This window comes from Pelecanus crispus, chromosome 9, assembly GCF_030463565.1.
Source record: "Pelecanus crispus isolate bPelCri1 chromosome 9, bPelCri1.pri, whole genome shotgun sequence".
Lineage (NCBI taxonomy): Eukaryota > Metazoa > Chordata > Aves > Pelecaniformes > Pelecanidae > Pelecanus > Pelecanus crispus.
Window position 1 is genome coordinate 2,429,022 of NC_134651.1, and position 71,590 is coordinate 2,500,611.

Here is a 71,590-nt window from a genome sequence, read left to right on the forward strand (position 1 = left end):
TGCCCAGCAGTCCCTTCAGGAAGCAGCAGTTTACCCTTCATCTCCAGTTTCTGCCTCACGTGCTGACGGGTACACGCCATTTCACCCCTTCCCGCATCCCGGGGGCTCGGCCAGCGGCACTGTGCCGCAGGGGGACAGTCCCACTGCGCCGGGGTTAACGCAGCGCAGCCGGAGCGAGCTGCCTGCTCAGGTACGAGCATCCTCTTCCAGACAGCCCATCATCCGCTAATGGGACTTAAAACAGTTGCTGCCTCATCGGCAGGAGCGTAATGATCGCTGGGCAGCGGAGAGACCCATTATCCATCATCCATACTTCTCTTCTGTCTGATGATAATGATTTCTTAGTTCAACAGTAGTGCAGAGGGACCTCGCTGCTTTGTGCACGATTGTAGTTTAATATCCTGATCAAGACAAATACAGATTGCATACAGGCTGCGGGGCCGCGTACCCGCCGCTGCGGCAGGACGAAGCCGTGGAGGGTTTCCCTCGAAAAATCAGGCTACGCAAGAACTTAAGAAAACCTGAGAAGTGCCAGTGTTCCGTGCAGCAGGGGACAACACGTGCCCCCTCCCTCCCCAGTACGTAACTCTATTGAGATGCGGATTTGCTCTGTAAAGAATGAAGTCAACAGGGAAAGAAAAGAAATAAAAGCTCCTGAAAATGTATCTGTGCTTCCTATTTCATTTTTCTCCAACTATCATTCTCCAACCCAAACTACTCTATGACTCTATGATTATTGATTGAATATCACCATTTCAATAGGTATATAAGTAATCTGATGTAGTTTAAAACACTTAAGGGTTTGTTTCAACGAGTTAATTGAGGAGATGCAGAGCACCGCACTAGGCAAGCTTTGCTTTCTACTAAAATAATTGAGAATATTGGGGAAAAATGGGTTCCGCTTCAACTTGAACTGAAGTTGAGCCCTCGGCTGGGGCTGCTGGGAACGGCACAAGCGTGAGCTTCCCTTCCACGGGTGTTTGTGTGACAAAGCTGCTTCCCAGGTGGGCGACGCGGCCACCGTGCTGGTGACAGGTCTGACTGGGAGGGGATGCTTGCCTGTCCCAGTACCTGCACCCCTCCCCAGCCACAGGAGCCGCCCTCTCTGCCCGCGGGGAGGGGACGAAGGCACCTTGCCGCACCCTCAGTGACACCACCAGGAACTTCAAATCCAATCAATGACGCTCAAAAGAAATACAATAGTGAGAGCAGAGCCGCCGCTGAAAATGAAACCCCAAAGACAAGTATTTATTCTTCTCGGACCTCCTCGAGGAAAACAGGCACACTGGCAGCATGCTAAAGAGAGCGGAGGTTCGGGGAGACAAATGTCCAGGCAGCTTTTCTGTAATATCCATTTGAAAGAAGCTTAGTGCCACGAGGCTTTCATCTCAATATTCCTGAGGCCGGATTTGAAAGTGCTTAAGGTTAAATATTACTCACTCTTGGAAAGAACATCTCCATCTGTCTCATAAAAAAAGCTTTCAGTCTTGGAGGTACTCAGGGAAACTTACCCATAAACACGGTCATCAGAGACTTCAGAGGAAAAAAATCCTGTACGTTCTGCCTGAGAAGTAATTAGCCTTTCAAATTCAGCAATGTTTAATCCCACAAAGCCTTATATACAAAATATAATCCGTTTTGTCTGTGGAGCTGAGATGGCGAGTGAGCGCGACCCTGCCTGACCAGACGCTGCACAGCTGGGTCCCGCTTGCTCACATCTGGGCATCCCGAAGTGCGGGGCAAGGAGGAAAGTTGCAGCAAACCCATCTCACCCCGAAGGACCCCAGAAGGATGCTCCCGACGTGGTCCACGGCCTCGGGACAAAGCCTCTGGGTGCTCCTGGCTGGCTGGAGAGCTGCTGCAGCGCATCTCAGAGACACCGAAAGACTCTCGGGCTACTAAATGCCCAATTCACTTTTGAAAACTGGATTTAAGCAGCTGGTTTTGAACATTTGCAGTAAAAGAGAGACCCGAAATAGCATTGTGTGATTTGGGGTGAAGTGCCCCGAGGCCTGGTGATAATAATTGTAGCACTCTTTAAAAAGAAAAATGACATTTTTTTCAAGGCGGTGAAAGCAGCTGACAACATCCCCGGGGACCTCCCGAAGCTTTCGAGAGGAGAAATTACATCTTTTCAGAGGTTGAAAAATGACAGTGCTCGGCAGCCTGCAACGTGTCTCATGGAGTCCCGGATCAAAGGCAGCGTGACGGTGCTGATGCCATGGTCTCATGACCACCATGTGGTGTCACCAACCAGAGGGACCAGCAAGTGATGAGAAACCCATCCGTCAGCTAGAAACACCATCATTTGTGTGTAATGGTGCAATGGTCCGGAGGAAGCTGGCGGGAAGCTCTGCTTTAGAAAGCGCTCCTGGTTCATCCTCATGGAAAGAAATGCGGTGGGTCCTGCTAACTGGGTGAGAAACATGGCTTGCTTCTCCTCTCAGGTGGAAGAGCTGTGATGTCTAAACCGTCCCAAGGCCAGGAGATGAGGTCCAAAGTATCCCAGTCCTACTGCTGACTGGTCTGTTAGAATAAAACTAATCTCAAGACTAAGACACATTTAAATGGCTCCCCATTCTGTGTCCTCGAGTGGACTGTGAAAAACACATTATTCTGCAGGATCTCCTCCAGTTTGTGACCTCCTTCCACACTGCCATCCTCACTCCCCGCTGGCCTTCCCTGCTGTGCTCGGCTCTGACATGACATGGGGTGTCTTCTTTAAACCCTCCAAAACTCCAGTTTTATGATCTTGCATCAGAAGAGGATGCTGCACCGATCACTATGCGTTGACCGCTGATGGTTGCGCGGAGAAGCTAATAAGAAAACCTGGCTTTTAATGTATTGATTGTAGCTATTTGATTACACTAGGAAAAAAGGTCGGACAGAAAATGCCAATAACGGTGCAAAACTTGAAAGCAAATTAATGCTTTTCCATCACCACGGTTCCGCGTGGAAGAGCAATGGGAAACAGAGCATCACTCAGAGAAGATGTTGCCGCAACGTCTTCTCCTTCCTACTGTTTTTTCCTACTACATGTGAAGTAGGAAAAAGCATGTTATTGCTACTGCTGTGGTCTTGTCTTGTTTAAATACTTGCAATCGGTGCTCTGGTCTGATGTGCTCAGAGGTCAGACCACTGAAATGTGGGTGCTAGGACAGTCGATGGGGCTCCTCAATTGCATGTACATGGGAAAAATGATGCTAGGGACCCAAAACTGGGACTCATTTTCAAAACGCTAAGAATAGGTCTGAAATAAAGGCTATGCTATTCTGGTTTTAAGCGAATCAGGAAGTTCAGAAACTAAAAATACCATAAAAGTCAGAGACACACACACTAAGGCTATCCTTTGACAGGAGGATTATTACTGAGATCTGGATGTTCATCTGGACCTGGCTGTGAACCAATGCTCACCTGTACGGGCTTTGTAGCTTGGGTGAAAAATAAATGCAGTGAGGAAGACCAATAAGAGCTCTCATAGAAACATACAAAAGGGAGCAAATCAATACCAATAAACTGCTTCAGATGGTGATTAATTAATAGCAATTAATTTTGAAAAGAAGAGGATATTGACTTAAATTGACAGAGGGGCTAACCTTTGAGCAACTGAGAGAAAATGTCTTTAAAACAGAGTGATTAAGTTGTAGAAAGTAATAAAAAGGCTACACTGCCTCCAGGATGAGCTGAACCCGGCTTGGGAATGATGTCAGGAGAGCCTCTAATTAGACGTTGGAGCTTGATAAGGTAAATTGATTAGCTTGCCTCTGCCAGATGGGAGTTAAACAGTCATCTTACTTCTAAATGTGTCCTCGCTATAGGGATAGCCAAATTCCTGAAGGTCTTTTAAAAAAACGCTAAAAGCTTTGCAATCCTGAGATGCTACAGCGAGGAAGGCTCCGTATCTCACCTCTCCTGAGGTCACGGGCATTCCAAAACTTCCTTATTCATCAGAAAGCGAGTATCCAAATTTTACCATCTCATCTGGGCCCTGCTGTCAGCATACGGATTTACACTTTACTGAAAGCCGTTCCTGCAGGTTCCCTTAGTAGGAGGAACCTCAGGACATTTTGGCAAGCCTTTCCTTCTGGCCCAGGCGCATGGGTTGTCTTCTTCAAGAGAGAAATGCTCCAGATCCAGCCTACACCAGAGTTGAATCTGGCTTAAGTTGGGAGTGAATTAAATGAGTTGTGAACTGGTATTACAGACATAAAGACTAAACTCCTCCACTCGCTGATAATTAATTATGATTAGCCGGTCATTGTAGGGCTGAGCGTGGCAATGGGTCTTGGCAAGCTGGCAAGGCCCATGGCCGCAGCAGACATGAGTCAACCTCAGTCTTTTGACTTCTCATTTTCATGAGAATGTGAATTAATGAAACACTCTGAAAATGAAAGAGCGGCATCTGGTAGCCCTTTGTGGCAGGGGCAGGGAGACACAACAGCACAGCAGGCCAAAATTATATTTTGAAGATCTTAATTTCTTATCCCCTTTCTTCCTCGGCATTTTGAAGTCCTGGCAGATCATTTGAAGAAAGTCATAACCATAATCAAACAAAACTAATTTCCTAATCACATCTCACATAATGACCCTCCGTCACAACAGGATGCTCGGAAATTCCTGAAATCTCCTCCTGCTGAGACCTCCTCCCAGGCAGGAGAGCCCAGCTGCTGATTTTCCAAGGAAGAGGCTATTTCTTTTTTCAATAGCTTTGCTCTACCTTTATTCTAGAGTGAAAAAACGATTCCGAAGTTGGAGGAAATGGTTAATCACAGACATATTGTCTGAGATGCAGCATGCGGGCTTGAATGTTATCTGATCGCTCCGTGGTTTTGGAAAAATAATATTGTTTCCCAAAATGTGCGACGTGCAGAGTAGTTTATAGCCGGTTTTCGCAGGTCCGGCGAGTGCACAGCCTCCGGAGCAAGCAGAGGCGTTGTGCAAATCTCTGAAAATGGAGCTGTTTACTAACAATATTTCCTAACAGACAATTAAAAGCTGATTTATATAAAACTTTAAAAATAAAGGAATTCTAGAAACGTTCTCGGCTCGTTTTGAAATAGTTCGGTTAAATGTCAGCAGATGAAAATATCATCCAGCAACAGGGAGCTGAGCCCTGTTTTGAAAAACAAATAGCGGTGATTGGATTCAGCTGTGCAACAATGGGAACTCTGGAAAAGCCCGGCCAGGGCTTCACCCCAAAGGAAGAGCACACTCCTTCCTGCCGGCTCCTGGGCTGCAACCCCGCATTGAGCAGGACGCGGCGCCCAAGAGGTGCCAGGGCTTTGCGGAGCCGTCCCAGCCCGCCAGCATCCTTATTCCAGGCAAAATAAAGACATTTTGGTTCACGGAGATTTAGGAAGGATCCTACGGCGCGATCGGATTTCTCCCTCTGAGCTGAGAGGCTGAAGACAGCTCTGTCTACAATGGCTTGCAGAGCAAATTATTATTGAGACTGAAGACCTAAAATGACCTTGTAGAAAGAAAAAATTGTTATGGGAAGGGAGAAATAACCCACCCCAAATGGGTCTATTGTTAATAGCTGGCACCATTATAAAGTTTGCAATTGGTAACTTATTTAAAGATTATTTTTCTTCAAATTTTTTTCCTTTGTGCGAATCTAACTTGAAAGGAATGCCATTCTTTCAGACCTCTATCAACATTTACGTTTGCAGTCATGAACAGCCCCTAAACTTTTATTTGAGCAATAAAGACAATTGCAGAAAGCAGTTCCAAATTCTGATAGGACTTTTCAAAAAACAAATAAACATCCCCCAGCGGGATTTGCAGCCCACGCTGCAGGACCGCGCTGATGAGCAAGAGCTGGAAAAGCGCATTTCTCCAGGCACACCAAGGCGCAGAAGTGAACCAAACCAGTTCTTGGCTGTTCAAGCAGAGAATGAGAAAAGCAAACAAAGTGCAAGGCTCTGAAAATTAGATGAGGTTTTTAAATTTCTCTTGGTATTATTAATCTACAATGCTGCCTTTTAGCACCATAAACCAACATTGTGGGGTTTTTAAATAGAATTTAACCTGGCACTGCTCCTGACGGCTCGGGAACATTGACTTTTCCCCTGACTCCTATCGCAAGCTGGTTTGCCGTTATTATTAACGGGTGAGGACGTAGCGCATCTCACTGGAACCAGCAAGGAGGCTGCTTCTCCTTGCCTGCAAGCGCTGGCAAAGTAACAGCGAGCCCTCAGCCACAGGGTCCCCGCAGGTCATGATCCAGCATCAGACCCCCCGCAAGGAACTTCCAACGTGGTGGAGCCTCAGTCTGTGAAAAATGAAAAAAAAAAAACCCAAACCAAAAAACAAACAAGCAAAACAATAAAAAAGAATAAAAATAAAACAACAGAGCATGGGGCAATTTTAAATGTCAGTTTATCCTGGTTTTAAATATCAGTCTAATTCAGTTTTAAATGTCAAGGCCTGATTCTCCTCCAATTCACATCAAAATGGTGTCAGAGGCGGCGCAGCCCTCCCTCCCGCCAAGGTCCCTGCCCGGCCGCAGAGCCCCGGGACGTTCAGCCGTGCCCTGCGTGGGGGCCGAGGGGTTCGCCAGCCTCTGGCCAGCCCCGGCTCGCAAAGGCAGCCAGCACCAGCCTGGCTCCCCCAGATCAGGAAGGTGTGCGGGTGCCTGGTGCAAACCGATGGAGCCCGTTGATGGGAGACCCCTGTTGACACCAGCTGAAGACGCAACCATGCAAGGACAAGGTTGCAGGTTGGTGCATTGCTCCTGCACACCCTGACTGCCGTGGCCCTTCATACCATGTGAACTCTGTTGACTCTCATGAACTCCCAGGAACATATGTTCGATAGCAATTCTCTATTTTTTTGCTCAAGATTTGCAGCAAAGGGAGTTTTATAATAATATTTTACTAGCTGTAGCACGCATGTTATTATACGGTTAAGAACGAGATAGGAAACATATGCGTAGATGTTATTTGCTGCAGAAGTTAAATTCCATCAATGACCACAGAAATATTTAGGTTTATAGTTTGTAATGAGAAACTGAATTATAATTATGGATTTGTGGAAGTGCGAGTACAATATCATCACAGCATTTGAAAAAAAAATGGTAATTCCCAATACTAAAGCCCCCAGTCAATGTGCATCTTGACAATACAGGAACACGTCACTTCATAAAGCTTATACAACATGTCCAGAATCCTTCTTTTTATGATCTAACTCATGCAAAAAATTTAATAAAATTGTATTTACTTTTCCAAAGGCATGTGAGCGCACACATGTGAAAGGATATATAGAGAATGTCTCAGAAAGGGGTAAAGATGTTAGACTTCGTCACAGAGAGGAGTGAGATGGGATCACGTCTACCAAGCAAAGACCACAACATTAAGTCCTTGGACCAGAGACATCAACAGAGATCAACGCGCTCCTTTGACTTCTTAAAAGATTACGTCTTCTCCTGCTGAGGAATCGGTGAAAGGGCCTGTTGGGAAATGTGGTGGCAGAGGACGCAGCAGATAGCTCTGCAGCGGCTGGTTGTTCAGGAGGCCGAGGCAGGGGCAAGGCATTTCTGAGGGACGTGTCCCACCACAGTGACCGTGCTCACCCCGTGGCCGATGTCCTGTTCCCTCACTGGGGACATTGGCAGGGGACACCCGTGCTGCCAGGCCACCAAAACCCTTCACAGAGCTCATCACACCCGCACCAGAGTTTCTCCAGAGAGCAATGTGGTGGTGTTTTATCCAGATTCACCTCATTTTTAATCTATTACCGAATGAGCAAATATGATCCTGGTTTGACATCTTGTCAATTACATCCACTCAGAATTGGGTGTAGGGCCAGGAATTTTTCACATTTTGTCTCCAAAAGTTCCTACAGATCCAAATTTTCCTTCTGCAAAGGCCTCTCCAAAGCCCTCAAAGTAAAGAGTTCAGAAAGTGGCTCCTGTGACTCCGGCTGCCACGCAAGAAGCTAATGTTTTACAGGATAACATTCATCCTTCAAAAGAACATTTTAAATACACTTATGGATAGAGATATTTAGTGTTAGGCTAGCAGGTGGTTTGATGACCGGGAGAGTTAATGAGCTCTGGTTCTCCATGGCTTTGGTCACGTTGGTTCTTTCTCTAGTGCTGGGAAGGTGCAAAACCCCTCTGGGATTATCCATGGGGTCGAGGTGTTCGCAATGCCTCTCCCATCACCCAGCAGATGACTCCAAAGCCATTTCAGAAAAATCCAGGTGCCCAGCATGGATTCTTCTCAGAGGACCTGGGATGCCTTGCACCAGCAGACCGCGGTGCTACCTGCACTTCCACAGCACTGCTGACCAAGTGATGATGCCTAAACCTTATGTTTGACGGCCCAGAAGCTATGAGAAAGTTTTTCAAAAACAGTGTTTTAATAAAGAGATCTTATTTTTCAGTGCTTGGTCTAAGGGTATGGCAGCAAAACTAAGAATAACTGAAGTAAACTAACACCTGAGCTCTACTAATGAGCAAAAAAATACTTCGGTGGGTGACGACTTTTTATTGATCAGGTTGAACGGGATCGCTCTCTAATTATGTGAGCCACTGATGCTATAAAAATGTTAGAGAAAAGTTGTGATTGGAGCTACATGGGAGGTTATTATATAAGCTTTTTAGCACTGGAGGCCAGGATTTCCCTTTTAATCAATCATAATAATTTGGTTTAAAGGACTAATTGAGCACACTTCATTTTGCACACCATTTTGCTGTAGTTGGGTAGCAGAGGAGCCTGGTGCAGAGCGACAGAGCTCCACAGACCACCATGGCTGCTCTGTGAATTATTAGGGGCTAAATTTCTAATGGCCCGGCCACCTTCGTGAGTGGTGTTATCCTACACGCATTAGGGAAGAGCATTTTAATAATGAGACCCTTAAAAATTATATATATGTGTAGGTAGAATAACCCATCACACCTTCAATGAAGATAACAGATTTGTACATGTAACTAAAATATTCATGCAGACTTTGGAATTTAAGCTTATGGCATAATAGCATTTGCACAATAATTCAATCTAATTGTGTAGGCAAGCTGTAAAACTGCTATATCTCTGATGGTTTACTGTGCGGAAAAAAAAAAAGGATGCTGTTAAACCTTCTTCGCTGACATCTAATGTTTCAGGTTTTTAAAAATATTGTATAAAGACTGAGATTTATTTCCTAAGATGTTTCATTAATGGTTGTGGCAGGCAGCTGGCCTGAGGTTTGACACACAATAAAATCCATGTCAAGAATATTAAAGATAGTGCAAAAGATAACTATGAATTTACATTCAAACAGGCTTTTGACAAAGCCATTGCAACAGGCTCCTAATCAGGTCTTGAGACCTAGCCTGCCCTCTCTTTAAACCCGTGATCTTGAAAAGGAGCTTTAAATTGGAAATTATTACACATTAAAACCTCAACATGGGCCAGATCGAAGCGGATCGATATCTTGCCGAGCACAATAAATCAGCCTGCTGCTCTGCGGTTACTGTTTGCTGAACATATTTAAATTTTCTTGTAACAAATTAATTCCAACATTTTCTCTTGATTGAATTAGGGCAAGTGTTGGAGCTGTCACAAGTATTTCACTGCTTCAGGGAGACAAATTGCTCGTCTGGACATGGGTAACAAGCCAAAGTGTTGAGTCCCTGATAATCTTTCCACTAATTCTCCATTACAGCAAAATGAAGCCATAAATCACCGTGACAGCTGATCGATGCAAACATTGTTTCCGCCATGATTGCCAGCGCTCCCCGCGGACTCACTGTCCGCTTACAATTCGCCGAAATTACTCCCCGGGCAGCCTCCCCGGGAGCTCGGCGAGCCTCGCACCAAAAGCGCTCCTGTCGCAAAAGTAACCATCTCATTTCGGGTCTCAGCCCGCTCGCCAAATAGCAAATATTAATCAAAATGCCCTATTTAGCTACCAGCCAGGTAATCTTTTAAAGCTAAGAAGCGTTCCTGCAGTAATCATTCTTTCGGCAAAAAAAATGAAATTTTAAAACTCCTGTTTTATAAAATATATCTGCGGGAATGTAACGACGTCAGGCTCCAGCCCTGTCGCTTTCTCTTAACTAACTGGTGGCAACTTGGATGAAATTACTTGACCCTTTATCGAGTTCTGCTAATGTCTTCTAAAAAAGAAATTAAACCACCCCGCGGCTTGCCCTATGGCAGCTCTCCGTGCACATTTAATTCCAGGAAAGATGTATTAAGTAGTTCTGCGCAGAACTAATTCACACGCCGAGCCGGCTGCGCCCGCCATCCACCTGCATAACGCCACGGCGTTCCCGGCTCCAACGGGCACCCAGCCGGCCGAGAAAACGCCGGATGAACGGCAAAACCTGGAAAACTGTCTGCGCAGGTTAGCAGCCCCGATCCAGGCGGGGAAATCCTAATTGAGACGGGAGCTGGTGCTGTGCTGCAAGGGAGGGAGGGCTGTTGGGGTGTCGCTTCATCGCCGAACGGGGATGCGGCGAGGAGGAAAGATGGAGTGAGAGCTCATAGGAAACGCCTGATTCCCATGCAACAAGCTGTTTGCATAGCTGAGAGAATAATAAAAAGGAGAAAAATAACGTAGAAGCGGTTGTAGGAAAGCTGTAGATTTACTGCACTGAATGCTTTCCCCACACGCGTGAGGCGTCGCTCGGCGCGCCGGGAAAGGCGAAGCGTGGCAGAGCGCAGCGCGGGGACCCCCGACCCGGGGCCGCTGGAGGTGGGGTGATGCCGCGTGCCCCCCCAGCACGGCTGAGCGTGGGCATGCCTCTGCACCACGCGGGCGTGGATGTCACAACCTGATTCCAACAAAGTACCGCAAGTGTGTCTCAGATGTCACTAACGAGATGTTCCCGTACCCGCCGCTGCCTGCCGAGAGGGCTGACAACAAGTGTGCTGCAGCGCAAATGCGTCCAGCAAGATCCCTGCCAGGGAATAACAAGATAATTCAAAATATTGAGGCTCCGGAGCTGGATTATTTTCCATACGCGGTCATGCTGCGTTATCAGCTCTAAAACTCCATTGGCACAAGCAGAGAAGGCATAGCTTTCCACTTGCAAACTACGGGTTTGTTCATCCATAAGTAAAAAATGAAAAACCAGAAAGCGGGTAACAAACTCTATTTCCTCATACAAGACATAATGTGCTTCATAATGTCACAGTTGCAGTCTCTCCGTTCCACATCAGCACACACACACAAAAAGCATCTGTTGTAAGAAATTACGTGGAGGTGGGTTGCAATCACCTGCGTGCAAAAAGAGCCTCTTCCAAGGAGCACACGCTCACCCGGAGCCGAAATTCATCCCCCAGACGCCTACGATCGCCACAGCCCCCCGTTCTGCCCCCACGCAACCGTGCCACGGATCTGGGGAGTTCATCGCAGTATTGGATGCGAAGGGTAAAATGGTTAAAATGCATCCATCAATGTCCCCCTCCAAGTAGTTCTCAACCGATCACAAGTTGAGATCAATGAGTGATCGTTAGGGAGGAGGGAGAGACGCTGGAGGTGACCAGAGAGAGATAAAAGAATAACAAACCCCTGTGCTGGCTTCGATATGATGGATCATATAATTTAAGGACAGCTTTTAAAAAAAAAAAAAAAAAAAAAGCCACTTCCACATCATTCCCTTCTTTGAGACTTCTATATGCTACGAGTTCCACTTTGGACACACGTATTATAACTGAAATACACTTAATTGAGATACACTTAATTGAGACTAATTGAAATACCACCCCCGTAGCAGTAAATTAAAAAGGAGGGAAAAAGATCAGAAAGGACGTTTTCTCGACACTGCTAAACTTCAGTTTGTTTTGCTGTTACAAACTGGAGCTCTGGTAATAAAAGGTCTTTTGCTTCTGCAATAATTATACATTTTCATATATTGTTTCTAAGAAAGAGAATCTATTATTTACAGAGAAGCAACCCTAAAAAAATGCCAGTCAAAGCCATTAAGATGTTTTCACCGATGCACCGCACGTAAATCTGATTTATGTTAGTTTAAAGAGTTAAGAAATCCCCGAAATAACTTCATTTACTATTTTATTGCCTGATTAATGGTTCAGAGTAACTGATTTGTAGCTGAAGTTTTACCGAATGCAGAATTAAAATAATAGCCTTTTGTAAAATTGTTCTGTATTTGTTCAATTATGTGTTTAAAACTGAAACAAATATAAAAACTTCAATAAATACATTTTCTTCCAAGAAATGGCATACTGTGGGGTTTCTGTTATTGTTGGGTTTGATGTTTTTGCCTCTAAGGAGGTCAGCAATATGGAAACATAAAGGCCAATTTAATTTGTGCATCTGTGGCTGCCAAGTATTTTAATTCCGACAGCTGTGACTGAAGAGTTAATATTTTACTTGTCAAAATCCAAAAGAAGGCCAGTGAATCACTCTAATTCTCATTAAGAGGCTTCCCCCCAGTAGCACCCTAATTCAAAATAATGAAAGTAGAGACTGAGTGCGATTCTAATACCAGTTGAGACCTATCTTTTAATATTTCTCTAGTGATGGATTAGGGATCGGGGAAATTCATCTCAGATCATAGAGCCTAATTTAATAAGGGATCATTCCAAGAGTATTGCATTTTATAATAATGTCATTTAATGTGTCGTCTTCCATTTTTACTGTCCCATATGTATGCTTACACGATGGTGCCATAGGGATAAACTTTTAAAGAACCAGTATCATTTTTTGTCCTAGGTTCTTCTTAACGAGGAAGTTTATCAATGATATGGTCTATTAGCGAGCTATTATAATTGCGGAGTAGTTAAAAGAAGCAGTGGAAGCCGAGAGAATGGTTACACAAATGACAGTTTCCAACCCTGGAGTGAAGGGAAAGGAAGAACATTTAAAAGTAGGTTAAAATCAGATTTTAGTGTCTAATACAATAGTGCCATAACATGAAAAATGCGGTAACCTCGTTGTTTAAAACACACGATAATAAAATAATTTCCCCCGTAACATCTACATACAACATTTTCCACTTGCTTGCTCGGTGTCTTCCTGCAATTATTTAGGTAGCTCTAATTGCTTGTTTGGGGTTTTTAATGACTATTTTCCAATGTTCTTTTCCCCCCAAAGTACAGTGATCTGCCGCTCTGCGAGGGCAGCGAATTATCCACAACCTATATAATGGATTGGAGTTTGTTATTGTGCATTAATATTTGGGCTGTATTTAATTAGTTATGCTATTTGCGCTTCTTGGCATTGCACTGAAGGTGAAATTCTTGGTGATTCCTACAACACCGCCTAAGCTACTCAAGGTCGAGGACCAACCGAACCACCTAAATGTCAATATCTTGTTATTGGCTCTAAGTTGTATAGCTGCAGCCGGAGCTTTGCTTAATGACACTTCTATCACACCAGGCCTTTAGGAAAAATGGTGTTGTAATGAGCATTTTTGGTCCAAATACATTCACGTGATTAAGTCTTTATTGTCAGGTAACAACTCAACGGCTTCACTGTAAGGCTTGACGGAATTAGATCAAATACAGACAGCCTAAATAGGAACCAGTTGAGTAATAACCTGCTGCAAACAATAATCTAATTACAGGAGTATTTCCAGCATTGAAACTGTCGTTTGAAGGGGAACACAATTAATACAAAATGAGATTTTCATATTTTCTCTTTCCTCCTGTGTATTTTCACGGTTTTCTTTAGAATACTGTAACTCATGGTATTCCTTGCACTTTTTCTCATGCAACTCAATTTATTATTCTTGTCTTGTCGAAAATACCCTTTCTTGTTATTTCTTTTGATTTTCCTCTTTTCGTCTTTGCATTTTAAGTTGCCATTTGTCTGCTGACTCTTTTTATTCTCTTCCATTTCCTCTTCCTTCCATTTTTATTGTCTTCTCCTCAAGTCAGTTATTTCATACTTTTTCAGGTTCAATTTCTGAGTCTTACCGTTGGTTAGTTTGCAAAACCCTCTTTACACATTGGAAAAGTTTCATCTAGATTTTATAGCCTAGATTTCTTTTTCCCACCATGTTATCTTTTCATGTGTTAGTGTATTGTTTGTTAAATTTGTTTCTTTTGATTAAGTATCAAGAGCTATTCCTCCAGTAGGAATGTTACTTATGTACACGTCTGGCATCTGGAACCGCTTTAGGGACTCATTCAGTTTGCAAAGAGAAAATTAAATTTAGAACTGGTTTAAATCAGAAAAAAAAAAAAGTGTCTGGTTGTATCTAAAGTAATTAGAAATGACTAGTTTATATTAAAGAATTAGAAACAAAAAAAGAAGCATAAATAAACAGGTTTTGAGGACTATTTTTTAACGCATGTTGCCTGTGTGAGTCACCTTTTTCAATCTCCACCGCTTGTTTTTCCCATATCACCTTCATTACAAATAAGGTAAAGAAAAAAAAGGGGGTGACAAATGTTGGCAGTTAATACAGGCCGTGGCCAGGGTCATGCGTGCTTTTAATTTTTTCCTCATTTTAATGTAGAATTGATCACTGTTCCTTTCCTTACTCGTATGATTCTTTGCCTAAGTAGCTAACACAAGCGTACTGGTTCGGTGCAGCGATTATTGGGTGCAGGTACCAACCCCGTACGAACCTGCAGCCCTGCACCAGCACCCCGAAACGGCTCCCACGCCTGAAATCGCTCCCAGAGCGCGGGTGAGGGCAGAGCGGGTATTACAAGCCCAAGGAAAACAAGGCGCGTGTGCGGTTAGTGGACGAGGAGACTGGATGTCACAATTCCTGGGCGCTTTTTGGAGCTCATCCCCGGACATGAGCCGGCCAAGGCGGGAGGCTCCTCCTCGGGCAGTACTTAGATGCTTTTATGTTAGGTTATTCACTGCTAGGAACGTTAAACTACTATCAACGGAGTTGCATCTATAACTGGTTGACTTGGTCTGGGTCCAGCCTGCTAAGCTACCCATTACAGACCCAACCAAAATGTGGTATAAATAGCACTATCTCAGTGGGAAAAATTGGCAATAGTTAGAAAATGGGTCCCAGGCAGACAGATATAAGGAGAAAGTATCATCAGAAAGTTAACTGTCTGCCAAAGAATATAAATAAAGGAATGTTTCCAAACTTAGTCATTTCTTGCTTTTCATTTGTTCCCTCATTTCCCCCTTGCCTCTGTCTTTTTCCCATCCACAAGTCCATCCATAAATGCCCGTCCCTCCCACCACCTTCTCCTCATGCTATTATATTTGGCATATCTGCTTCTCATCACCGAGCTTAGCGGCGGAGGCTAGCCGAACTCCTAATTACAGACTTGTAGGCCATCTCGTAGTAGAAATATCTTTGAGAAGACGATTTAGGCAGAAGCTTTCCATGATGTTATCACCGTAGGCTTTCCTCCTTGCCTTATCAGACGCTGACAGTACCTGCCAAGGAAGCCAGCTCGGCTCCACGCCGGGCCAGAGGAATTTCCACCCCATCTGTTTGTATGGGTTCAACCCCACACCCATGCCAGGCCGTTCCCGTCCAGTTTGTCACGTAGTAGCACAGCTCATGGTTTTCCTTTTGTTTCTTTGTTACTTTAAATTAACGAGAATTCAGTTTTAATCTAGACATTCACAGTCAGTTCACTATAAGAATCTGATACTCAATACTTAGGATAATATAATTGTGCATTTAAGTCTTAAGGCATTTTTCCTGAGCTGTCTGGACAGGTATAAATCAGTCTCAAAAAAAAAAACCCAGGCTGCCATAGCAAATACTCTTTATTACAATACAAAACTGATTTTCAACAAATAAAATATGCTGTTGTGGTCAGTATTCCCACAGATATCTGTGTCTGCTAAAGCATTCGCAGACAGCAGACACAGGAAAAGACAAACATGCGATGAAGTACATGTTTTAAAGATCAACCCAGTATCACAAAAAAACTGTCAATAATTTGCTCTATTTTCACTGGAGTGTAAAAACAACATCAGCTAAAATCTACCATGTGACAGCCCTCCTGAAGAAGGTAGGGGCTGGGGTTTTTTCTGGCACCCCATTTTTTTTGAGTCCAAATAATAAATCCTATAAAAAATGTTGATAAAAGTGATCATAGAAATGTAACCAGATTAGTCATCCTTTTCTCTCTGATATCGAACTAATATTTTTCACTCTAAAGATACTTTATTAAATACCATTAACTTTACATCAACTATGCCAAGTATCTAACCAGTGGGGAGTGTCTTAAGAACACGAGATCCTTTTGATTCGGTTTAGAAACGCCGCCTGCTCCCGCAGTCTTTGTACACGCTAAATTCCAGCGCTGCCAGGATTTACATGCACTTACCAGCGTTAATTTTTATTTACCCTTATGAACCTCATGGCTCGCTCCCAAGTGACGGGTCGGGAAAAATGCTGTGGAAGGTCAGTGGGTGTAGGTGGAGATCTCTTTGGACACGTGGAAGCTCTCTGCTCTCTTCCGTAAGGAGAAGAGGAGCTGGAGCGAGGCGGGCTGGGATGCGAGCGCACGCCGGGACGTGTGCGCGCAGCCAGCTGCTCCGCACGCCCTCTCCTCGCCCGCCAGCAAGAAGCCGCTCCAGCGCTAGGCTTGAGATCACAACACATCATCTCAGTTGGAAACCCTCTTTAAATCAGCTTTAACAGGATCTGTTTCGTTGCCCTACGCTTTGAGTATAAAATAAAGACATTGAAAAATGACTAATTCAAGAATGTTCTCCCCTCTGAAAACCCAATTTCAGCCTACAAAGGCAGCGCGGGCTGCGAGGCCCCGGGAGCCAAGGGCACTCTGTGATTATTCGGCTGCGGAGCTGCATGCAAACACACGCTATTTAAATACCTAGGGAGGCAGTTTTCACAGCTCTCTGCTTATGGCCAGATTGAATTTCGTATGTAAACTGGAATTCAACCTCTTTCTATACAAAGAAACGTATATGGTTTTGCATACAAAGAAATTTCAAAATAACAGTTTATTTTAGGTACTGAATTACTTTTCTGAGGACCTAGAAATAAGCTGCTGCTGTTTAGATTTAAATTTTCTTTAAAATGGATCTCAAAAAAAAAAAAAGTTATACTTTGAGAAATTACATTTATGCCAATGGATCTTAGCTGCGGAGGGTACTGGCTCATGAGAGTTTCCATTTAGTCACAACCCGTGGAAGCGCTATCCATGTGTGGCAAATTAAGGAAGACAGTTATAATTAAATGATATTTTGCATTAACTGTATTTAAAGGATAGCAGTTGATGGCCAGGATGAGACTGGCTATTCACACGCCTATTTGTACGAAATCTGGCGGAGGGAAAAAATATTAGGTAAAGCTTAATAGTCTTCTGTCCTCCTTCTCATCACGGCACATCCCTTTCCAGCAAGGTAACCCATCACCCTCACGCCAAGAATTACCTCGTGCGCAGCAGGTACAAGGCCAGAGGGATATTTCGTGAGGAGGGGGACAATCTCCGTTGCCTTCGCCCGGCGGTGCTCCCTTCTGCCTCCTGACCGCACAGGGAGCCTCCAGCTCCCCCAAAAGCCTTTTGGTTTCCCTGCCACTGGGAATTATGGAGACAGTGGCCATTCATGGATGATGGATTAACGGGTATCAGAAAATTTAATTTCCTGGTTATACTCTATGATTCTGGTCTTTCTGTAGGGACATAAATGTGCATGAGATAATGCTATTTCAAGGGCCAAACTGTGGATATTCCCTTCCACTCTCTTCCTTCTGAATTCACGCAGTCGTCAGAGCAGATCCGGCCAGAGGGAGAGCAGTGTTAGCCCATGTGTCTTAAACTCACTCTCCGGCCTCTTTCAGGTTGGTTAATTTAGGAAAATAAATTGATGAGTGGGTAAAGTATTCCACGACTACATCAGTGTTTATTTACAACAAATGCACCAAGGCCAGTTTCCCTGCACAGGCAGCCAACTGAGCAGGAGACGCTCCTCTTTTTGCCCACGGTTCCCACCCTCCCTCGGCAGTCCCAACAAACCAACCGCGCTTCTCCCTGGCGTCATGTTCTGCCCTGGGTGCTTCGCCTCCTCTCCCTTGCTCCTCTCTGCTTCTCTCCTGTCTTCCCTGCAACGCTGTCGCACACGCAGAGACAGAGCGCAGCGTCCAGATCTCTCCTCTGTGCCTGTCGTCGCGCCACGAGGACGCTCTCCACCCACACGCTCCTAATCTGTGACTCATCTCGGTTTCTGCCTACATTTAGGGAATGGCTTCTACTGTTTTGGCCATCTCGCTACATAAGGAAGCTCAACTGTTCCCTACGCTCATCTGCAGCGAAGCTTGGTTATTGCATCCACCGCCTTCGGTATCGCTGGACTTGATGCTGTTGCTGCACAAAGAACACGTAGGTTCCTAGGTATGAGATCGTTTTATAGAATTAACTAATTTTGCTGTTGCCTGGAAGTTGCAAGCCAGGGGTCAATGGCAGTTTGCTTCAAAGAGGTGTTTTCAGTTTATTTATTTGTCTGAGCTAGTCTAGTTTTACGGAGATCCAATACTTTCCACATTGGTACTTGTGACCACTTGAAAGTAAGCAGTATTACAAGCTTGTTGCTTCTCTGCAGGGGCTGTAGCTGTATTTAATAATTTTATACATTTTTCATGTGAGTCTGCTCAAAAGCCTGTCCACATTTGATGCCTTCCTTGGTGTCCCACGGCAAACTGTTGGTAGGGTTGAGGATGAGAGTTGCAATGGACGTTTGGTCTGAAATTGTTCAACAACAAGAGCAACACTCAGACACTAGCCGAGAGCCTTAGGCTATAATTTTCTCAGATCTTTTAAGCTAAACAAGGTTGTGCCTACTCAATAGCTGTATAGAAGAAATCAAGGAAAAATGCAATTTGTGGACAATGCATTTCTTCTGTGTGCAAACCTGATCTTTTTTCATTTACGTGTTGCAGCAACTTTTCCGCAAAGCCTGGCTTGTGGCCTTCCTTCCAGCACCCTCCAGGAGACAGGGCTGTCTGCTCCTCTCCAGCAGGCAAAACAGCAAAGCCCTGCTTCAGAGGGCTGCGTTTGCACCAAAGGTCTACCACAACTCCCCTTGCAAAGAGCAAGACCAGAAGTACGTGAGCTTGGGTCCCTTCCCGCCCTGCTCTGACCTTACAGAGAGATGTCCTGGGACCACTATATTCTGTCTGGACAAATTAAATTAACAAACATACCGCCTTGCTGTATTTTCCCAGTGTTATGCCTGTCCCGGGATGCTCATCAATGCACAGGATTTTGCCTCCTAAGTACACACAGGGAATAGGTATTTTTTCCCAGGTCTCTGACTGTCCCCAGGGAGCTCTTGCATCTTCCCAGGAAAATGATGCTGCGAGCAGCAACCCCAGCAGTGGAGAAAAGCAGGAAAAGCACTGGCTGATGCAGACAGCAGCTAAGATCTGAGACAGAAGAGTGCTCACCACGGCACTCACCCTCTGTAAAGACATGGGTTAGCTGGAAAACGTACTCAGATTCCCAGTGCATCTTACCGCCTGTTCTAGCAAGGAAGAGAATGAGATCTGTAAGGGAGGGGACGATATTTGGGGAGCAGTAATGCTCATATGCCTCGGGGAGGGGTGGGTGGAGAGGGGGCCCCCCCTTGACCTCCCCAGCAGCCGCTGCTGGTCTCCCGCACCGGGCTGGGTCCCCCTCCTGCCTCCTCCATCAGCCCGTGCCGAGGTGAAGCCGCTGACACTGCCGTCCCTCCCGCGTGTGGGTCCTCAAGGCGCCTGCTCCTGCTTGAAGCGAGAGCCTGTCTCCTTCCATCAGCAGCGAGGCCGCCGTCTGCTGTCTCCTGCCGCTTGCCGGGCAGCTGCGAGCAGGAGCAAGGCTCTCAGTAGAAGAGGAGAAAGAGAAAGGACACCCACGTGTCCCGGCCCTTGGGTTTTCAAGAGAAGACCTGACGCAGCATGCAGCCCTCCCTTGCAAGCCCTGCTGCAGGGCCCTGTACCTCCCCATCGAGCAGTGCTCTCCGTGAGCCGCCAAAGGATGACAGCGTGCGTAGAAGGGAACGTTTCCCCTTGCAGGGTCCGACGGGAGCGCAACCCTGGGGCGACCGTGCAACTGTCGGGCACCCAAACTGTGCCGCTGGCCAGCGCAAAAGTCCTTCACATCACCCCGGCAGAGGCAGCTGAGACAGTCCCGGGGATCCGGAGTGTTTTCTATGTAGTTGATGTGATGTCAGAGGAGCTCAGACCTTTTCGTGTGGTTTTATTTTGCCTTACTAAACCCAGCTGGTGCCTCTTGCCGCTCTCCAGCCAGCCGCAGACCAGCTCACTTGTTTCCCTACGGCATTTTAATCGGGCTCCAGGCTGTGTCTGGGAGACAGGACTGCCAGCGGAGAGGAAGGAGGGCAAGGAAAAGCATCTTTGGAGGGCTGGGGTGAGAAGCACAGAGAAGGGCTGTCGGGAAGAGGCAAACGATGCCACAGGAACACATCTGCAGACTGGTGGGCAAGAGGAAATGCGGCGCAAGGGACCGATGGTATTTCAGAAGGAGACTGGGATAACATGAGAGACAGTGGCAAAGAGGAGACACAGAAGTCAGCATGGAGATGGGAAAATCACATGCAGAACCAGGCAAGAAATTGGGAATGGTTACGTGAGGTACTAGATGGAGGTGCTTCATCTGTGTTGCAATTCCTCTCAAGACACCCAGAGACACGGGGTGGGGAGCATGACAGAATCACAGTATTACACAATTTAGGTTGGAAAAGACCTTTAAGATCATCCAGTCCAACCACTAACCCAACACTACCAAGTCCACCACTAAACCAACTGAGGGTAGAGCAAGGGTTCTCCCATAAGGCTATGTTAAGCCCATCTGCTGTTATTCATATGAGCTGGGGGATTTAAAAACTGATCTCATTACTTCCAAACTCACCAAAAGTTACCATAAAGTTCCTGGCCACCTGCCCGGGCACAGTGATGGCCAAGGAACTTGGAGGATGGTAAACATGGCTATAGACTTTTGTGTGGATTTTCTTTTTTGCTGTTCCTTAGCTTTATTAAGAACTTTGAGGGAATAAGCAATGTGTGGAGAAGAGAATTAGGACTTTTAAAATAAAAGGCTCTTTCCCAAGTGCCAGGTACGCACCGCTGAAGGCAGCAGAAGTAGAGGGCATATCCAGCACCCAGGCTCCAGGCCTGCGCGCGAGAGGAGGGCTGCGACACAGAAACGCGAGCGCAGGCATAGCGGTGGTACTGCCCGCAGAGACACCCACAGCAAGAAACAGCCAGCGCGGATTTGAGGACAACTTTCAGAATGTCTTTTAAGTTTTCTTTAAGTTTTTGCAAATTCAATTTCCTATTTTAAAATACAAAAGGACGAGCATTTTTAAACATAAGTGGCTTTTTTGATTACCAATGGCAGAACTAAAATTCTTCTTTCTGCCTCAGTTATTATCCTGGCATGCCCGAGCCCCTAACATTAATCTATGTATCTGCAAGCTATTGCTTCAAATTTTCTGAAATGAGACAAGGCCAAATTTATCGTTTCCTTATTGACAACACTCTGAGTACCCCGAACCGCCACGTTTCCCTGTGGTAATGAACGACGAGTGTATGAGCACACAGGAAATAGTTAAAAACAAATGCAGTTCCTGGCTAACGTTAATTTTTATTTTTCCGAAAACTAAGTGGGACACTTAGAAAACTCATACAAAAGCTTGAAAAAATTTGAAATGTATCCACACTTTAAAAAGCCATAAAGATAGATTACTCCTAGGAATACATCATATATAACTTAGCCTGACCTTGGACATATCTTGGCTAATAACAATTGTTTTGAAGTATATATATACATCCAGCTATAACAGAAGGCTTAATTCATCTTTCTCCAGGAACAGAACAGCGAGCCGACACTCTGTAAATCCTGCCTTTCCATTGTTTAACTGAGAAGTCTCGGTGCAGATGTTATGAAAGAAAGCTCGGAGAGAAAATTCACAGGCATTTCCCCGGCCCACGAAAATAAGTTCTTGATTACAAGCATGACGAGTCCATTAGAAATTAATCTAAACTAATTACATTGGAACATAAAATAATTTATGAATTGCAAATGTTTACCTTTCCTTTAGAAATATTACTATGGTTACGTTACTTTAGAAATTCATACTAAATCCTTTACCTAGGTAGGAAAATATTGTAAACTATTTATGTAATTAAACTGATTACATACGTAAAAATTTTCATCTGCTTCATATTATAAAGCTGTTTGTCAGCTGCATGGAACAAGGGCAAAAACCGCCAAGGGTCACATCTTTCCCTGACGCAATGGGTGTAAGACAGAGCTACCGCTGTTTACACCGGGAAGAATCTGGTCTTTAAGGCCAAGAGATCCTATCGGAGAATCCTCTCCGGCAGCCTTGCAGTTGCAGCAGTGTAAGAATAACCAAAAACCCACCTGCGGGCGCTGGACAAGGAGAAAAATCGTCTAAAAAATCACCAGAAACCGTATGGATTAGTTGGCATCCCTTTCCACAGTAAGGACGAACGTTGTAGTAATGGTATTTCTTTAAATTAATGGCTGTCCAAGTAATTACGATAATCTAAACCAGATATTTAAAATGGATCAAACCCAGTTAATTCATTAGCCTGTTCTTTCCTTTTTCTTATAGGTTCTGTACTGTGGTCTTCACCCAAAGAGCATTTCTGCTGCAGTCAACAGAGTCAGTGGAAATACGTGTGAGTGTTCTGCACAGGGACAGCGGGGGCATTTACATGTGGTTTCCATTGTCCCGCATTTAACCTCCCAAAGATATTTTGGGGGAATACTTTATTTACATTTTCTTCAAAAAAGAATAAGTTTGCCTTCTTCCTAAAGATTACCACATGTCAAAACACTTCCAAACCTAAATATTTCATAAAAGAGAATCTGCATAATAAATAATGTATACACATTAAGTAAAGGAATGGCGAAAAAGCTCTTCTGAGTATTCACAGCTATTTTGTAACAGGCTACAGGCAGCATCTTGATTTTCAGCAGATTACCAATCCCGGTAAGTGCTAGCCAAGTTTCCGCTGCTTAAATATTTACTCAAAGGACAACTAAGAGATTTGTAAGCGTGGTGTTGTTAATACAACAGTTTGCACGCTGCCGTCTTTGCCACGGTATGATGCCCGGTCTGAGGGTTAAAGCACCCTCTGCGATCCTCCGGCACGCTGAGAAGGGCGATCACTTGGTGCCAGCTCTCACCAGAAAATCTATTTTAGTCGCTACACTAAAATGCCCTCCAAGAAAAGTTGTTGTGTCTCTTTCTGGCTGCACCCGAAATTCAGATGCTTTCTAATAACACGGCCAATTCTTATTTTTCAAACACTCTTCCTAGCGCGAGCTGTTCAAATATGGGTTAACTCCACCATCTTGCATAAGCTGCATCTGGTGTTCTCATCATCGGCAACTGGCTGGACATGTTCTCCTCCTGTAAGCAAAAAAAAATAGTAGGTCTAATTTGTTCTTAGGGAAATAGGAAGGCGGCAGCGGCCACCTACCATCGGAGTGACAAAATGCTTCCCCTGTTACAGAGCGTGCGGAGCATGTTAACATCTTGCTGGAGCATGTGAGCACAGCGGTGAAGGTGCTAGTCAAAGGCAGATGACTGGAGAATTTAAATCGTTGGGTTTCGCAGAGTGCAGGAACTGTGAAGTTAACATCCTGCGGCCATTGAGTCCTGAGCAAAATTGCCAGCGTTTACCATTTCACGGTGGTACGAGATCACTTTATGCAAACCCAAGGAGCCAGAACGCTTGAGTGACAATATAGGTGCAGGGGATGCTGTTGAAGCGTGCATTCAAAACTCTGAAGGTCGGATGGAAACAACTGCTAACCGGTGACTGCTGACTAGCTTCTATCTGCTCACTGTCTTTCCCAGAAGGTGCAGAATCAAGGGTGACATTTCCAAAGAGCACAACACCGGGGCACCAGCGCCGGCAGAGAGAGGAGGAAGCGCAGGCACCTGCTGATGGAGCCTACGGCCACCCGGCTGCACAAACTGTTCAGGACCTGGAGATGCACTTCCAGGATCAGGGTGGGAATCCCGAGCGAGGAGCACCGATGCAGATCCTCGTCTGTAACACACGGAATGTCAGCCTGAGCGGTGATGTAGCTGTGTTTTCTTAATGCCTTGCTAAAACTGTTCTCTTTCTTCTCTGAATTGACTTGAGGAAGATGTTCATAAAACATTACACCAACCCCGGGTTTATATCCTCGGTGGTTTCAGGATGGTGATAAGGTCAAACTGCTCCTTGTTCAGAGCACTGGCCGATGAGGAGTGCGTTTTGTAGCTCCCCGTTTCAGGATTCTCTCTCAGAATGTTTCCCTGGGTGACTTTTACCTGTGTAAAAGAGGACTCCTGATATCGTATCGGTATTTAATGAACAGCCTGTCCGATGTGCACAGGCCGTAAAACCGTTGTTATGAAGGAAAACATTCTCAAACGTCTTTCACAGCTGCAGTATTAAAAAGTTTAATGAGAGAAAAGGAGGGGTAACTTGCAAAACATGATGCAAACCTCCTTTGCATACGCATTTTTTTCCATTCTCTTACAGAAAGAGCTAGCAACTTGGGGGCAGGGTGACAGAAAAAGGGACACCAGTGTCCAAATTACCCACTTTCTGAGCCCACAGAAGTAGGCCAGTTGCGCAGCATTAGCCCGTGGAGCAAAGCAGCAGTTTTCCCTTTTTTATGCTTTCAGCTCACTGAGGAAAAGTCAAGGCTCTCGTCCGAGCGCAACACACCATCGCTGAAGAAGAGGCTGCACAAAACAAGAGCCGCACGTCGGCGCAGCGTCGGTGTGCGCAAAGCACGGCGGACGTTACACACGGACGACCCGGCGGATCCCCACGCAGGCGGCAGGCAGGAGCGCCCGGCACTCGCAGCCGCGGCCTCGGAGCAGGCAGCTGCCTGCAGCGGGGTGCAACTGCGCACGGGAGCCCTCGGCAGGCACCCGCTGCCTGAAAACAACGCCCGGCCTCGAAGCAGGGAGGGCTCGGGTTGGCGTCGCTTGTTACTTTTGTCAAAAGAAGGCACGCTGTTACCACGCCGCCAAGAAAGGTGATGGGTATGGAGGGCTCTGCTGGTTTTCCCATTAGAAGTTTAGCTTTTGCCCGGTCAGTAAAATGGGTAATGACTGGCAAAACGCTATAAATGCATCCTAAAAGCCAAAACCCTAAATACTCTGCAAGCAGACTAGCAAGATTCCTGGTGCAGAAAATTCTCCAAATTTCTTCTTTCACCCTAACTTAATTGCCTAAAGAACATCTGGAGAGAAGACTGGCCGCTGATGCAAAGCGTGAGTAGCGACAACTCACACTGCTGAGAACGCTTATTAGATCCTCCATCAAAACCAGGAGCAGCTGCAGCTTAAAGACAGGAAAGGTTCAAAATGAGCACAATCTTTTTCCAGTTCTTTTTAGAACTTTGTCGCCCATCTCAAAAATGCAAGAGTGATGCAGATCCGCCGCTTTTATTTTTTAAATACAGGTAGTAGACAACTTTTAAGGTTCACTTTCACCTGCCAGTACTTCATAGTAAGGAGAAACAGGCTCAGAAATTGTGAGAAACTGCAAATTCCAGGGGACCGCCACGGAATTGGACAAGTATCAATATTTACTGGGCGGGAGTTGGTACAGTGTGTACTGTTACACAAAACATTATTTATTCCTTGAGTATTCAGCCGCAGCTCACTCCTAGGACGGCTGCACTCGTAAGGGCGCGCTGCGGCTGCGCAGAACCGCCGGCTGGATACCACAGAGGCTCGAGGGCTCTTCTGACGCGGCTTTGCTGAAAGGCGAGTTTAAGTGCGGCGGTTAAAAGCTTTGCCTGGAATAAAGCTGGGCTGCTCATGAAGAATATGAGATGTATCAATTTTAGACACAGTGTTTAGCACACTTCCATGCAGCGGACAAAGCCAGCGGTTTCTTTCTTTCTCCTTTTAAGTGTTCTTGTATGGAGAACTGAAATCTCTGGTAGGAGCTAGCGTGGTGGTGGTGGTGGCTGGAGTTTTCTGTAAGACATCTGGTTGCCATCGCGCTTCGCTGCTCACCTAACATCGCGCTGCTGCAGAGAGCGAACAAAATGTGGAAACTGCTACTTCACCGAGTAAGAATCCGCCTAAGTTCCTGCTGTGAACATGCGATCGGCTCTGCGAGGACAGAAACAGGTGCTTACTCCTTCCTACATGATTTATTTGATCCCTTCTCTAAATCCCCGTCTCAGGCCGGTACACCCCCATGTAAATCCCACGCTACAATTTTATCTACGGAAAGCATATACGGTACGTGCACTGGCTGGCTCGTGAAATGCCCGTAATTAAATTTCATGAAACCTATGGGTTTTTATATAGGTTCAGACACTCTAAGAAATAAAATAGAAACAGAAGAGTTCTGGCCAACTTCTGTCGGCCTATAGACTTGTTAGGTATTCCCGTCCAAGGAAACCAGGAATGTAAGTACGCCTGTCCAAAAATATCCCGTTAAGACTATTTTATTTTAATGGTGGCTGTGCTAAAAAATACACAGTTCTCTCACACCCCCCAATCGTCCTCCTGTTACGATGAAAGAACACGTTTCACGCGTTTTATTACGATCATCTTGAAGACAGGCACGCCGATATCTGAGCATATTGTGAAAGATTCGAAATTCAGCTTGTACGTCTCCAGTTGACGTTACGTACATCAATAACCCGCGCAAGACTGTTAGGCAACTGTATTTAAACTAGTTGTATTTTAAAACAGAGCCGGTAAGGTGTGACCGGTTTATTTTGGAGTAGGCCTCGAATATTCGAGGCAGCGCTTGGGGGGTGAGCTGCGGGGCCACAGGGACCGGGCTGCGGTATTAGCTGCTGGTGCACATATTAATTAACTTCTTTATTCGGGGGTCAATCGACACCAGCGTTAGTTTTATTGACTTTATAATTAGCGGTATCTTACTTTTGCTCAAATAAAGCCGTTTCGCCTAACACAAAATCTATCATTTCCCGCCCATTATTAGCATATGCACCGCCGAGGCGATCTGGCTGCCGCTCCTTGCCCCGGGGGCTCCGCTCCCGGGAGGGCCGGGGGACGCTGCCCCTGCCCTGCCCGCCCCGCCGGGACAGCTGGGCCCGGCTCCCGCCGCCCGACAGCCCCCGGGGAGCGCCCACCGGCGCCGCCGGTTCTCCCCGCTGCGCAGCCTGCCGGCGGCCGGGCCCCCGGCACCCTTCCCGGCGGAGAGCGGGCACGGCTGCCCGGAGGCCGCCGCTTCCCCGGCCAGGGGCCCGGCGGGGGTGAGGGGGCGCCGGGGGCTGCGCTTCACCCGCCGCCTCGGCTCCGCGCCCCGCCGGCCCCCGGCCAGCGCCCGGCTTCTGCCCCCGCTGCGCCGAGGCGGGCCCCTTCCCGCAGGCGCTGCCCGGCCTCCGGGGCTGGGCGCGGGGGGCAGCGCGGCGGGCGCCTTCCCCTCGCAGGCACCTCCACGGCGGGCGCGTCCCCTCACGGGGACCCCCATGGCGGGCGCCTTCCCCTCACGGGGACCCCCATGGCGGGCGCCTTCCCCTCACGGGGACCGTTGTGGCGGGCGCTCTCCTCTCGCAAGAATCACCACGGCGGGCGCCTTCCCCTCACAAGAACCCCCATGGCGGGCGCCGTCCCCTCACAGGGACCCAAACAGCGGGCGCCGTCCCCTCACAGGGACCCCAGTGGTGGGCGCCTTCCCCTTGCAGGGACCCCCGTGGCGGGCGCTTTTCTCTCGCAAGAATCACTATGGCGGGCGCCTTCCCCTCACAAGAACCCCCATGGCGGGCGCCTTCCCCTCACAGAGACCCCAGTGGCGGGCGCCTTCCCTTCAGAACCCCCATGGCGGGCGGCTTCTCAGACCACCATGGCGGGCGCCGTCCCCTCACAGGGACCCCCGTGGCGGGCGCCGTCCCCTCACAGGGACCCCCGTGGCGGGCGCCGTCCCCTCACAGGGACGCCAATGGCGGACGCGTCCCCTCACAGGCACCCCCGTGGCGGGCGCTTCCCCTCACAGGCACCGCCATGGCGGGCGCGTCCCCTCACAGGCACCCCCGTGGCGGGCGCGTCCCCTCACAGGCACCGCCATGGCGGGCGCGTCCCCTCACAGGGACCCCCGTGGCGGGCGCGTCCCCTCACAACGGCCGCCCTCTCCTCACGGAGCCCCGGGCAGCACCGAGGCGGCCGGCAGCAGCGGGAACCGGGCGCGGCGGCCATGGCGGGCAGGGCCGGGGCCGGCGGCTGCTGCCGGCGGGGAGCGGGGCGGCCGGGCGGCGGAGGGCGAGGCGGGAGGCGCGGATTTTGCCCCCCCCGTCCCCCCCGGAAGATATGTGGAGCCATTACACTTTCCTCGATTTTATTACCTGAGGGAACTTGACAGAACTTGTAAAGACACAATTGCTATAGAACTTCCACCGGTCTATTTTCCGTCAAAAGAAAGCCAGATCAGAACGCCGCGGCAAGTTTTGCGAAGCCGAGAACTCAGGAAAACGGATACGAAGCGGTAACGAAAGATGCGCAGAGGCGAGCGGTGCTTCCTCGTCGTGCTGGGCGCTATCGGTTTGTCGCGATATCTACGGAGCAGAAAGAAACGTGCGAGCTCTACAGCAGGTGTAAGCACAGAAAAGAAAGAATATCACCCATGATTTCGTGTTAACAGTACCAGAGGTGACGGGAAACCGTCCACTGAAACGTTACCCTTTTCAGTCAATAGCTCGCAAAGTGTCTTAAATTCATTACTTGGCACTTATTGAAATTCGTGACGTCGAAAGTGGATTAAAAAAGGTGAAGCAAACCTGAGTGAAACAAAATATATTGTACGGACAACAAATGTAGTGAAATAACAGCTTTTTTTTTTTTCCTTCCTTTTTTTTTTTTGTTTTTTTTTTTTTTCCCCTTCCTCTTTTTTAAATAACTTAAAATACGCTAGAAAAAATATGGTCAATATAAATAATTTTGTTTTCATGGAGAACAAATAGATCCACAGCCCGTCCATACCGAAGTTCGCGTAGAAGAGCTTTCCCTCTGTCTTGGCCATGAGCGTGAGGGTCTGGTGGCAGACTGGGGCAAGAGGCACGGCGGCCAGGGACCCCAGCTTAAATAGCTATACGTCTTTCAAATAATAATAATAATTAAAAAAAAAAAATCACAAGGTTACGTGAATAGATACACCTTTATGAGATAAAATGTAAATGTTTTGACAGTCAACTATCAATTCACAAGTTATAGCCAAAATAAACTTTTGTTCGTGTGTATCAACATATTTTACATGTACCCAGTACCTCTCATCGGAATTTGCCGTTGTGTAAAGTGGCGCTTGGGAATTAAATACTCTTTTTTTTTTTTTTTAAATTCTTTTTCCTCTTCTTTTTGCCCTCAGGACAAGAGAGACCCCGCAACGGGAGGCACGCTCCGCTCTCCTGATGCTGTCCGCTCCCTTTTATTTCAGAGGTGGGCCCGCGAAGGGCCGGCAGAGACTGGGGAGTGGAAAAGGTAGTGCTCGATCTCCCTCTCTCTTTCTGCTTCCCTCCGAGATTAAAAGCGAAAGAACCCAGCCACGCTTGTTTGTTTTGGTTTGGGGTTGGTGGGTTTTTTGTTGGTTGGTTTTTGTTTTTTTCCTACTAAAGATGAGGGTGAAGTGCAAAGTGAATCAAAGGACTCCATCAATGAAATACAAATACATGCAACCCGGAATGCTGCTGGAGGAAGTATCCCGGACAGTTTCCCATTAGAAAGTCGCAGAGAAATCATTGTCTCTTTTCTTCCCTTTTCTTCCCACCCCCCTTCCCTTTTTTTTTTTCCCCCCCTTCGTCGTCGTCGTCTTTCTCTTTTCATTTTTTTTTTTTTTTTTTTTTGTCGCTATTCCAGACGTGGTTGTTAAACTCAAGTATCTGATGCATCGTGAAAGGAGGCCCGCCTCTCTTATCAAATTTCTTGTATTAAAGTGAACTTCGCAGAAAAAGGTCAGTTTCAAAACCTGTGAACTTCCCAGCTGCGCGTCTAGTTCCTCTAATTCTTTAAATAAGTATATATCTCCCGTCAGTCTCTCCTCTCCCTCGCCTTTTTTTTTTTTTTCCTTTTTCTTTCCCCCCCCCCCCCTTTTTTTTTTTTATTTAAAAAGAAACCAAAAAAAAAAAAAAAAAAAGCGAGGCGGTCACAGCCCCAGGGCAGCGGCGTGCTTCTTGGCCTTCAGGCGCAGGTCGGCGATGCTGGAATTCTTGCTGGTGGTCTTGGCGGCGGCGGCGGCGGCCACCACGGAGGCGGCGGAGGCGGACTCGGCCAGCGTGGCGAGCGGTAGCCCGAAGGGGGGAGCGGGGAACATCATGTAGGGCGCGTGGGCCAGGTGCGGGTGGAGGTGGTGGTGTGCGTGGGCCACGGCGCTGTCCAGCTGCAGCTGCGCCTGAACCTGCCGGCGAGAAGGGGCTCACGCGTGTGCCGCGGGGGCCGGCGCCTCCCGCTCCCAGCCCGCCGCCCACCCGCGGCCCGCCGCCCCACTTGCCTGCTGGAAGGGCATCCGCAGCGCGCCCACGTTCACGTACGGGGCCACCCGGCAGGCTTCGAACTGGCTGGCGGCTCCGATCAGCACCCCTGCGGGGAGGCAGGGCAGGCGGTCACGGGGGGACACCCCCCACCCCCCCCGCGGCGCTCCGCGCCCCCTCCCCGCTACCTTTGTGCAGTTGGTTTTCTTGCTTTCGGCATTTGGCTCTTCGGTTTTGGAACCAGACCTGCGGGGAGAGGTGAGGGGTGGGGGGGGTGGGGGTGGGATGGGGCGTGGGACACGGCTGCCACCGCCAAGCGCCGAAAAAAAAATGTAAAAATACAAATAAAACCCACCGAGAGTAATTAAAAAAAAAAAAACCGAACCAACCCACAAACCCCAAACAAACCAACCCAAACACAAACCCCGGCCGACAAAGCAACCCGGCTGCGGCTCCCTCCTCCCGGGCAGCCCCGCTCAGGAGCTCCGAAACGCAAAAGGCGGGGGGGGGGGGGGGGGGAAGAAAAAAAAAAAAAGAGTCAAAACAGGGAAAAAAAATATAAAATAAAAATTTTAAAAATCGACATTCGCAGAGTGCTCGCTCCAGAAAAATGACTTTCTGAGCCCCGGGTTCGCCTTTCCACATCAGTCCCGACAGAGCTAAATCGCCCCCCGATATGTGACAGTAACTGGCGACAACGGGCTGGGCGTTCGCCCCGCCGGGCCTGACTATTAGCCTCGCTAATGAAGAAATTAATTAGCTTTATCTCCAGGAAAAACTCAACACCGAAGAGTTTAACGACTCACTTCTCTTTTTCCCCCCACTTTTTTTTTTTTTTTTTGGGAGGGGGGTAATTACTGTCATAAAAGCTTCGCTACAAAGAAGTTTAGAATTTCTCTGTTCCGCTGTGCAGCGGCACAGAAGCGGAATAATTGTCTCATTCTCATGATAATCTAATTTGCTTCCACAGAAAAGGCTGCGCGTTAGACAGGAACACACTTTTAATATTGGAATTGTTGAAATAAATTCCCAGAATAAAGTTCTGCTCGCTTAGGGGAGAGAAGGGAGGGAGGGAAGGAGGGAGAGCGCGTCTTAAAACATTCCTGTTTAAAGACAGACCTCCGCACCGCGTCTCGGAAGCCACAGCCGCCAAGCGATCCTTTCCCCGCGGCCAAAAAAAATCCAAAAAATACTCTTTGCTGAGGTCTTACTTGAAGGGACAAATATAAACGTGAATTTCCCCCGCCCTGTCATTTACTTCGGCCAAAGCAAAATGTGCCCGGCAGCCGCGTTCGCCCTCAGCCTCCCGCCGAAACGCGCATTCCACGATTTACAAATTAGCGCAGATGCGAGGTAAAATATGATTGCGAAGCGTTTTCCGGAACGGTTTAAAGGGAAGGGGTTTAATCTATGTAAATCTCCCGAAGTTATTATGCACCCTGCCATTTGGCATAATGGGAGCGCGGATTATGCGCCGCCGCGGTCTTTGTCGAGCAAAGAGCCAGCAGAAGGAAGCACCTCCCTTTTTTCTTTAAAAAAAAACAAAAAAAACAAAAAAACATTTTTCATAGCCAAGTTGAAGCCCAGCAACTTGCTTTTTTTTTGGGGGGGGGGTTTATTAAGATTTGCTGGGCGTCCATAGCCGGGTGCCTGGACGGAAAGAAAAAACCGGGTGAGCGGGGGGGGGGGGGGCTAATGAAGGCTCTTATTTTTTGTGTGCGTGTCAGGCTGCCATGACAAAAGCTTATTATTATTATTATTAATTATTATTTCGGGGTTCTCCGTGCCCGCTCTGGGTCTGCCCTCGCCCAAGCACAAGCCCACCAGGGCTGCGCGGGGCTGGGTGCAGATGGTGGCCTGCGAGCACAAAGATTGAGGGCGAGTATCTGTTACAGCAAATACTTTAACAGCTGCAGATGTTCGGGGCCTAAAACTGCTCCATGTGTTCCAACAAATAATGACCGTCATTTTCTCTTCTTTTATTATTGGAAAGGAAATACACCGGAGCAGCTCCGTTTGTTCTCGTTTGAGGAGTTACCTCCCTCCCCAGCCGGGATAAAAACCCGCAGCCTTCCTCGCTCTTCACCTCGTCCCGACAAAAAGTCGCAGAAACCAGCGCAGGAACCGATTTTGAAAAAAACAAAACAAAACAAAAAAAAAGCCACCAACCCCCAAAAACCCAAACCAAACAACCTAAACCAAAAAACCCCACAAAACCCAAAACCAAAACAAAACCCTCAAAACACTTCGGGAGGGCAGCCCGAGGTTAAACGCGCAGGTTAAATCAAAGGAAGCTGGGGCTCCTCGGAACGGGAGAACGCTCAAAATAGCCTGGGTTTATTCCAGACTTTTGTATTTCCGACGCCCGAACAAAGCCGCCCTGTGCACTTCGCGCAGTTTTCGTGCCGCTTCCCTCAAGATTTAAGAACCACCACGAGAAACGGACTGTACATTTTTTTTTTTCCCTCCTTTTTTTTTTTTTTTTTTTTTTTTGGTGCGCTTAGCAGTTCCTAATTTAGTTTACGGTCACTACATCTATAAAGTTAATTGGTACGTCGGCCCGGGAAGCCCTGCCGGGAGCAGCCCGGAGAGGGACCGCAGCCCACGCCGCGCTGTAGCTCTTTGCCCAGGCAGGGACGAAGAAACGAACGCGGAGATGAAACAAAACGCGACGGAGCGAGGGGCAGGGGACTTGGGGGGAGTCCCAAACCGCAGGAGCACCCCCGGGGAGCCGATTTTTTTTTTTTTTTTTTTTTTTTTAACAGATTTGCTGGGTGCAATTGGGCGCGGGGGCGGGGGGTGGGGGGAGAGCCCCGCTCCTCTCCCCCCGGCCCCGGGCCGGCTGCTCCTGCGCTGGCCCCTGCCACCGTGCACCGTGCACCCACGCACCCACGCAGCCCCGGCCACGGCTCGGCTACCTGCACCCTGGCCTCGGACAGCCCCAGCCTCTGGCTCAGCTCCTCCCGCATGAAGGCGTCGGGGTAGTGGGTCTCGTCGAAAAGCCTTTCCAGCTCGTTCAGCTGCTCCAGGGTGAAATTCGTCCGGCTCCTCCTCTGCTTGATTTTCGTCTGCCCTTCGTCTTCCATCGCTTTCGCATCCTCCTTGCGCTCCTTCAGCTCTGGGGAGACTGGGCACGACACAGGCAGTCAGACAGGCGGGGACGGGGCGCCGCGGGGGGCTGCCCGGGCTCCCACGCCGCGGGGGGAGGCGGCGGAGCTCAGCCCGCAGCGCCCGGCAGCCGGGGGAAGCGGGCAGGAGCTCCCCGGGGAACCGGAGCCCTCCGGGGGAAGCGGGCAGGAGCTCCCCCGGGGAACCGGAGCCCCCCGGGGCTGGGGCAGGAGCTCCCCGGGGGAACCGGAGCCCCCCGGGGGAAGCGGGCAGGAGCTCCCCCGGGGGAACCGGAGACCCCGGGGCTGGGGCAGGAGCTCCCCCGGGGGAACCGGAGCCCCTCGGGGGAACCGGGCAGGAACCCCCCGAGGGAACCGGAGCCCCCCGGGGGCTGGGGCAGCCGGGCCTGCGCTCCCGGGCCGCGCTAGGCCCGCCTCGGCCCCGCTGCCTTCCCGGGCCCCGCCGCTCGGCTCCGGTAACCGGCTCCCGCAGCCCCGGCAGCCGCCCCGCAGGGTCCGCACCGAGCCCACGGCACCGGCCCACGGGAGATCGGCGGCCCCGCCGCCCGCCCCGGGGGGGAGCGCAGCAACAGGTCCCCGCCGCGCTCCGCCGGCCAGCGCGGCCCCTCCGCGCCCGCGGTCACCCGCGGATTTGGGGTTCGTTCTTTAATTTTCTGCCAGACACGCGCCCCAGGCCGGGCCGCGGCCGAGCGTGGGGGTGCGTGTTTATTGCGGGGGGGGGGGGGGGTGTCCCTGCGCGGCCCCCCGCGGAACCTGCGCGCCGCGGAGCTGCCCGCCCGGCTCGCCCCGCTCGTTCGCCCAAATTTGTTTCTTTTAGCCCGCGCCGGCGATGCTCGTCCGAACAAAAGGGCGGCAGCGAACCGCGGGTCCCCGCGCAAGAGCGACGGGGACGGGCCCCGCTCCGCCGGTGGGCGCGGAGACCCCGCTGGGGCAGCGCCTTCCCCCCGCTCCGCCGGCGGGCAGGGCGGCCATCGCCCCGGCGCGGCAAGCAGCGCGGGATAAAGCCCACGCTGCGCTCCTGCGGAACGGCGCGGAGCCCGGGGCCGAGCGGCGGCGGCGCGGCCCCACGCGAGTCCGCGCCGCGCAGCCCACGCTGCCCAGCCCCGCGGGAGAGCGAGCGGCCCCGCGGCCCCGGGCTTTCGTTGGCAGCGCGGCTGCCGGAGAGCAACGGAGGGTGTTTAGCAGCGAGTTGAAAGGCTGGTTTAAATATTTTAATATAAACTTCCAGGCTGGCCGCGTTATTTCCCCGGGACCGGGGAAAGGCGGAGAGCCGCCCACCCGCGCCCACCGCGGCCCCCGCCGAGCCCCTTCCACCCGCGGCCATCGCCCGCGCGTCCCGACCGGCCCCCCCCCGCCCCCCGCCGCGGCGGGGGTGGGGAAGGGGGGGAAGGGGGAGCCCCCGGTGCCGCCGTTACCGTCGCTGAGCTTGGGGGTGGCCGCCTCGGCCGCTCTCTCGGCGGCGTCGGGCTCCCGCGGCGGGGACCGCCCGCCGCCCACCCGCGCCGTGGGGCTGCCCGCCTCGTCGCGGCCCGGTTCCGCCGCGCTGCCGCCGCTCTCCCGCGGTGCGCCGCGCAGGGGCCCGCTCTCCAGCACCTCCCGGTAGGTGATGAGCTCCTTCTTCTCCTTGGCTTTAGGGTCAAAGGACTTGGAGACGAACGCCGTCAGCTCCTCCATGGCCGCGGCTCAGGGGCGCGCTGCCCCGGCTCCCCGGGCGGGCATCCACGGGGCGGGGGGGGGGCGGCGGCTGCCCGGGGCCGTGCCGAGCCGAGCCGAGCCGTGCCGCCCGACGTGCAGGGCTCTCGGGGTCTGATAGCGAGGCGGCGATTGAAGTGGCACTATTTATACTTTGCAAAGCCTGCCCCTTGTTCCCGGCGAATTACCTCCCCTCGGAGCGCCCGGCGCAGCCCTTCTCCGCGCAGCCCGGCCGCGCCGCCCGCCGCGGGGCTCTGCGGCCAGGGCACGGCCGAGCCCGCCCGCCCGCCGCGCGATGCGCCCTAATTAATTTAATTAAGCGCGGGCCCGTGCGCCGGGTCCCGGGCGAGCGCGGCGCGGGAGAGGGGCCGGAGCTGCGGGGGAGTGGCCACGGCGGGAGGCGGCGGCGGAGGGGGGGGGGGGGGGCGCAGGCTGCGCGCCCGCGCACCGCCCCGCGGGGGTCCCGGGGGGGCACGAGGGGGTGGGGGTGCGGGGGTGCCCGTGGCCGCCCCCCCCCCCGCCCCGCCCCGACCCCCGCGGGGCAGAGGAAAGGGGGCGATTGCCCCGCGGGGCACGGCCCGGGCCGCCGCAGCGTGCAGCGCCCGGGGGCCGTGGGGCCGTGGGATGGTGGAGTGCTGGGGCTGTGGGGCCGGGGGATGGTGGAGTGCTGGGGCCGTGGGGCCGTGGGATGGTGGAATGCTGGGGCCGTGGGGCCGTGGGGCCGTGGGATGGTGGAGTGCTGGGGCCGTGGGGCCGTGGGGCCGTGGGATGGTGGAATGCTGGGGCCGTGGGGCCGTGGGGCCGGGGGATGGTGGAGTGCTGGGGCCGTGGGGCTGTGGGGCCGTGGGATGGTGGAGTGCTGGGGCCGTGGGGCCGTGGGGCCGTGGGATGGTGGAGTGCTGGGGCCGTGGGGCTGTGGGGCCGTGGGATGGTGGAGTGCTGGGGTCGTGGGGCCGTGGGGCCGGGGGATGGTGGAGTGCTGGGGCCGTGGGGCCGTGGGATGGTGGAGTGCTGGGGTCGTGGGGCCGTGGGGCCGTGGGATGGTGGAGTGCTGGGGCCGTGGGGCCGTGGGGCCGTGGGATGGTGGAGTGCTGGGGCCGTGGGGCCGGGGGATGGTGGAGTGCTGGGGTCGTGGGGCTGGGGGATGGTGGAGTGCTGGGGCGTGGAGCCGTGGGGCCGTGGGGCCGTGGAGCAGTGGGATGGCGGAGTGCTGGGGTCGTGGGGCCGTGGGCCCGTGGAGCCGTGGGGCCGTGGGGCCGTGGAGCGGTGGGATGGTGGAGTGCTGGGGTCGTGGGGCCGTGGAACCGTGGGACCCTGGAGCGGTGGAGTCGTGGGGCCGTGGAGCGCTGGGACCGTGGGGCCATGGAGTCGTGGGACCGTGGGGCCGTGGAGTGCTGGGACCGTGGGACTATGAAGTCGTGGAATCGTGGGACCGTGGGGCCGTGGAGTGCTGGGACCGTGGGACTATGAAGTCGTGGGGCTGTGGAATCGTGGGACCGTGGGGCCGTGGAGCGCTGGGACCGTGGGACCGTGGAGCAGTGGGGCTGTGGGGCTGTGGAGCGCTGGGACCGTGGGACTATGAAGTCGTGGGGCCGTGGAATCGTGGGACCATGGGGCCGTGGAGCGCTGGGACCGTGGGACCGTGGAGCAGTGGGGCTGTGGGGCTGTGGAGCGCTGGGGCCTTGGAGTCGTGGGACTGTGAAACTGTGGAGCAGTGGGATCGTGGGATCGTGGAATGGTGGGACCGTGGGACTGTGGAGTCGTGGGGCCGTGGAATCGTGGGACCCTGGAGCTGTGGAGCGGTGGGACCGTGGGGTCGTGGGGCGCTGGGACCGTGGGACCTTGGAGTAGTGGGACCGTGGAGCTGTAGAATTGTGGGGCTGTGGAATCGTGGGATCGTGGAACTGTGGAGCGGTGGGACTGGAGCGCTGTGACTTTGGAGCGCTGGGGCCGTGGGGCCATGGGGCCGTGCAATCGTGGGGCCGTGGGGCTGTGGAGCAGTGGGGCCATGCAATCGTGGGGCCGTGGGGCCATGCAATTGTGGGGCTGTGGAGCAGTGGGGCCGTGCAATCGTGGGGCCGTGGGGCCGTGGGGCCATGCAATCGTGGGGCTGTGGAGCAGTGGGGCCGTGCAATCGTGGGGCTGTGGAGCAGTGGGGCCGTGCAATCGTGGGGCCGTGGGGCCGTGGGGCCGTGGGGCCATGCAATCGTTGGGCTGTGGAGCAGTGGGGCCGTGCAATCGTGGGGCTGTGGAGCAGTGGGGCCGTGCAATCGTGGGGCCGTGGGGCTGTGGAGCAGTGGGGCCGTGCAATCGTGGGGCTGTGGAGCAGTGGGGCCGTGCAATTGTGGGGCCGTGGGGCCGTGCAATCGTGGGGCCGTGGGGCGCGGGGACATCGGAGCGCCGGGATCGTGGGGCGCTGGGGCCGTGGGGCCGGGGAACGGGGCGAGCAGCGGGGAGCCGGAACAGTTCCTCCGTGGGCGCCCAAGCGCCCCAGGCATCTCCGGGCTGACGGGGAGCGCCAGCCCGGCCGGGTCGTTGCCGCCTTCGCGCCCGGCGGATCCGGCCTCGGGGGGGGGGGGGGCGCCGCTCCCCCCCTTTGCTGCTTGAACCCCACCAAAGGGGCTTCTGCTGACCGGCCTCGTCCCTTTCACACCTTTGCCAGAGCCCCAATAAATTATTCAGAGTTGTTTAACTCGTGCTTACGCATCGATTTCTCATCTGACCTTTGCAAAGATGACTTTCCATAAAAGAGCCTTTATTTACTCCAGCAGGTACGGCACGGAGGCTGGAATTAGCGGTTCTTTGCATCCAGCGACACACGCCCGCGTCGCGATAGGCGACGATTTACGGTTTCTTCGTTCCAGGAGCGGGTCGAGCCACGCGTGAACCGGTCGCGCTCGTCCCCGCTCCGCCCCCGGGTGGCATTTTTGGGGACCGGGGGTGGAGGGGGGGGCTCGGACAGCGGGGTCCCGTCGGGACCAGCCCGGCTGCGGGCGGGAAGGGGATGCTCAGCGCCTCTTCCACCCTCCCGTCCCGCTTATCCACACGCAACGCTTCGCAATTCCCGCCACGGGGAGCGCGTGCTCGGAAACTCGCGTTAAACTAACCAAATTCGGGAAAAAAAAGGGGAAAAAAAAATTAAGCCTAGGGATTAAATCGGTTCGTTGCCTTTCTCGCCCTTACCCGGCGGAGGGTGAGCTCGGCGCGGGACATGCCCCGCACCCCCCCCCCCCCCACGGCCGTGGAGCTCCCCTCCGCCGTGCCCACGCCGCGGGGGGAGCGCTGCCCCTTCGGCCTGTGGCCAGCGCCAGGAAACACCGACCGTCCCTCACGAATGGCTTCCAGCCGAAACGAGAAACCCCGCGCGCCGCTGTCCCCACGGAGCCCCTCACCCGTGGGGCAGGCGGGCGGCAGCGTGCCACGGGGGCACCGTGCCGCGGAGTCGCCGCCGCGGCCACCACGCCGCGCCCGCTGCGGCCAGCTCGCCGTGGGGCTGCTGCAGCCGCCCGTGGGCAGCGGGGACCCCGGCGTCCCCCGTCACGCGTGGCGCTTTGGGGGGGGGGGGGGGAAGCGCCCCGCCGGGGCGGTCAGAGCGGCGCATCGATGTCTCGGCGCTCGGCGGCGCTGCCTGGCCGGCGGGAGGCGCTCGGCGGTGGCTTGCTGCTGCCTGCCCGCCGCCCAGGAAGGCGCTGAGCTCAAACCCGGCAGCCGCGGCCCCGCCGCCGCCTTTGCTCCCGCGGCCCGGCCCGGCCCGGCCCGGCCGCTCCGCCGCCCAGGTAACGTGGTGGGGCCCGGCGGCCAGCCCACCCCCGGCAGGGACGAGGCAGGGCGCTGCGGGCCGCCGCTGCCGGGGCCGGGCGGGCTCTGCGGCCTGCTGCCGCTCCCCAGGGCCGCGGCGGCCCCCGGTTGCGGGCCGGGCCTGAGCGGTGTTGCCATGGCGACGCCGGCGGCCTGGCCGTGGCGGGGCCGCAGGACGGGCTCCGCGGCGGGCTGCGGGGCTGGGCCCGCCGGCTGCTGCGGCGGCTCCGGGCGTGGAAACGCTGCGGCTGGCTTCGGCTTGCCGGGCCTCCCGCCCTGGCCGCGGGGGTCCCGCCGGTGCCGGGCTCGGCTGCCCAGCGCTGCCCGGCGCTCCGGGGGGGCTGCGGGGAAGGCCGAGAGCGGCCGAGGGGCGCTCGGGGGGGGGGGCTGCGGTAACCCCGGTCATAAAGGTGTCCGTCTCTCTCAGGAGCAGCCCCTGGCTGTGTGTGCGGGCAGCGGAGCGCCCAGCCTCTTGCGCGGGGCAGAGCGGGAGCAGCGCGGGGAGAACGGCCTGGCCAAAAACCTCCGGGTGCCGCCGGGCAGGCGGCGGGGGAGCAGAGCAGAGCAGAGCCCGCCTGTTTCTCCTGGCTCTGGCCCGATTTTCTGGTGTAAAGAGGCACGGAGCACTAGGAACTGCTCTCTTTTTAGGACGAGAGGAAACGGCCTCAAGCTGCGCCAGGGGAGGTTTAGATTGGATATTAGGAGAAATTTCTTCATGGAAGGAGTGGTCAAGCACTGGAACAGGCTGCCCAGAGAGGTGGGGGAGTCCCCATCCCTGGAGGGGTTCAAAAAACGGACAGAGGTGGCACTTTGGGACATGGTTTAGTGGGCACGGGGGTGTTGGGTTGACGGTTGGACTGATGAGCTTAGAGGGCCTTCTCAACCTTAATGATTCCTGGTTTTACATTCATTAAAAACTAATCCAGCCACCCAGGCAGGAAACTTGAAATGAATGATTGCTCTCCCCTTAACTGGTTTAGTGGTGGACTTGGTGGTGGTGGGTTAATGGCTGGACGGGGTGATCTTAAAGGGCTTTTCCAGCCTGGACGATTCTGTGATTCTGTGATGTTTTCAAGCCTCTCTTGCCTCCTGCTGTCTACTAGCAGGGCCTGGCTGATGTGAGTAGGGAACAGGTAGTAACTGTAATGGATGTTACTGTCCCTGGCACCTGCCCTTGGAATCCACTTTATATTTTGATTCCTAGGATGATAAGAGGAAATTGTGTGTGTAGAATCTTGCTTTCCAGGCTCTTCTCTGTGAAAGTGTGGATAAAGAAGGTACGCAATTTGGTTTCTTGTGTATCTGATGTGCTGTTTCTAGCAGCAGTCATTTTGTGTTATTTTCATTTTGTATTTTAAATACTTTTTCAGATATGAATGAAACTTTTTTTGAGCAGATTATCTGTTCTAATGATCTGAGGCTAATTTTAGATATGTTATTATAAGTGGTTTAGCGTGACCCTATATGCCATGAGTGAGGAAGGTATTTAAAAGAAATTGATACTTGATTTAAAAGAAATACCAAAAGCTGCATCATAAAGTTCAGGTAGACTTAGTTGGTCTGTAAGCTTGTCCTGAAAGTTGGTTACTTGGAAGAAATGCTGATTAATTAATGCCCTTAGTGAACTTGCTTGGGTTGGTCTAAAATAGGAATGTTTGTAGTTCTTATTGCCTTCAAGTATGGAAAATGTAGTTATGTGGTAGAAGGCCAGTGTGTAGAATTAAGAATTTTTGAGCAAAAGATGGCTGGCGGAGGCTGGCTCTTTGTAGGCGAGCACCGTACTGGGGTTTGAGGCCTTGGTTCAATTCTCCGCTTTGCTGTTGGTGTTCTGGACAACTGTGGGCATGTGACCTCCCCTTGAGCCTCGTTTTTCCCACATTTAGCTTCAAAATCTAAAGATTTGAAGCTGAATTAAGGAGTACTGTTACTATAAATTGCTCATTCATGATTTTGAATTGAGACAAACTTTCTTCAAGTTCAAAATGAACGCTTTTGAAACGTGCTGTTGATGTAATTGTCAAAGAGGATATCCTTTAAGTAACCAGAAGACAGCGTTGTGGTATGCTCGGTGTCTGTGGATTCTTGTTCCTATGGGAGAGATTGTAAGAAAGTAACGGAATTCCTGTGATTCTTTGGTCTCTTGACTTTCTTCTGAGGCGACCAGTTATGGTAGCTGTTTTGGTAGATGCAATTCAGGTGTTTCTCCTGTAGTGATCTGGAAACTTGGCAAAGGGGAAGAGGTGCCACTGGATAAATATGTAAAATCAACAACAGTAATTGGGGTTGCTGCCCTAAGAACAGCCACCTTATTGTCTTTTCTAATCAAACCTCTTCCTCTACTGAGAGCAATTTTTCTGAGTTGTAGAGCAGGCCAAGTTTCCACATAACTGCAAGCTCGGTGGAGGTAGGTGCAAAGACAGTCTTTGACCTGTACACACACAGAAACTGAGAGGAACTTCTACCCTCTGCTTGTTTGTGGTTTCCCTTGCTTTGGGGAGCAGCATTGCTGTTAGTAACACTGTGACTCCTACCTATTAGCTAGTGAGCATGTTTGCTGCGGACTTGGAGTCTAAGTTTTGCTTCGGTTAACCTTGTTTCCTGGCTGAAGCTCAAGTAGCATCTCATCCTGACTCGTTGATTCTCTCCTGTAGATGGACTCGTGCAGTTCAGCAGGGAAGAAGGGGATGCTGAGATGGTTGCAGTCTGTTTTCCATTAATGCCAGCACAATGGGTTAGAATTTCTTAAAGGATCTTTCTTGTAGAGATGCTCCATAAACTGCGCAGGTGGTTAGTGATTGTTGCGAGGCAGTTATAATTAAAGTCTCTTAGTAACTAACAAACATAAGTCATTTGGATTTGATGCTGAGCAAATGCGGAGGTTATTTTGTCTTCATCACTTCCGGCTGATTATGGTACCTAAAGATTGTATTGTTTAATTGGCTGCTGTGCTCAAGGTGTAGTCTGCTGCAGTCATGTTCACTGCATAAGAGCCTCTGATTAAAACCAGCCAAATGATACTATTTTCTTACAATCTACAACAGTAAATACAATAGTAATTTGAAAGTCATGCTTGAAAACATGTATTGCGCACTTGAAATAATTCTAAAAATCTGTGAAACAAGATTGAACAAGGTCAGATCAATGAACGTATACTTCTTACATTTGAAAGTCTACCTTACTCTCTTTGAATAGGTTTTCTAGAGAAGTCTGACTGTTTCCTATGGCATCTCTGTTTTCTTTCCATTGTTATATGTGGGAGGGGAGGTTACTTAGCTGTTTGCAGGTGAGCTTGATAGCAGTGTTTATAACTTTTCCAAATGTAAATTGTAGGTCTGAGATTTTTGATGTTGGTGTTTCTCTTGGCAAAAGGTGTGTATGAGAGTACGCGCTTTGTTTTCATTTCAACCAAAGTGTTGCAGCCTCAGTTTTCAGAAACAAGACTTAAACAAAAACGAACTATTTAAAAAGCAAAGGCCTGGAGACCTGTCCTTTAGATACTCGAACATGCCTGTGCTCCAGAGCAGGGACTTAAAATTTATCAGGTCCAGCTGTTAGTCATTCTGTGGAAAAGCTGTTCAATTTCAGACTAATTGCAAGCCTTCAAAATCTTGAAGTTCACAGACATTCACTGGAGTCTTCAAAAATACTTAAGTAGCTGATTAATTTGAAGACGTTATGTTGCATCTCAGGTTTCAGCATGAGTTTCTGTGTAGCTGCTGTGGGTCCTCGTATCTTGAGACAGCATCTTCTGAATTCTCAGTGTTCTTTGCTGTTTGACCAGAGTAGTTTGATCTAAATTCAGAAGTGGGTGAGGGAATATGCTAAGAGTGGATGAGAACCACGCAGATGGAAGGTTGGGGCTGGCTGATGGAAAAGAATGAGCCGCACTGATGCGATGGTCAGGAGGCTGTCTCCCCACGAACGCCTGGGGTGTAACCCAGGTTCTAAGTTCATCTGAAACTGTTCATTTGCTGTTGGTGATTGTTAATATGCCTTTTCTTTCTCCTCTTCTCCTCCTCCTAGTATTGCTCCACAGTCAGGATAAAAGCCTCGTGTGTCTCGCCAGGCACTGAGCGCCATACCTTCCACAGTGCCTATGCATAAAGAGGGGCTGGCAGAAGCATATCTCCTGTTGCAAATATGTATGGCTTAACACTTCTCTCTGCGAAGTAAGGGTAAAGGAGCCTTAAAAATGCATTTCCCCATAGCTATAAGGGTGAATTCTCTTACGTCACTCCGTTAACTCTACGGTACAAGTTTTTGTGGTGGATCTACAAACTTTGTATGAGAACAGCCAGGTAGGAAAACCCCATGAGATTCAGCCTATGATGCCATGTAATGAGTCTTAATTTTTTCGTGTTTGCCTTTTCTTTCCCCCACCTCATTATTTTGCTAATTAAGGTTCCCTGAGTGATCTTAGTTGTCCTCTGCAATCCGTAGGTACTGTTACACAGTCCTGTTTGTGGAAGTGGTATATGGACCACTGCTGACCCACCAGAACACTCCTCCGTCCATCGGGCTTGAGCTGGTGTGGTCAAGCAATGCTGGCAATCCCTTTTCCCAGGTCTGTTTAGGAGTGTGGAGGGAGTAGGCAGTAGTCAGGGAGAATACTAACCTGTTACAGGTCTTGATAATCGACTGCTCTCAAGTGCTATGTTTGTAAGAGGTGTCTTTGCAGGAAAATGTGTCATGTACTTAAGGAATGGTCTAAAGACCCCAGTGAAAGATAGCGCCTGTCAGACAGGTTTGTCTGTTGCCTGTGTACACTCAAGGTATCCCCGTAGGAGACAGCTACTAGGACTCAACTGCACAAGTTGTTCCAGGATCAAGTGTCTGCTTCTGGCAACCCCTTTTGCAGCAGAAACTCTAGAATGTGTAGGGCATCAGTCACCCATGTGCCTTTGTCCTGTAGCTCATCCATGGCAAACCCAGCGCTCCCGGAGCTCCTGAGGCTCAGGTACGTGCACATGTGCCGTAGGGCTTGTCCCGTAGTAGGGGAAGGGCCATGGGATGTAGTTCTTCTTTGGTCCTGGAGACGCAAAATTGAGATGTACATAATACGTTTCACTAGTTTTATATGCTGCTTAATCCAGTCATATGTCCAAATGGCGGGGGGGGAAACTGATGGCAAAAAAAGGAAGGTAAACAACAGACGATATATATGTTGAAGTGTAATGTTCTGGCTCATAACGATATCCACATCAAGCGGCAAATATCTCGGCAGAAATGTCTTTTGTACTCTTTGTTTCTCTGGCCTCTTTCATTAATCTCGCTGTCATGAGCTATGGTCTGTGAGCTTTTAACTTAAAATCTGTGTGTTATAGTTTCATCTTTCTGAGCAGTTCAGCTTATTTTAAGTTTGCGATTCAGGTTCATGTTCATTTGAAGATCATTCTATCAGTATATATTTGAAGAGCTTTATTTTGCTGTTCAATAACGGTTAGTACCTTGGAGCTCTGTAAATCTTTTACGATGAGGGGAAGAAAACAAAATGACTGCAAAAGATGGTGTGTTGATATAAGTTGGCATTCCTCTACACAACTGAAGTCATAGATCTTTAAATGCGATAAAATAGTCTGTAAAGTACTGCCCCTGTCTTTTTCAAAATCTGCGCAGAATAACTTTAGTAAGAAGGTAGAAATAACTTCATTTAAAAAAGAAATTCTCTTGCATCATCCTCCTAAAATTCTGCTGGTTGAGGTGCACGGAGATTTCCTGGTTTAAGTTGAATGTTTCAAAAATGCTTTGTTTAGATTATTAGCTAAAGGACCAGTTCTAAAGTGCTGAAAACAGAAATTATTGAGAAGTGAAGCACGTATATGGAGGGATTTACTGCAGCAAAGATTAGTAGCGACTAATTTGTAGGCACTCCTGCCTGCAGGAGTGGAACCGATGGCTCCGAGTTGCGTGCTGAAGAGCTGTCTGCGATCCACAGAGGTTTGGCTACAGAGGAATGGGTTTACGTAGCCTGTTTTCACTGTGGCAGTAAGTGAACTCTAACGAATCATGGAACCATGGAACGCTTTGGGTGGGAAGGGCCCTTTAGAGCCCACCCAGCCCAGCCCCTGCAGTGCCAGGGACAGCTTTAACCAGCCCAGGGTGCTCACAGCCCCGTCCAGCCTGGCCTGGGATGTTCCCAGGGATGGGGCCTCCACCGCCTCTGGGCAACCTGTGCCAGTGCCTCACCACCCGCACTGTAAAACATTTCTTCCTTATATCCGGTCTAAATCTGTTCTTTAGTTTAAAGCCATTACTCCTTGTCCTGTCACAACAGGCCTTGCTAAAAAGCTTAGAATCATAGAATCGTTTAGGTTGGAAAAGACCTTTAAGATCATCCAGCCCAACCATTAACCTACACTACCAAGTCTACTCTAAGCCAATCAAGGGTAGACTAGACTAAACCATGTCCCCAAGTGCCACATCTACCCAAAGAAGCTTGTCCCCATCCTTCCTGTAGGCCCCCTTTAAGTACTGAAAGGCTGCAATATGGTCTCCCCGCAGCCCCCTCCTCTCCAGGCTGAGCACCCCCAGCCTGGCCCCGCAGCAGAGGGGCTCCAGCTCTCGGATCATTTTGGTGGCCCTCTTCTGGACCCACTGCAGCAGGTCGATGTCCTTCTGGTGCTGAGGAGCATCAAAGAAAATCCAGATACTTAAGGGACTGTCTTGTATTTTGCATTAAACAACTGTTGGATGAAATACGGAAACTCCCTTGAAGTAGATGCCAGGTCCGGAACTTGGCGCTTTCCAGGAGGATGTCCCTTTGACTCTTGACTTGTGCTTGCGGTAGCTTCCTCGCCCTGGCTTCGGGGGGCTGGCAGTCCTTAGGACACGCTTCAGCAGTGCGGGAGGAGCGCGTCTCAATCTGACAAGTGAACCTGCATCTCCGAAGTAGTCTTCAGATTCTGTCGAACGCAGCGTTGTCTGTACATTTCTTGTACTTTGAATGTAGCTACCTGAAAGGCTCCCTTGGGAAAGTTGGTCGCAGTACACTGCCTTTGCAAATCCCATGCCTGCTTGGGTGTTTGGATACATCACTGTAGGACTGTAGTTAAGTATGAGTGTGTGCAAAACGGTTTTAGATGTCTTGGGAACTTGAGGGTGAAAACGTAGGTTTAAGAGACTTTGTCTGTGGAACTAAACATGTTTTGTTTTGCTCAATCGTGCATTTTGACCAAAAGGCCTAGCATAATCAAGACTTGTATTTGCATGTAAACCTTTTGCGAATTTAAGAGAAATTCGCCATTAGGTATGTTTATGCTTTTGTTCTGTTTTCAGTCTCTGCCCCGGAGGTTAGGGTCTGCTGCCTGGGTGATAAAAACTGTGAGGAAGGGCAAAAGTTTGTATGTAGAAAATGAGCAAGTTCAACCTGTTTCTCCTAGAGATACGAGGACCTGTAATATTTCAGTGTTGGTTAAAGACAAGTGATATTGTGGCAAAATGTATCCATGGTCTAGCTGTTGATACCAACGTTAAAGAACTACGAGTTCCTGTTTTCGCAGAGTTAGAAGTAGCTAGGCAGCCCTGAAATAACTTTATTCTTCTTACGAACTGCCGTTAGCTGAAGCGTGCCTGTGAAGAGGGGTCTTGAAGTCTTGGGTGGATAGAGCTGATACTGCTGGGACAGAAAAGTAGTTTTAAAGCATTATGTGTTTTTTGCAGCCTGAAAAGTCAAGAAATACAACATTTCTTTAGCTGTGAAGCAATGAAACTGATCTCTCGGGAGTTCCAAATGAAGATGATAGTCTTCGCAACAATTAAATGAATGGCAGGCTTCCCCATCCCTCATTTTTTTCAAATCTGTTATCAAAGCCTGTAAACTGTGTCCAAGTGAGCAAGTTGGCAATCGAGAAACATTTCCCAAGTTTAGTATTTACAGGTCTGATTTTGGAATAAAGCAATTTCAAGTTGAGTGGATTTAAACTGAGAACCAAAATCAACCTAACTCTAGTTTAAATTAATTTAAAAATAACTTCCTAGAATTTTTTTTCTCAACATATGTTTTAATTATGACAAAAATGTACATTATTTTAATTGCACAACCTAAAAACACATGAAGTGAGTCACATCAGTAGCCGAAATCAATAGACTGCATTCTCTTGGTTGTGTAAGTGTTACGGATCTTCATTTATAACTGTAAATTAAACATATTAAAGATGCTGTACTACTGACTGTGTAGCATCTTAAAGTGAGATATCAGATATTAGAAGTATCTTATACATCACTCCCCAAATTTCTGAAAAATTAATATCTAAGGCAAAAATGTAAAAATAAACTAAAATGAAAATACGTTCTGATGTATAAATGATTTTATCAGTACATTTATCTGTTTAAATGGTTGTGAAATATCTTTTGTGAAAACTTACAACAAATAGTTGATGCCATAATAAATGAATTCAAATTTGCTGACGGTGTAAATTTCAAGTTACTTGGTAACATGAATTTGTTGACAACTTATATTAAAATCTTGATTTTTATTTTTGCATGCAAACCAAATTTTCTATTCACATGATAACTTTTAAAACGGTATAAGGATATGTTTATTTATATACGCACACACACTATCTATTTTTTATCTATATATATAAAACAATGTAATGTAGACCTGAGACTTTCTTACAGTTTAGACTTTTTGTTTTTACATAGTTTAAAAATGGGACGTCGCTCCTCGGACACAGAAGAAGAGAACAGAAGCAGAAGGAAAAAGAAACACCGTAGGCGTTCGTCTTCAAGCAGCTCCTCAGACAGCAGAACATACAACCGTAAAAAATCTGGAAGGAAATCAAGATCAAGGTCACGGTCTCGAGATCTCCAGTCTCGTTCACATTCTTATGAGAAAAGGTGCATTTATAGTAATTTACTCTCTGTTGCAGTTGTTTACGAGTCGGGCTCTTTCGTATCATGCTACAAAGCCAGAAGTGTTTGAATCCAATGTGTAGTCAGTTCTAGGTTGGAATTTTATAGCAAAGGTTGCTCTGAGTCTTGGAAGATGTGGCAATATTTTTACTTCTATATTTAAAGAAAAAAATAAAACCACCACCTCCAAAAAAAATCAGAACACCTTCCCCTCCTCCAAGAATACAAACCCAGTGTATATGCAGATCCAGACGTAACTTCATTATTAAAACAAAAAAAACAACCAACTAAAATAACTTTTTCTTTCTCCTCCTGAATAATGAATTTCTGATCTCTTTTTGGAAATACAATAGTTCATATATTAACGCCAGGTTGAAAAGTAGTTTTGTTCAGCTAGTTACAGGCTATCCTGTGTTATTTTTTTCTGTTGTGATAAACCAAGTAGGTCTTTCCAGACAACAAGGTAGACTTTCTCAATAGAAAGACTTCGTGTGATTTTACAGTAGGTCTATAAATTTGCTGTAACAGCTAGTTTTCACCATTATTCTTGCTATTTTTTTATGTGTACAGAATACAGTAGTCAGCCACAGATCATGTGGCTGGATCTACCAATTTTTTTCTTGACCTAACACCGTAATTCCTTCATCAGAGGCCCCTTTCGGTACCCGACGTTTTTAGGTATCCTGGTTGTCTCACAGTCTGACTTGTGGTGATCCTGGAGTCAAACTGAACGGGTGGTGGTCGATTCATTACTAAGTGGAGCTGGAAAATACTCATTGTATCTAGCTGCACTGTAAACATCCCCAAAACTGCTCCTGACAAACCTTTCTTTAGCTGGCAGAGGAGTGTGTCAATGGGGGGCAAGCTGGCTGGTTGCGGGGGGTCTCTTACTTGTTTAATTCCATCCCCCCTTTCTTCTGTTCCTGCTTAGCATCTACATACAGCCCTTAGGGGACACGGCGAGATGACATGGGCTGCGATGCCAACAATATGCTGATGACATGCAGCTTTATGAATCTCTTTAGTCCAGTGCAGGCATGGCTATCTCGCAGATAAAAACGGAGCTTGAAGGGAGATTAGAGTCTGGATGAAGACCAGTTGACTTAAATTGAATCCAGAAAAGACAAAAGTGTCTGCTTTTAGGATCTGGCTGGCACCTTTGCTTTGCCCTTAGTTTAGGGCATTTGCTCCTGGCAGTTAAGTCACTATTACATGCTGGCATCCTGCTGGATTTATCCCTGACCCTTAAGAATCAAAAGCAGCAGTGTCTAAGATTACTGTTCTTCATCTTCATTTAGCAGGAACATTGCATTCCTTTCTCAGATGAAGACGTGTTCTTTAGTAGTTAAGCTATATATCTTTTCCAGTTTGTACGACTGCAGCACTGCTTGTGGGTAATACAGCACCTTTTCCCTTGTGCTAGATAAGCACGTATCACCTTGACAACCTCCTGAATTAAAGAAATGTTTCTTATGTGGTGTTACATTTTAATATTACTCAAACATAATGAAGGCCAAAACTGTGGAGGTTCTCATAAGGACTGTAACTGTTACTTGGTTAGCTGTCAGGGAGATGGATACTGAGAGGAAACTTTACAAAAGATTTAAGAATTGGAAAGTATCCCTCCCACCAGTTTTGGGATTGGTTGGTTTAATTTATGTATTTAGTATGTATTCTTTCACCTTTCTCCTATGTGTATAAGAATTTTTGTCTTTGAATAAGCGAAATGGGAAGGTTGGGGGGGATAGGGAAGGGAAGATACCATTCTGACTCTTGACTGAACTCCGGATAAAACTTCCAAGCTCAGATGGAATAAATTAATATAAATTATTTGATTACTAATTGTACTTAAAAAAAAAGGGGGGGGGGGAACTGTCTACATCAAAGCAGAGAAAGTTGAGATAACACATCTCTAAATTTATATATAGAGAGATATGTAAGATATTTTTAGGTGTACATAATTGAAAATACATTTTATGTTTACCTTTTATGAATGTACGTAGTATGTCTGGAAATAATTGTGTAGAGCAGCAATGCAGAAATTAACATTTTATGGGTTTCATTGTTAGCACTGGAGTTGTGGTCCTTATCCCATGTGGTGTATTTCTGTGTAAATCCTGCTGAGAGTGTAGGTCTGAACATTTCTGTAACCTTAGATTTGGCAAAGAGGCAGTGAGCTCCAATGAGCTGGTCATGGGACTAAAGACCATTGAGAGCTGGGTTGTGTTCCTGGCTTTCCCCTTGAGGTATTGCATGATTTGGGGCAAATCAGTTCGCTTCTGTTTCTCCTTCTGCCCTTTTTCTGTCTTGAGATGTACATCTAGAATGTAAGCTCTTTAGGACAGGCGTTGCCCGTGTGTACGTGAATCACTTACTACAGTGTAATAGTGGTACGTGAGGCTTCTACAACATGTTATGATACAAACCCCACAGGTTTGTATGTCCCTTTTAAGTAAACTGTTAGCTTTTTTGTTCTGTTTGGTTTTTGTTTGGCTGGTTTTTTTAGAAGCAGTAGCATACTAATAGCATGGTTTTGTTTTAGACGCAGACACAGATCAAGCAGTAGTTCTTCATATGGTTCTAGAAGAAAACGCAGTCGTAGCCGGTCAAGGGGCAGAGGCAAATCCTACAGGTCTCAAAGGTCGAGATCGAAAAGTAGAACAAGAAGGTAAGACTCTTTTCTGGGAAAAAGAATTATTATTTCTACTGTAAAAACATTAATGTAAAATCTCCATATAGTTACTGAGTTTGGAATATATTGGAAAGAATGGTTGCAAGTGATCGTCTAAACTAATGTCACTTGAAACTCTTCCTAATTTGAAATCTCTATGCTCTGCTTTTGATGCACTAAATCCTTAAATTACACTGGTGGAACAGTTGGTTTTGAAGAGAAGTTATATATTTTGCGTTTGACCAAGTGCAAAAAACATTAATAGTCACCTTGATTTAGCGGTGATCATCTGAAAACTTCTTGTGGATTTCTTTTGATTACTGATTTCCCTAACTCCCCTGCATCACACTGGCTACTTGAAGATCAGACTGAACTGTTATTTTCTCATCTGTATTTCCCTTGGAAAGAGATGAGTAGTTAGTTATGCAAATTTTTCTTAATATTTGAAGGTATATGGTGCTGAAATTTTTGATAAACAGGATTGTGACAAATGGATATCTTCAATAATAAATGTAATTTAAATATTTAAATCTTAGATGTTGCAAATTGTATTATAAAATCTGCTTCATACTTCTATAATTAAAAGCAGCTCAATTTTTGCGTGTATTTTTTCAATTAAAAAGTTTAAATAAAGTTTATCCTTGGATATCAGAATTACTGTTAGCATTTTCTATTGAATTTAAATTAATTATTGAGTGTATCAGGCAAATCAAAGCTTTTTTTGGTATGTGCTTACAGATCTTCAGCCAGGTAATTTTGTGTACCTGCACCAAGAATTTAGAAAAACGTGTTATTTTCACATACCAAATCAGTAGAGCGCTGCCTCTAAATGCTGAGAAATTGTTGTTGAAAGGTGTGAACGTTTCACTTTCTCGCTTATTTGTATTCTCTCATGACTTATTCGCAGCTGTTCATTATAATAGTTGCCTGGACACTTATTGCTGCAGTGCCTTTGTAGTAGCAATTTGGTTATTTAAACTGTCTGATCTCTCTTTGAGTGTCCTTACCATCTGAGCTGTAGACCCCAGATAAGCTACTGCGCTCTGTGTGTAAATATTCCTGCGAATATCCACTGTTTTGCTGACAAAATCAGTTTTAAAACAGCGAAATGTCAAACGAATAAGGTGAAAATGAAGGTGTTTTTCAGTATGTCAGATACTCAGGAAATATGAGAACCTGACTTAAACATCTCGGTTTTATTATAATAAGTAGAAATTGCAGATCTCATTAGACGTAGACTAATAGTCATCTTTTCCAAGGGGTTTACTGATGTTAATTGTCATTGCAATACGTGGAAATTACACACCTAAAAACTTTAAAAACATGACGACTGTTTATTTAATTTTGTGCTAGGAAATACTGTGTGTAAAACAGTTTATGTGTAAAATATACTAGCTTTTCAGTGCTATAGCTATGAAGGTATAGCTGCAGGTCACTTTAAATGATATTTCTATTCAGAGACGTGGTTCTTCAGGGGAAATATTTAGAAATAATGTCCTGAATTACAACAGAAGAGTCTTTTGGCATGTTAAAAGCATAAAACTAAAACGTTAAAAGCATAAAACTAAAACCAACAGGACACATTGAATCCTTTATTGTAATTTTTTCCAAGTCTGCTCTCTGCTGTAATGTTACACCGAGAAGCCACAGATTATATTTCTGGAGAAGAGTTAAATCGGTTGCAGAAAGCTGCTACTAGAGGCCTGTGTTATCCCTGTTTGTTAGCATTGAGGCAGTCGCAGCGATGCTAAATGGTTCCTTTCTTTGCTATCTCAAAAATCTGTCTTGTGCGCTCGATCGAAGGTATGAACAGCTTTCCTAAGAGGACTGAGTACGCTACGATTCTTCAGGCTGGAAAAGAGATCGCTGGGGAAAGAGGGAATGTGATGGAGGGGTATAAAAAAAAAAAATACAAATGAATGGTGTGAAAAGATGGGTAAGGAATGAGTGTTTCCTGTCTCCTCCAGTGTAAGACCTGGGGCAGGCATGAAGTGAAGGAAGTCAGCTGGTGGCAGATCCCGCCGGACAAAAGGAGATGGTTCTTGCGTATTCGCGATTAAGCTGTGGAAGCCCTTGCTGTTGGAGGTGGTGGATACCAGAAGTTGAAATGAACTAAAAAAAGCAGTCAGACAAGAAAAATCCATTTGAAGCTGTTAAATGCGAAGAGACGATATTTGTCTTAGAAAACGTCTGTATTTGCAGTGCTGAAGTAGCATTTTCATGAGAGTTTGGCATCTGTCATTCGTTAATTTTTTTGCTTGGGGTGGGGCAGCTTATTTTCATATGACTTTTAAAGCTAAGTACTGAAGAAAACCCATAAACTAGGTAACAAAATGATCAGCAGTAACTCAGGCAGCCCCTTGCGTTAGTGTAGTAAAGAGCGTGCTACCCACTGAAGTATTCTTGCGGATCTCCAACTTGTGAACTGCCAGTGGCAGGGACTAAAATCTGCTGCCCCACCTGCAAAGCTGCAAGCTGAGGTACGGCAGGGGAGCGAAGATCGGCTCTGCGCCGCTTCTGTTTGTAGCGTTACTGTGGCACCTTCCGAGTACCACCTTCAGCACTTCAGCAACTGGGGGTTCTTTTTTTTTTTATAATTCCCAACGGGAACGGGACTGACACTAGAAAACTAGTTTCATATTGGAAGTTAAGATCCACGGTAAAAATACATGGTAATTTTAAATCACCGGATTCGTTTTTGGCGTAAGTTATGCAGATGGCATAAATTCTGTATCCCAGAATGTCTTTTCTCCTCACAGTCCCCCATCAAATTAAGATATTTTGTTTTTCAAAGTAGTGAAAATATTGGTAAAAGTATATGTGGCTGTAATGTAATTGAGTTTTAGTAACTTCTCTAACGTAGGTGTTTTATTTGCGTGTATGATTTACAGAGCTCCAATGTGTAAAATACTGAAATACCAACTTTTAATTTGAAAAGTTAGATTTTTTTTTTTTATCATGACATGTTTTAAAAATATTTTGAGAAGGTATTGTTTGCATCCTAAAATGATTTTTTTTTCTTTATTTTAGAAGATAAGAAAACTTGTGCATATGGTAACTATTTTATTTTAGATGTGTTTTTTAAAGTCAAAAAAGTGGGGCTTCCTAGTAATGCTATAAATATAAAGCTGTCCTACAGCAAGATAGTACAATGCAAATATGACTTAATAAGATCACAAACTGAATTTCAGCAAAACAACCAAGATTTACATTAAATTAGGAATTTTAAAACCGATTTAGTTTGTTTTACTGAGCATTTGCTTAATAACATTTTGCCTTCTTGCAATCTTTTTAAAGACAATAATTCGTCTGTGAAATGCAGGCACATCCTCAGTAGAAAAATTGAAAGCAACAGCTCACTTTCTGAAACCACACATATAGTGATATAAAGAAATATTTCAGCTCTACGAAATTTAATAAATCATCCCATTTCCTAATTTGATCATATTAGATGCTGATGCGGAAGAAGCATTTCAAATACCATCTCCTCATTAATATACATCAGTCTGGGGAATAGAATGGAATACTTATGCAGAGATGTCACAGTTACTGTTTCTTAGTTTACTAAGTGGAACAGGTTGATGTGATACTGGGTGCTATTTGTCAATGTCTCGCTAAAATGGTTTGGGTCGAGTTATGGAGTCCAGAAAGACGGCGGCTGATAAATCAAAAGTGGATTGAGTGGACAGGAGGCAGTGATTGATACTGTGACAGGATATGAAGAAAGGAATCTTGATACAAGCATGCATGATATTGAATATGAGAAGGAAAATGGCCCTGGAGTATGGATATTATTCAAGGAAATGAGAATAATAATATCATCTTGAAATTATTGCTGGGTGAAGATTAGGATAGCTCTTATTAGAATATTATGCTTCTCCGGAATGGAGAAACTCAGATTTCATATAATTTCTATGTGGATAGAGTCTTGTTAATATTTTTAGAATTTTCACCGCAATTGTCCTGCAAGTTAATCGTATACAAAAATACTTACTTCACGTCGGAACTTGTAACACAAATCTTTTAATTCACGTAGCTCTAAATAGAATTAACCAAAAAATGTTAACCTTTATTCCTTGATTTCATACAATTCTGTGATTATAGAGTATTTCACTATAATTGCCTTTAAACATGCAAGTTTGTTTTTATTGTCTGCCAAGTGTTTTTGGCTTTTCCCTTTACATTAAACTGAAAACTGCTGCCTTGAAATATCTTTAACGCAGTTCAACTTAGATTGACACAATAACAGCTAGTACATCTGGACATATCTAAGAAGAGAAAATATCGTCTGTAAAGTAATCCTGTTTGTAGAATTGATGCCTTCGGACTGTCACTGAAGAAAGTGTTTGATCAGTGTGTTGGATTTTTTTTTTTTCCAGCGTGCGTGCGGGTACGTGGTTACATCTTACTACTTTACCGTTCTCCCAGTCTAATTGATTTAATATTGAATTGTGTGCATCTTATTGCAGTCCAGTGGCAGGGCGACCTACTTCTTAACGTAGTGGAGGGCTTTGGAGTAGGCTTGTTTTTTGGTGTGGAAAAAGCAGCTTGTTGACTAAAGTTGCTATTATCCTAGCAATGTAAACTAGAGTTAACTTACATTCAACCCTCCTAGCTTGCCAGAATTCTTCGTGTTTAGCACTTACAGTTTGTAATATTTAAAAATAGGGTCCTCTAGTCATGCAGAGAAGTGCAACGTGAAAAGGGTCATCAAATAAAGAAATTAGTGGGGTTTTACTATTATTTAAAGTAGTGCTGTGCTGGCATGCATACTGAATAGCCAGGTTCACAAATTTAGTGATCTCTAAAGAGGGAGTACTGTGCGCTGCCTGCTTTACGACGCACGGTGATGATGGAATTACCAGAAAAGAATTCCCCCCCACCCCTTTCTAGATGCATTTTCAACACTGCTGCTTCAAACACAAATGCAATGCTAGACACTGCTTACCCTGACGTTAGGGATTCTTGCCACTGGGTTCGATCTGTTCCCAAAAAGGTCATAGCTTCACTCAGACACTTGTTCACGGCTGGGGCAAGCTGTAAATCCTTGCTATGGGTCAGTTGTTTACCTGTGTTCTTTATAGCGTGCCCCTGTATAGGGAAGGTTTGAAGCTTTTTGCAGGCTTCAGTTTTTAGTACTGGCAAGGGTCAGTCATCTTCTGCTTGAGAGTGGTTTGGTTTTTTGGGTTTGGGTTTTTTTTGTCTTTGAGAATTTCCTTTTTTGATACCTTCTTAAAAATTAATCCAAACCATTGCTAGGCAATGTTTTAGTGAAGAGTCGATTCTGCACAGTGAAATGTTGTTTGTAAGACTTTTCAAAGGTACAAGCAGTATTATCATTGAATGCTCTTGTATTTGTTTTACGTGGAAAGGTGACTAGGAACGGGTCTGTCTTCAGCTAGTCTCTCTTTTTTCCATGCATCGTATTATCTCAGTGTGGTAGTATTAATGTGTTAGGGTCTTCCCAAATTAAAACCCTGGCCTATCAGATCTTACAGCTGATAACAAGCATTGCATCAAGACATAATCTATACTAACTAGTGTTCAAACCTTCCTTTTAGCTGCAGACTGCGTCTGTTCTGGTTAGCACACACTAATGGATAGCTTCTAATAGATTACAATGTAGAGATTTAATTATGAACAACTTCAGGAAGAATTTTGTAGAACAGCATCGGGCTGAAAAGAAAATAAAGGTTCTTAGGAGAGAGGAAGATAAAAGGGATGTGCATTTTGAGGTAGACATTAATGTCAGCAGCAATGTGTAGTAGGAGAGATAATGGCAGATAAACAAGGAGCAAAATTGTGAGGGGCCTTGCAAATTAGACTGAGAGTTTATGGAAGAAAAGGAGGAGGTAGAGGAGAGATTAATTTAAAATTTAAAAAAAAAAAAAAAGAGAAAGGAGAACGGAATGGCTCAAGTAGTGGGCAAAGATCATCACACAAATAAGATGAATTGCAGTTGCGTGGACTTAGAAGACTGATTTTTAGGAATGTTGTGAAGAAAGACTAAATTTAAATACGATGCAGATGTATGGATTAAAGCTGAAGCGGGTTTCAGTTGAGTAGAGGTCTTGCCTGCGGAAACAAGCGTTAACATAGGTGATGTTAGCTGTTCTGGGGAAGAGGAGAGGCTTAGGGAAGAAAGTGAAGGTTTCCCAAATTGGCCATCCTACAGACTTCAGACAACATGAGTTTCACTGTCTGATGGGAAGGAGGTGGAAGGAATTAGGAAGTGAAGTCTGGGTAACAATAGCAGTATTGACTCAGAGCAGTGAGATCGCTACGAGGGAAGGGAGGGGGTACAAACATGGCTTTTTCTGCGTGTCTGCTGTAAGAAGCAAGAAATGACAAGGCAACGGTGCAGAACAAGGTTGGGCACACATCGTCAGTGTTGAAAAGCTGTCTTAATCTATAAAAAAGCTTTGGAAATACCTCCTTTGGAAATGGATCCAAGAATCTTCCAAAGAGAAGCAGATAAAAGTCCTATAGGAAATCAAGCAATGCTATTTAATCAGAATATTTCTTTTGAAATGTTTCATGACTTCTTTTTTTTTTGCCTGGTAGTAGCTACTGGAGTTGCTATTCTTTTACAGTTTTGACCTGCTGCCTAGGTTATTCTTTTTTCTTCGGTCCTTGCTACACAAATTAATACACTCACATGCAACTAGCTGTACAGACCCACATAATTATGTAACGAATCAGTGTAAATATTACATGTTTGTCTCTTCTTACGGGTGGGGAAGGGGAAATTTGGAGTCTTTGGTCCATTAGAATGTGTATTTAATTAAGATATGGTAGCCTTTCTTTCATTAAACTTCAAATAAAGGCTTGGGGCAGGGAAGAACTAGTGAAATTCAGATTACTGAGTTTGCTCATGTGATCTTTAGTTTTTCTGTGGATGGTAACGTGGGATCATGTTTCTTCTTTTTCCCCCAATAAATCAAAACCTGCAGTTTTTATTTAGGATCTTGTTGCATTACAGGTTGTATCACCAATAGTGTCTAAAAATATTTTTTAGATATAACAACTGACTTTTTTCAAAAGGAACTTAACAGTTTGTCTACATGTGTGTACTGGAAAAAATACGGGGATGAAGCAGTAGCACTGAAGATATCCTAGAGCAATAACCCACCAATGAGCACATTACCAAGATCTAATTGACCGCTTTGGGAAATTAAACTTCATAAGGCAACGCCAAGGGCTCTTAAGTTATCAATAAGGCCAGAGAGCTGCTAGTGACAGTTGCTTTGATGCCTTTCATTGGTATATAAAAAAAAAAAGCCTTAATAAAAGATATGAATGCCTAAGTGTTATTCATTTTGAGCTAAGTATTGAGTCTAATTACATGTAAACTTTTTTCTAAAGCAGTCCAGGTGTTACGTACACAGAATGTGTTTTAAGTATATCTTCTTAATTTTCTAAAACCTTTTATTTCTCCCTTTGGGAAGGGGTGTATTTGCAGGTTGGTGTTTTTTTGGAGTGTTTTTTTTTTTTTATGCTTGTTTTCTGTTTGGGAAAAGGTACTCAAGAAGACAAGAATATGAATATGATTCCCCTTAGTGGAGAATTGGCTTTTTGATTTCCATGTGCCTATGTTCTAAACTACTATGTATTTTTACTTTTTTTAATCCTCTTTTTCTCTGCTACCAAAGCTCTGGCCATGAAATAGAATCTATTATTTTTTGCTGCGGAGATCATGTTTCTAGAGGCAGCTATGCAAACCAACATACAGCAGATGTCTTAAAGATGCATCGGTATTATAAGACCGTCATTGTTTGCAATGTAAATTGCTGCCGTTTCCAGTGTTAGTTTCTAGATTATCTAAATGTGAAATGCAAAATTGAAGAATTTAGTAGAAACATTTTCCTGTTTACTTTGCTCCCATCTTTCGTTCTTTCTAGTTCTAATGACATATGACAGTAACAGTACATAGTTTAAAAAGATGCAGGCAAAACCCATGTATTTTTGCCACAAAAGTGTTTTACAGTATCTCTTCTACAGGACTCATCAGAATGTAAAAAAAAAAAAAAACCTAGCAAGAGTGACAGCTATCCTGTAACAATAGAATACAAGTAGCTGTCAACCCTGTGTATTTAAAAAATTCAACCTGAATTTTGTTGAATGTACCTAAGTCAACCTTGCTGAAGTTGCATGTACCTAGGTACAACCCTAATTCAGCTTCCCTGTTTGTGATAGTTTTAATGATGGATTACTGTTTCTTCTGCATGTTCCTTGCTGCATTTACTTTGCGTATTAATAGATTGGTTACCATAGTCCTTCTCAATTATCTTTGTATCTTTCTCTTGTGTTATTTTATCCAAGTTACATGAGGGGCAGTTATAACAAGACTGTTGTTCTTGTAACCAGCCACCCTGGATCAAGGGTCAGCAACATTTGAAGTATGCTGCGCCTGATGCTTCGCTTTTCTCAAACTAGAGGTTAAATATGTTGCTAGAAATATATCAGGTCCTGGGAGAAATTAATTACCAGAGAGATACGATGTTCATCAGTAATGCCTTGCCGCTGTGGCTGGAAGCTAGTCTGGAACGCTGTGGGAGGCAGGACCTGGGGACCGCTGCCTTTCTTAGCCCTTCTTCTCAAGGTGCTGTGGTTCCTTGCTCCTAGCTGTGCCGTATGCCATTCAAAAGCCACTTCGTGGCAGAGATGATAGTTGCTGACTCTTGCTTGAGAGGATTTTGTTGGTGTTGTGTTGTTTTTTAGAGATGATCGCTTTTCTGTGTGCATCGGCGTACGTGCCCTGGAATTCTTTGATGGCTGCTTTTGTCCAAGATTTCAGCTGGAGCCATTGCTCAGTAGCAGGGCATTGCTGTCTTCCGGAGTAGGACAGTGACTGCTGCCCACAGTATTTTTGGTACCTTTGTACAAACGAATTTTATCCCATATAAATCAATTGTACTTCAAGGTCCAGGTAGGCAGCTGCCAATTTTCATTGATATTATGACCAAAGTGCTTTGGGAGCGAGCCCGTGCCAGATTAAACTGATCAAAGCTGGGGTCCTGTGACACTTTCCTGACTGTCCCTTCATCCTTCAGCGCCTGTTCTCCTCCCACACCTACGCTTCAAGGTAGTTCGGTGCGCTCATCTGTCTGGAAGCGCTCTCTTGCTCTCTTTTGAGGAGGCGCAAGGGGACAGGGCGAGATGCCCACGTATGGAGAATGTCGGCTGGGGGGGGTCAAGCCTGGGTTGTGCAAGGTGAGATCAGGTGAGAGGCAATTTTAACGCTGGAGTAAGGCACTGTGAACAGGGGAAGTTGCCCGTTTCTAAGGCAAGGCACCGTGTCTCCCTGAAATGCAAGAGCGAGAATCTATGGAGATGATAACGCTTCATCAGGTACGAATACGGGTCTATTGGTAAAACAACTTTGGCCCCATCTGAGTCAATGGCAAAGCTGCGCTTGACTTCAGTGATGCCAGATATGACTCAGGTGTGATCTTATAGGAAGAAAAGATTATTAAAAAAAAATTGATAATTTCAGGCGTATGTAGAGCCTTTATCTTTTTACTGTCAGAATAGTGTTTAAGTAATTTCCTGAGCAAAATATTTTGTTAAATATGTGATCACATAAGGGAAAAATGTGAAAACTTCTATTTGTTGTTTGCATAGTGTAACTGGAGAGAGTGGTATTTAAAGCGAATGTATATTTTAAAAAAATAAATTCTAGGAAAAGATAGGAAATTAATATCTATACCTTAGTATTAACTGTAACTTAAATTCTACAAGAGTACATCGAAAATATTTTTTTATTTTGAATCTTTAAGTTTTCTGCAAATTCATATATGCATACCTCCAAAATACTGTGAAACATATGCTTTCAATATGGAGTTTCCTTATCCATAAATAATATTTAAAAATATTCTTCTGTTGCGGTTTTCATAGGATCATATCAACTCCTAGTAAGGCAAACTGAAAAACACTCACTGACTTTAAAGAGTTACATTATGCTCAGCTTGAATAACCGATTTCAATATTGCTGTAATTCTGTATTGCTGATTTATATCCTAGAAATGGAGCCAAGGGCAGTAGTATGTTGTTTTTAACTTAGGCATACACTGTTAGATATCTATTTTTCTTCTATAATTTTTGCTTCTCTTATATGGAAACATGCAGGGGTAAGCTAAATTGTAATAAATTTAAATTAATCTGTGGCATAGCACTGAAAATCTGTTACCGGTCTGTATCAAAAAGATATGCTAAAAGTTTTCCCGTTAAAGCTCTAAGCTTCTTGATTGGAGAATGGGTGTAAAAAAAAAAAAAAAAAAAAAAAAAAATCCTTTTCCTATTTTTCTACTATATAGTCTTCTTGAAGTTCTTCCAAATTAGATTTTAAATGCCAATTAGGAGGTTGAATATACTAAAATAAAAGCAAATACAACCAAAATGGCCTCACCTTATGGCTAGTTAGGCTTTTTCTCTCAAAAGCGGAACCTTTGCTCTGAGCATGGCTTTGAGAAAGATATTCAGCTTAATGAACACATTAATTAGAACCATAACTATTTATAAGATAATTAGAAACGAAGCACGGTAAACTGGGCTTTTCCTGCAATTAATGGAGGATTAATTACTGGAGGTAATGAAGTGGATTTTTAAATGCATTAAGGTGAAGTACAGAGATGTGCAAGGCTTTGTGATAGTTGCATAATTATTCCAGGCTGTTTGAGCATAGCTCATATGAGATCGCTAATAAGCATCATTGCATCATTATGTATGCACTTAAAAAGACTTACCACCAAAATGACTGCCTAATTATTTCTAATTGGCAGGAGTCTGTGTAGTCATTGAGCTGTTTGTAGCCATTTTAAGGTTCATTTAACTATCCTTGGGGCCATGTGATAGATGGAAAAAAGCTTCAACTACACGCTGGCCTTGGCTGGCGCCGTTAATCAATTTTGGTGGGCTTCAGTTTGAAATGCATTTGCTCATGCAGAGGTCAAAACCTGAAGTAGTCCAAGCAAAGTTTTGCTTTTTGAAGCCACTTGACTGTATTCATTAGCAATTAGTAAAATAATTGTGTCTGTCACTATATTTGGATTTCCATATGACTTGGTATTCTTTCATCACTGTCCCTTCTTATAGCATATTAGCTTCACTGGAAACCAAATATTCTTCCAACAGACCCTTTTAGCAACTTCAGTGTAGTGGCATATGTTCCGATATACTACCTTTCTTCATTCATTTGTTAGCTTAAACAGTGCAGTACATTTCAACACAATCATCTAATTTGCTCCCGATTGATTGCTGAGTGAAAGTTTCTACCCAAGGACAACATTTTAGGGCTTTTAAGGGTATCTCTGAGGAATTAGTCATTAAGCATTAAGAGAGGAAGCAAGTAGTAGTCAAATCGAATTCTGACGTTTACCAGAGTTTTGTAGTTAGGGGCATCTATTTCCAAGATGTTGACAGCTATGTATATTCAAGGACATCTCTGGCAGAAGCAAGCTGTGTAATAATTGCACTTGTTTAAAAACTCATTCTTACTTGAACGTTAGCGCACCGCTTCTGTCAATAATTACATTAGAAGAGTTGTGAATATCATTTGAAAATGACCTTTTTGAGATGTTATAATTAGTATGTAGTTATTTTATCTTACTATGTCAGATTTAATGTGACATCCCATTAGGTAAGCGTCTGTGAAAGTTTTCAATGAGTGCGTTGTCCTGTTGAACATAATCATAACCATCTGTGGGATGTTGTCAGCGTACATAAGCCATTCATATAGCTTAAGAAAACACTGGTGAGCAAATTGTAGGCTAATAAAATAAAGGTCAGCTTTGCCATTTTTGCTACAAAAAATTTGCTTCTAGTAATTTCATGTTAAAACATAAGTTTAGAAAATAATTGTTCTTGTTATGGTTAAAGAGTAAGATTGATTGAAAATAGTTATTCATTTAAAAAAGCAAAAAATTGAATTTGTTCATGAACTACTAGTTCAAATCACAGACAAGGTGTTAAAGCAATTGAATTGTGGTAGCGTGAACTAAAACATAAACTAATCCTTAAGGAAAGCTGTGGAATTCTTTAAAAAACATTTAAATTGTTTTAATTTTGAGCGTTCTATAATGGTAATCGTTGAGAAGAGGTCACTTTTATAAACAAATATTCAAACCAGAAAAGAATATATAAAATAAAAATAGCTGTTCTTACTGATAGTCATTAGGAATTGTATTTTGTGAAGTCCCATCAAAGATATGGAAATGCTGCTTTCCAGATGATCAAAACTATTATTAGGAAATACATTTTAGAGTGGAACAACAGTTTTAATCTGCCTTTGACCTTTCCGATCGGTTGTATTGGAAATTCTGGTGTTAGTCAAAATTGTAACTACTGATGAGTATATTTTTCTATATAGTAGTAGTATAGCAGTGCAAGGGGAATAACATAAGTATAGCTATCATGTTAGTTATAAAACTGTTCACAGTAAGAACTTTAAACATGCATTTATGTAATTAGCAAACTTCCAACATCTGGTTTGTGTTGGATTTGGCGTTCTGCGTGGACCCCATCGCCAGCCTGGCTCTATAAAGTCTCTCCTTGTACCGAATGTGCTCCTCCCTGAAGACAGGAGGTCCTTTCTGCTGCCCTTCTGGGATTTGCTGTGGAAGATCAGCTGGTATTCCGCGGGGCTTTGTTAGAGTACTGCTGTCGGGGCCCGTCAGCGTGCTTTGAAACGATGAGCAGCTTTGGCCAGTACTTCCCATTCTTCTGGACATTTCTCTGTCTTAAAGCCGTTATCTTTTCTAGTGTAACTTGAATTTACTACCCTGTATTGACGTTGTGCTATTTCTCTGCAGACTGCCCAACATTGGGGCACCGGTAAATAGTGTTATGCCATGTGAAATTTGTAGTAAATGTGGTCTAGATTGCTTTTTTCTGCATGTTGGAAGAAAATACGACTGACCTGTTTTCATTGACGTATATGTAGTTTATAAATTTGTATCTCGTTTTTGACTAACCAAATGCAATTTTTGCTAGCTAGAAGGCATTAATCTTTTGTGAACTTTTTAATGCACTCTATTTTAACAGTTTAAGTTAAGATGCTTTATCCTATAACAAGAACATGGTGTACAATTAAAGATTGTACTGTCATGGCAGCTGAGGACTACAAACCAAGAAAATATGTTGGGAAAGGATCGTTAGTCAAGTTTTTATCAATCTTTTTTAGCATATTTTAAAATGAAGTGCACATTACAAAAGAATTTAATAAACAAGTTCATTTAATTTTAGGTAGAGCTGTTCCCTTTCTGATGAGAGCTTCCAAAAGATATCTGGACCTGTCTCTCCTACTAAACTAGAGAAGAGAAAAATTCATATTTTTCAAGGAAATGGCTAAACAGAAGCAGTAAATAAAAAAATATAAAATTTCACACACTGAGTAAATTAGTCATGCCCCTTCCACAAGTTAATCAGATTAATGTAGGCAATGTCGTGTCCCTCTTCACCTATGACTTCTGAAACGGGCGCTATGGGTTCTGTCAGCCTGTCCTCTGGTACTCATAGCTCAGCTCCCTTGGCTTTGCCCTGGCCGAGACCCCCTAAGGCCAAGCTGTCCAGTCAAGGATAGACTTGTTGCCAAGGAATTGATATCGTTTTGGTTTCCTTAAGGTTTGAATTAGGGAATGTTAAATAACTCTTGGTTCGTTTGTGTTTTTCCCCTCTCAAAATGAGTTGAAAATGGCCAAATGGTGTTACTACCCACTGCCGCTGCTTACACTCCATCCTGTCCAAGTGTTGTGCTATATTCTACAACTTACAACTAAATGATAGAACAAATAATATAATAGAACAAACAAGTTCTATTATATTTAATAAGTTGTTAATGCTATTCTTGCCCTGAATCTTTTGTTTCATTTGTTTGTGAGAAGTTCAAAGGTTGGGGTTTTTTTTTTTGGTTGGGGGTGGTTTTGGGTTTTGGTGGTATTTTGTTTTTTGGTTTGGTTTGTTTTTGTTTGTTTTTTTTTTTTTTTTTTTTAAAAACTGTCCATTCTTCAAAAATGTGAATATACTGAAAATTTACATGTGTTTTGTTCGTAACATTACTGTATATCTTATTTTCCAATGGGGAAGCAGACAACAGCTGCTGGATAGGGGATTGGAAGAGCAAAGAGGAAATATGTCTGAGAAATGGGAAATGGAGGTGCATTTCAGGCAAGCCTTCGGTTTAAATTATTATCTGTTTATTCTCCATTATTAATTTCAAGACAGCTGGTTATTCTTCCTTAAGGATTTTAACTATCAAATCAGATGAGGGTCCTCTCTTTCATGATTCCAGTCTACTGTCAAATTTACTTGTGAAAACCCTGTAAATGAAAATGAAGTAGAGAGTAGAATCGATACGAATACAGAGGAAGGAAGGAGTGTGTATCGGTGCTGTTAGAGGGCTCAGCCACTCACTGAGGGGAAAACTAGCGGCCTATCCCGATGGGATCCTTGGTTGTAGCCGATTTACAGGATAAAGACAAAATCTGCGCAGTTACATGCCTTCCACCGTTGGTTGTGCTATCTGCTAGACCCAATGAGCAAGCATATATCGACAGTTTCCCAGCTGCAGACTGCAAAAGTGCATTAGATTGTAACTCTAATCTTGAGTCCAAGTCAATAGAGCCACTTACTCACAGGGGTGGTAATTAGGGGCTGTTGGGATGCGTCCTTACTCACCCCTAGTCTGAAAGGAGCATTGGAAGTCTGAACGTTGCGGATCAGGCAACAGGATAAAGTAAGATCTTGAGTATTCTGATGAAAGCTTTCCTGAAGACTGTGGTAAAGTATCTGAATTATGGAGTATTCCCATGCTTCAGCTAAATTAAAAAGATCGAATTATCTGAATAATACAATGAAGTCTTGACCTTATTTCAGAACATATCTTACAATAAGCTGGTACGATCACACGATTGGCGCATCTTATGAAACTGAAGCTTGGTAACCGAAGTTGCCAAGTTTCTAGTGCGTTGCAACTGTGAAGTACAATAGATTGTTAGAGATGATATCATCTCATCTGAGGAACGGTAATATCTTGATTGCCTGCGGTTAGTCAACGTACCCTTATGTTACTTATAATAGGAAAGTGCCAGACAGGGATCAAGCTCTTAAGTGTGCTGTCTGCAGTATCGATGAGTATTCGAAACAGAATTTCAGCTCCAAGGACTTGGTAGTTTGACTAGTAGCAGGAAACAATAGGTGTGGGGGGGGAAAAAACCAAAGTTGGAGAGACATGAGAAATACACAACAGTAAAACAACTGCCCGCCAGCACAATGAACCGCAGGCAGCTCATGGCGTCATTGCAGGCGTGGGGACATCAGTGACTACTGAAGAGGCAGCTGAAGGTGGCCGAGGGTTGCAGGCAAGTTTTTTCCTTGTACATTTTTGGCTTAATATGTGTTACAACCTTTCAGTACTGAAATCTCATTATGTTCCAATTTCCTCCCCTCCAACTTCCCCATAATGGTGTTAATATTCTGGGAGTCACGATGGAGCTGTTGGGAAGAGCTGTCGAAGCTTTTGAGGGACACTGCAATAGGTAGTGTTTTATTTTTGGAGTCGGCTGGTTAGCTGTGTAATTTTGGTAATATTCTCAGTGATGGAAATAACACAGTTTACATTTTAATTCTTGTCTTCAGGTTTCAAAATTGAGACGAGTGTAGTACACTGTTGCAGGCTTCTTGCAGATTTGGGAAGGCCATGCAATGCTGGTCTGTAATTATTTCATGGTTTTGCTGTGGTTTTGTGAGGTTTTGTTATTTTATGTTTTAAACAAGAAACAAAGGTTAGAAGAGAATTTCATAGTAAAACTGAGACTCCTTTTTAAATGAGGTATGTGGAAATTGCATTTTAATTGATCGTTATTACCTATTTAAATTGGGACTAATATCAAGTACTTTGGTTGTACATCATCAATTGATCAGAACAGCCATAATACGTTTTGATGTATAATAATCAAGTAGTTTTGTTGCTCTGTGTTTTTTTTTTTTTTTAAACAATTCAGATTTTGTTGTTTCTCTTTTTGATATGTTTTATTTTACAGTATTTTACGTAACAGTTGCAGGTTTGATGATAAAAACACTTTTTCTTTGGAATACTAAGTGACATTTTCAGAGTTTCTTTCCCGACCCTTCCTTGGAGTTTTTAATTGGTCATTAGAGTAGGGGTTTGGGAAAGACACAATGGGGCTATAGGTGATAACTTCCAGTAAAGTAGATTTTGCATCTGATAAGCCTGTCAGCTCTGTATTCTTCATCAGTCTCCAGCAAATAAGCTGTTCAGTATTCATATGGGAGAATATTAAAAGACGACCATGCTTTCCTCTATCTACTCTGTGTTTGTAAAGTACAAAATATTAAAGTAAGATGCATCGAACTTGCATGTAAATTAGAAAATTATCTTTGCATTTATGGAATTATTGAAAAATAGTAATAAAATATACAAACTGTTTATGTTGTGCCTTCAAAAGATTTTGACAGCGTGGCACGATACGTTTTTGCCTTTTTTGTGTGTGTGTGTGTACTTTAGGAGTTTTTAAAGCCTTTTTATGACTTCATTTTCAGAGACTTGATCCTATAGTAAATTACAGCTATTTTCATTAAATATGTTAAGGTTTTTTTTTTCTTTTTCATTTGGGAAAACAAGATGGTATTCTAAAAGTCTTTCTATCTGCTTCATAACCCTAATGTGGTAAAAAGTGTAGGTGGAATACCTCAAACTTTTTACATCTCATAAGATTTAAACATAAAATGTCTGGTTATCACTGAATTAAAGAAAAGTTTCCATTTTTCTTAATTGTGAGCACAGAGTAATGGTTTCATTTGTTACCAGTCAAGTACAAGTAGACACACAGCTTTTCATCAAAGTATTATTTCCAAAGTGTCATTTGAGCCCTCTGTTCATCATGTGAATCGAGGCTGTCTCAATAGTTCCAGTCTTTGAAATGAGGTATTTGTTTCTAAGGACAAGCATATGCTTTAATCTTGTCTTTAAGCAGTTTTTTGAGCTTTTTACATGGCTCAAACAATGCAAGTTGCAGCAGTGTTGAAGAATGAGAAATGTCGAGATGTTTTTTTTCTGTTGGTTCAGTTTTGGATCCGTGCTGGTGGTACTTGGTGGTTTGAGTGCTTCATGTTGACACGGATGGTGCTGTAATGCTCTGGTTGGGTTTGGTTGGGTTTTGGGTGTGTTTTGTTTGGGTTTTTTCTTTTTTTTTTTTCCAGTTTATAAGAACAGTCAGTGTTCCATGGTGTAAGTTGAGTTCAAGCATCTGTTTAGGTAATTTCATTCAGCTGTCTAATATCTCGTTGTGGATGTAAGTGTACATAAATATTTTAGCATCTTTAAGCTCAAACCCTGCTTGGGGCCTCGATCTTAGATGTTTTTACAATCACAAAAAATAAAACAGGGGTCTTGTCAAAGAGAGACAGAAGAGTAGCATTTACCTGTAACTAATTTGAACTTCTCAGAGGCACTAGGGAAGTGAAAAATTCAACCTTGAAATCTCTCATTTATGTTCCTTAACTTTTTAACATAATATTGGAGGTGTTGTCAAATTTACAACAAATAATTACCTGGATAGTGATTCCATCTGGAAAATGAATTTGACCTTTTTTCATTGCTCTGTGATACATCCAGATCTTCCTGTCATAGCAGATGCAGAGTCACTAATGGCTGCATGATGTAGAAACAAATAATTTGGTGTATTTATTGAGAGTCCTGAAAGTAAGCTGGACCCTTGTTTTTTAAAATAGATTCCAGATGTATCAAGAATAGAATAACTGCATATGTATGTATAAATTAATTACGAGCCCTGATGAATTTACTTGCTAACGGAATATGTTACCTTATTCATTCATATAGAATTCAAGTTTCCCCCCCCCCTTTTTTTTTTTTTGAAAAGAATGTAAAAAAGACATAAAATGTCTTTTCTGCAGGGTTAGACAATCTAAAGGAACAAAGTTTCATACAGCCCATTTTTTCTGGTTGCTTTTTCTTCAACCTAAGCAGTGGCAGTTCTGGGATTCAGTCAGGAGAGGAAGGAATCCTTGCTGGTATCTCTGTGTGGCAAACTAACAACTGCTTTGCTTTTGCCTCACCTTGAGGTTGAGCACCTTTTAAGCTCTTGTATGAGCAGAAGACAAGCTGCATAATCTCAACTGATGCAAGCTTTTTTTTTTTTTTTTGTTAAGAAATTACTGGAATAATAATTACTACTCTTACCAACCTTAACTTTGGTTTTGTATGGAAGTTTATATCTAGTATATGTGCAGCTGGGTATTGCATACGTTCGTGTTGGTGTATGTTCTTGTGCCCTAGAATTTCAAGACTGCTAGAACTGCTTTGAATGAGAAATGATGGGGAACCGGAGGGGTGGCTTTTTTCTTAGTTTATTTAGCAGCCAGGACGGTGTACTAACTCCCATTTCTTTATTATTTTATTACCTAAAGGTTACTAGAATTAAATTCTAGCTTTTACTGTTCAGTCATGAGATGGCTATGTGAATGTAGGGTTAGAAAAAAGTCCTGTTTTGAGGCAGTCTCTAAGAAAAGAAAAGATGTGAAAGAAAATAATTTCATGTAAAAATAGATGTGTTCTTAAACTGACGGTTGTAATTGGAGGTGGAATCATAGCAAAGAGAGGCAGTTGAGAGTCTTCGTGCAGGTTAACAAGGGAAATGAATGATGCAACATGATTCCCCCCAATCTTTGGTGAGGCCAAAGATCCTCAGCTCCTTTGGACCAGTTGTATCTAGGGCAATTAGTGACCTCTGCGTAAGCTAAAGGAATACAGTGGGGAGAGAATCCCCTCCTGCCATCACTAATGGAGTGGAACAGTTCGCAATTCCAGTAGGTCCGTGGGAGCTGTTCACACAGCTGTTCTCCCTTCCCAAATCCCAGCCAGCACACTTCATTACACTTCCTTTGGCCGCAGCTGCTCCCGCAATCCTGCCTCTGCATAAAAAAGCCTGTTGAAAAATAGCATATATAGTTTGCTGTGCCGAATGCAAAAAATAATGTGTGTCCAATAATACTGCAGTTAGTTTATGCACTTCCATGCATCTGGCCTTCTCAAGCGGATCACACTTCTGCATGCAAGGAAATGTTCCTCAAGTGAGCCATTTGATGAAGGAAGCAAGTTAGTTACGTACAGCTTAGTGTAACTAGCTTTGGTAGGCATTTTGTAAAAGCGCATCAACAAAAACAAACGGTTTGTCCCCATGCTTGAATAGCATCTGGTTTCTGTGATTTATGTTTCTGGTTTTCAGGTAATACTTAGTCAAGTCTGTTTTCTGGTTTTAGTTGTCCGTGAAGGCTTTTGTCAAAAGCGCTCCTGCAGCTGGTAGGGTCGTAGTTAGCTTCCCTTCCATCACTCATTCCTTAGGCAAGGAGTTGAGAAGCAAGTCTCTGAGCAAAGGACTGCTGACACAAAAGCTCAATTTAAGTAAACTTTAGGTATTTCTGGAGTTCTCTTTCACCCCGCTGTTGATCTCCTGGAGGTTTTCCAACACCTTTGCGGTGATGTTGGCGTGCTGAACTGGAGAGACGGTGGGCTCTGGATCTAGAGTCATTCAGCTACTGCGAGCAGACTCTTTGTAGGATAGTCAAGGCGTTGTGGCAAAGGAGGCACTTCAATCTTCTTTGGAAGTGAGAAGAGGTAGACCAGAAGGTTGTAGTCCGGAGAACTAGATTTGTAACAAACGGATGGCTTGAGAATAAACAAGGCGAAAAGTAGCATCTTCTCTATCTATTCTTCTGTCCGCCTGCATTTCTGTACTGTTCATGCCACGTTTTCAGTAACTTTTGAAAATTACCGCTTAGTGGAATTTGGAGCATTGTTTCCTCGAATGTTTGATTGTGTAATCAATGTAATTTATAGGTGGAGAATTGTTTATTACTGAACCACGTTGATGCCTGTATCTGGTGAATCCACCGTCTCAGTTCTGCAAACCGTGTTCTTGATTGTCCCTGTTACTGTTTGTATTTCATCTTGGATTTCTCTGGCGCTGTGGTTGATGTTGTTACTATCTTTAATACCCCTCTATTTTGTCTAAACTGCTGGCTTGAAACAACTTCTTTTGCCTCTTAGCACCAGTCTCATTTCAGACTTAAAAGCTGGCGCTCTGCTTCTGCCTAGTTTCACTTTCACCTTATGTTTAACAATAAAAAAGCAAACCGTATTATCATACATATTATCTATATTTAACCTCCTCATACGCATGCATTTTAAAGTTGCAAACTAATAGTGACCTGAAATGTTTCATAGAGGTAGCAGTATTTGCATTAAAAAAAAGTATAATATTAGTAATTTCCATGCTCTGAACAACTGCAGTTGATAGCTTGAAATTATTTTACCTTCCCCAAAACCTTGTACTGTGATACTTTTTTTTCCTTGCTAGTGAAGTTGAGTTAAACAAGAAACTTTCTCTTAATATGCTTTGAAAGAGAACAAGTCATTTTGCTGCAATTAGTTGTGTGTTTGCACTATGTCTTTATTGCCAATCTGAATATCCAGGTTTGATGCAATGCAGTTGTGTTTCATTGTTCTTTCCCAGACTTTTGATTTATTGCTGAAGTATTAGAGAGGCATGAATTTGTTGGGTTTTGTTTGTGGCTATTGAGCTAATAATAATCTAGTAAGAATTGTAGCAGCTGAGAGATACTTAGAAGAATGCCAGGGAGGAACTTGACATCTCAGAAACTTGCATTTGAGTGGTGGTTGCTGTTTGCCAACGAAATAGCTTATTTTTTCAAAAACCTACCTTGACTGAAAGAGCGCTTTTTCCCTTCTGTTTGAGCTGTCTTGTTTTTGTGCTCTAATGCCTCTTTCCATTTAAAAAAGTCTATCTCGGTGACTGTTTTCAAATTGTAGTGTTTTGAAAAGATTAGATTGTACCTATAAGATATAGTTCAATGCTTTAGTGCAATATAATTGGGGAAATACTAAACGACACTGACCTCATTTCCTTTAGAACAATGAAAATTAATAGTTTCACGTTTTATTAGGCTGATATTCCAGATGTAGTGTACATTTAATTAAGTGTAGTTTCCTTTTGGTTATGGTATGTGTATCTGCTTTTTGTCGCAAATTCTTTCTAGTTTTACAGTTT

At 45.8% G+C, this 71,590-nt stretch overlaps 1 protein-coding gene across 1 annotated transcript; it reads right to left on the bottom strand.

Moving 5' to 3' along the window:
- Positions 1-30,019: 30,019 nt before the first annotated feature.
- On the bottom strand, positions 30,020-35,146 carry SHOX2 (SHOX homeobox 2). Its single transcript, XM_075716929.1, has 5 exons — positions 34,888-35,146; positions 33,263-33,471; positions 30,533-30,590; positions 30,365-30,453; positions 30,020-30,271 (listed from the first exon to the last, which is right to left on the bottom strand). The coding sequence occupies exons 1-5, from the start codon at positions 35,144-35,146 to the stop codon at positions 30,020-30,022; spliced, it is 867 nt and encodes a 288-aa protein (XP_075573044.1).
- Between the last annotated feature and the right edge of the window lie 36,444 nt (positions 35,147-71,590).

Coding starts and splice junctions, on each gene's coding strand:
- SHOX2 (XM_075716929.1), bottom strand. CDS start 35,146: ATGGAGGAGCTGACGGCGTTCGTCTCCAAGTCCTTTGACCCTAAAGCC. Junction 33,472..34,887: donor CACCCCCAAGCTCAGCGACG/GTAACGGCGGCA, acceptor TGTCGTGCCCAG/TCTCCCCAGAGCTGAAGGAG. Junction 30,272..30,364: donor TGCGGATGCCCTTCCAGCAG/GCAAGTGGGGCG, acceptor TCTCGCCGGCAG/GTTCAGGCGCAGCTGCAGCT.